This window comes from Schistocerca nitens, chromosome 5, assembly GCF_023898315.1.
Source record: "Schistocerca nitens isolate TAMUIC-IGC-003100 chromosome 5, iqSchNite1.1, whole genome shotgun sequence".
Taxonomy (NCBI): Eukaryota; Metazoa; Arthropoda; class Insecta; order Orthoptera; family Acrididae; genus Schistocerca; species Schistocerca nitens.
In genome coordinates this window covers 689,581,071-689,653,159 of record NC_064618.1, presented here as the reverse complement: position 1 = coordinate 689,653,159, position 72,089 = coordinate 689,581,071, and the positions used below count along the sequence as shown (strand labels likewise).

At 41.3% G+C, this 72,089-nt stretch overlaps 1 protein-coding gene across 1 annotated transcript; it reads left to right on the top strand.

Moving 5' to 3' along the window:
- Positions 1-47,451: 47,451 nt before the first annotated feature.
- On the top strand, positions 47,452-53,933 carry LOC126260660 (piggyBac transposable element-derived protein 3-like). The gene is made up of 3 exons (XM_049957996.1): positions 47,452-48,076; positions 48,197-48,451; positions 53,767-53,933. Exons 1-3 carry the CDS (start codon positions 47,452-47,454, stop codon positions 53,931-53,933), a joined length of 1,047 nt encoding a protein of 348 aa, XP_049813953.1.
- Positions 53,934-72,089: the final 18,156 nt, after the last annotated feature.

Genomic DNA, 72,089 nt, shown 5'->3' with positions numbered 1-72,089 from the left:
GGACTCTTCAATAATGCAATTCAAGTTTCGTCCATCCATGTCTTTAACATACTACATGTGTGTTATTTTATTCGCTGCAAGTCCTTTCTAGATATCTCCAGCTTTCAATGTTTCATGATTCTTTTTCTGCAGCTTCCCTACTACAGATAGGGATTCCATAAGGTTTAATAAAAATGGTTCATGTTATCTTAACTTGGTTTCACACTGGTAATTCTTCACTGTTTCTGTTTTCTCATTATGAAGGTCACAGTTCTCCCATACAAAGTTTCTTAAATCCTTTTTCTCATTCTGGTTAACTTTCTCAGCACCATCTACTTTGGCTTCACTAAACTATGTTAATACCCTGGATGTTACCTCTCATTTAAACAAGCTTCCTCTTCTTCTATGTAACTGCTACTATCTATTTACCGTAATGCACTTATGTGATTAGTTCTATTTATACTATTTAAGAAAGACTTCCACTCCTTGGTTTAGTACAGTGTAATTCCTTCTTTGTCAAACAAAACTGTACCTTAGCTTTTACAGTTCAATTTGTACACAAAATAATTTCCTCATGCAAATCAAGCAACCCCAGAAAAATGTTATGTTATTAGTACTAAATCACAGGAACATTTTTTGTTCACTATTTTACTATGTTTAATTTCTATTACAGGTAACTCAAAAAAAATCTGGGCTGTTTTTTATTCACTGTCTTAATGTTTAAGACATACGACAAGTTGGATTCTCTGAGTCAATCTTACAGTTATCTTCTCAATTATCGTTTTCAATATGAACGTATCATTATCATCTTGGTTTTCTGGTTCCTACAAAAGATCCTCCTCAGTTTCTTTAAATCCCATATCTTTCACTTCATCTATTTTCATTTGTATGATACTCAGAAGCATATCAGCTTGCTCTGAGTTCTCCGAATTATTTCTTGTCTCTTCCTACTGTTCTGGGTGCAAGTTTGCACATATCTTTTTCAGTGTATCTTTCATTATATCATCACTGCTTCATTATCACATAGATCTCAAGTGACTCTTAAAATTTCATTCCTTATAGATTTTTCGTACTCCCACAATTATAACAGTTTACTGTTTAAATGATTTCAGATGCTGTAAAGTCTCACTCTCTAGTACATCCCTATCACAGTTCTGGCCAACCCTGAAAGTGTTCATTGACCTTCCCATAATCAAGTTCCACTAACACTTTAACTTCCACATAAATTATACTGTTAAATCCTTCATAAAAATCTGTACTGATGCACTGAAGAAACTGGTACAGGTATGCATATTCAAACACAGAGATACATAACTTCATAGTTTCTCTCCAACATTTTCTAAAACATCTTCACTATTCTCACTAATAACACATTTCCATTTGTTCACTGATGCCAAAACCTCTAGAAACCTGGAGTCACTGTTATAGAGCAAACTGGACAAAACAAGCATTAATGTGTAGGTTGGCACCACTGATTTTAACATATTCGCCAATATATTTTTTATATTTACACATTGTTGCAGGCCGTGCGTCATATACGATGAGTTCAAGATGGTGGCAAGTGTTGAAATGCATAGTGTTCGTGCGAATAAAAGTGAAAATTACACCGATAAAAACAGCGTGTGCACGAATTGTAGTGATGAAATCAGAAAGTTAAATGATCGTGTAAGTAGTCTGCAACTAACCATTAATACTCTGATGAGCGAACTAAAAAATGTTACGTCCGGAAAGTGTGAACCTACATCAAACTTGCCTCACAGTAACCACGAAATTCCAGGCAAAGTGAAAAACAAAGTGCCTCATTCTCAACGAAGCTTATTGTACGAGCCTAATATCGCATTTCCAAGCAGGTTCAGTGTGCAATCAACTGTGCAAGATAAGAAACATTGTGCATGTGATAAAACTAACTCCCGAGCTGAATACGAAACTACAAATACGCGGAGTGGTACATCCAAAAGAATGCCTAACAACTCAACTACTGTTATGAAAGGAAATGAAACTGAAAGACCTGAACACTTGCGTGACCTGAATATCAAGTATTTGTCCAGCGCTGATACTAAATTGTTTGGCCATAACGCCGGTGGGCCTTCTAAACATGCAGAGAAACCTAAACGAAGAAAAATAGTTGTGATGGCAGACAGTCACGGTCGTGGATTTACTCGCCTTCTGAATGGTCAGTCCAGTGTACAAACAATGGCTTACATAAAGCCTGGTGCTTCTATGTTGGAAGTTTGCAATCATGTACGAGCCACAGACGTTGCTGACTTATCCCCTGAAGACTTTATTGTGCTAAGTGGTGGGTCAAATGACATATATAAAAATGAAACACACAAAGCAAAACAAGAACTAAAAAGGTGCTTAGGACAGTTGACACACACAAATGTTTTAGTGCTGAACATCCCACATCGGCATGACTTACCATCTTGGTCATGCGTAAATAAAGAAATAATCAATGCCGACCAACAAATTTCATTACTTTGCAAACATTTCAGAAATGTATAACTCGTAAATGTTAACAATATTGGGCGCAGATTCCACAAATTACATGGACTGCACGTTAACAACATGGGGAAAAACTGCTCGGCGGAAAAATTGAGAAATTATCATCAAGAGGCATCAAACATTCAAAAGTAAAATCATCCTGGATTGGCCCCCCAAACATTCGAAGGAAACAACGCCAGCAAGACCTCACTCACCAACATCAACAACAAAAGAAGGAACAAGGTGCCTCCAATATTCGGGCACAGCATCAACAATGAATGCAGTAACAGCTCTACCAATTGCAGACCCAGCTCTAACACCAACAGCAATACTATCAACAGTAGGATCAGCAGCTGGACAACTACCAGGGGAGCTAGACACAGAAGAAAATGCTGCTGCAGATGATAATAGAAGATTAGGTGCAGTTGGGAAAAGAAAAGCAGTACTTCCAGCATACCTGAATGATTTTTATTGACAAGGTAAAGGTAAGTAATCAATTAAATATGCCAAAGTCTAACAATATGCCAAAGCCTAACACATCCTTTAATTTCACGCTGATTCATCAAAATGTCCAATCATTGCTAACAAATTAAGTGAAGTTGAAATTTTATGTACTGATGAGCTAAAAAACGCTTCTGTAATGTGTAAAACTGAACACTGGCTGCCAAAAGATGCAATGTCAGTCACAAAACTTCCAGACTTCAATCTTTCATCACCATTTTCTAGAATTACATCCAGTCATGGAGGGTCATGTATATTTGTTAAAAGTGGCATTTATTATTGTAACATAAAACCCATTGAACTGTTAGCTGAAGAGAAAGTTTTTGATGTATCTGCAGTTGAACTCTCTGAGTTAAAATTAATAGTCATCTGTATATATAGGATCCCTGATGGGAACTTAAGTGATTTCTGTCATCAACAAGAAGAAGTTTTAATACTATAAAAAACTTCAACAAATCAGTGATCATATGTGGAGATTTTAATATTGATTTTCAAGAAATCTCAAAAGACCAGCAAAGCTTGATGACCCTACAGGAAACATATAACATAAAAGCCACCATAGACTCTCCTACAAGAGTTACACCAACAACTAGCTCAACAATTGATCAGATATTAATAAACACAAATGTAAATCACAATTTCTGTGCCGGAAATCTTAATACTGGCTTCAGTGATCACTATGCACAGTTTACTGCTTTGCACACCCCAAGTGATACACCTGAGAAAGAGGAACTTGTAAAGAAGCAAGGAAATTCACTAACATACCAATAAACCTTTTTGTACAGAGACTAAGTGAAGAAACTTAGTATGAAGTGTATACTTCTGAAAAAAATTAACAAAAAGTTTGAAAAATTCATGGAAATCTTCATGTCATACTTTGAAGCTGAATTTCCATTAAAAAAACAAAAATGTCAGCCTAACTTCAAAAACAACAAATCGATTACGACAGGTATTAGAATCCAGAATGAGATTTTCACTTTGCAGCGGAGTGTGCGCTGATATGAGACTTCCTGGCAGATTAAAACTGTGTGCCCGACCAAGAATCGAACTCGGGAGCTTTGCCTTTCACGGGCAAGTGCTCTACCAACTGAGCTACTGAAGCACGACTCACGCCCGGTACTCACAGCTTTACTTCTGCCAGTACCTCGTCTCCTACCTTCCAAACTTTACAGAAGCTCTCCTGCGAACCTTGCAGAACTAGCACTCCTGAAAGAAAGGATATTGCGGAGACATGGCTTAGCCACAGCCTGGGGGATGTTTCCAGAATGAGATTTTCACTCTGCAGCGGAGTGTGTGCTGAACAGGCAAAGGTCCCGAGTTCGAGTCTCGGTCGGGCACACAGTTTTAATCCGCCAGGAAGTTTCATATCAGGTATTAGAATATCTTGTGCAGAGAAAAGAAGATTACATGATATGGCAAAGACACAGAACATGCCTCCTGAATTTCATTTGTGCTTGGAGAATTACAAGAGGATCCTCAAAAATGTTGCAAGGAAAGCTAAAACAATGGCAAATGACAAATATATTGAAAATTCAAAAAACAAATCTAAAGCTATATGGGAAGTTATAAAATATCAAACAACAAGTGAAACTAAACAATATGAAAATGTGAACTTATGTTATGAAGGACAAATGATTTCTTGCCCAACAGAAATTGCAGGGACCTTCAACAAATAGTTTGCAAATGTAAGTGAACAGTTGGTGAGTGGACTCGAAGAACACAACAAAACATCACCTCCATCATACAATAGTGTGAGAAAAGTGTCTACATCTTTGTTCCTTTCACCCACAAATACTGAAGAAATTTTATCAGTTATAAAAACCTTGAAAACAGGGTACTCATGTGGAACTGATGGAATACGGGTGCAATTATTAAAAAAATGTTCTCTTGCCTTAGCTGAACCCTTGACACACTTGTGCAACAGCTCACCGGCATCAGGAACCTTCCCTTCATGCTTAAAAACAGCAAAACTGAAACCACTGTTCAAAAAAGGAAATCCAGAATGTGTTTCAAATTATAGACCAATAGCCCTACTGCCTGTATTTTCAAGAATTTTAGGAAAAGTTTGTTTATAAGAGATCGTCTGATTTCCTAAATAAAAATAAAATTCTCTCTCCTTCACAGCATGGCTTCAGGAAAGGCTATTCAACTGAAAGTGCAATATTTGAATTTCTTAATGAAATCAATATTAAACTGGATGCAAGTGAGTTTGTGACAGGCATAGGTCTTGATTTATTTAAAGCTTTTGACATCATTGACCATAATGCCCTACTGCAGAAGCTTGACCAATTAGGAATTAGAGGTATATCCAATGAGTGGCTCAAGACATACCTATGTGGTCACAAACAGGTGGTTGAAGTGCAATATACTGACCATAACAAAATCAGCTACTACTATTCAGGATATGAAAATGTGAAATATGGTGTCCCTCAAGGATCAGTATTAGGACCCATTCTGTTTCTCCTCTATGTCAATGATCTAATGTACAACAAATATTGCCAAACTACCCTCCAATTTGCAGATGATACACGCTTCCTTATTAGTGGGAAAACAGAAGAAAAACTTAAAGACTCCATTATCCAAACAATGAACAGTGTAGAACAGTGGTTCAGCTACAACAGGCTAATTATAAACAAAGAAAAGACAGTAGCACTGAACATCTATAATGTGAAAGGAAGACACCACCCAAACATAGAAATAGGACTTAGGGGCAGAGTTCTTGAAAGTGTCGACAGAACAAAATTTCTGGGACTCTGGCTCCAGAACAACACAAAATGGGAGGTACACATTGAATATTTGTAAAAAAAACTAAGCAAAACCTGTTACATGATACAGATCTTAAAAACTTGTTGCAGCAAATCCAGCCTGTTAAATGTATACTACTCCTATGTGCATTCTGTAAATAAATATGGCATAATGTTTTGGGGCAATACAACAACAAATATTAAACTTTTCAGGATGCAAAAGAGAATACCAAAAATTATTGAAGGGGCAAACAATACGAAATCACGCAGACCAGTATTCAAAAAACTGTCAGTTCTTCCTCTTTCTTGCATTTTTATCTACGAAATATCAATTTTCATCAAACAATACAACGATAGTCACCCAGATATCTTATTAAAAATGAAGATATACATGCACACAAATACAAGGCAAAAATCTGATCTTCATATGAAACAGGTGAGAACAACATTGTGCCAAAAAGGCACTCTACATACTGGGATAAAGATTTTCAATAATATACCTAACCATATTAAAGCAATAGGTAAACTCTGTAGTTTTAAGGCTGAAGTAAAGGCATATTTAATTGATCATTGCTTTTACAATATATAAAAGCCAAACAACTAAAACAAAGATGCATTATTAGCATTCTACTTTGTATGTTCCCTGTAATGTTTGTTGTATGTATGAATCTTTGCTAAATTACTTCCATATCTAGTCCTTAGGATTGCAATACAAACTGTATTTTATCTTGTAAATACCTATCCATGTCCAATATCCTTGTATATATTCTATACAAATAGGATTTGAAGGACTAAATAAATACATCGGGTTGCTAACAAGTAATCTGCCACACAATGAAAAAATAAATGTTACTTTATTTTTGCTTATTGCATGACATACATTCCTCCCCATGACAGAAAACTCACAAAATTGTTACAATTGTCTCATTACAAATTCTTGTTGAAATATAAATTGTTAAAAATATAATAAATAAAAAATTACATAATCTTTTTACAGATTTAAAAAAAAATTTCAGGATATTCTTATTAAGTATGAAACTTTTTGAACCAGTTTCTTTCCAACGTAAAGCACAAAAACACCGTACATTCAAAACATCTCACATTCATTAGCTTTGATCAACCCATTCCTCTGCATCTTTATCTGTTCTTTTTTTTGGTACCCATTTCTGGCATGTACAAAGCACATTTGCATGTTTCGGCCATTGGTGGTACTGGCTGAACTAATGTCTTCTTTTCATTGTCCTCTCCCCTTTCTTCACGTTCCTCTTCATCGCCTTCATTTTCATATCTATCTGGATTGTTTATTTGTCTTTCAGTGGTACTGAACATGAGATTTTCAGCAATAGCCATCTTGAAAGAGAAATATGGTAATACACTCCTGGAAATGGAAAAAAGAACACATTGACACCGGTGTGTCAGACCCACCATACTTGCTCCGGACACTGCGAGAGGGCTGTACAAGCAATGATCACACGCACGGCACAGCGGACACACCAGGAACCGCGGTGTTGGCTGTCGAATGGCGCTAGCTGCGCAGCATTTGTGCACCGCCGCCGTCAGTGTCAGCCAGTTTGCCATGGCATACGGAGCTCCATCGCAGTCTTTAACACTGGTAGCATGCCGCGACAGCGTGGACGTGAACCGTATGTGCAGTTGACGGACTTTGAGCGAGGGCGTATAGTGGGCATGCGGGAGGCCGGGTGGACGTACCGCCGAATTGCTCAACACGTGCGGCGTGAGGTCTCCACAGTACATCGATGTTGTCGCCAGTGGTCGGCGGAAGGTGCATGTGCCCGTCGACCTGGGACCAGACCGCAGCGACGCACGGATGCACGCCAAGACCGTAGGATCCTACGCAGTGCCGTAGGGGACCACACCGCCACTTCTCAGCAAATTAGGGACACTGTTGCTCCTGGGGTATCGGCGAGGACCATTCCCAACCGTCTCCATGAAGCTGGGGTACGGTCCCGCACACCGTTAGGCCGTCTTCCGCTCACGCCCCAACATCGTGCAGCCCGCCTCCAGTGGTGTCGCGACAGGCGTGAATGGAGGGACGAATGGAGACGTGTCGTCTTCAGCGATGAGAGTCGCTTCTGCCTTGGTGCCAATGATGGTCGTATGCGTGTTTGGCGCCGTGCAGGTGAGCGCCACAATCAGGACTGCATACGACCGAGGCACACAGGGCCAACACCCAGCATCATGGTGTGGGGAGCGATCTCCTACACTGGCCGTACACCACTGGTGATCGTCGAGGGGACACTGAATAGTGCACGGTACATCCAAACTGTCATCGAACCCATCGTTCTACCATTGCTAGACCGGCAAGGGAACTTGCTGTTCCAACAGGACAATGCACGTCCGCATGTATCCTGTGCCCCCCAACGTGCTCTAGAAGGTGTAAGTCAACTACCCTGGCCAGCAAGAACTCCGGATCTGTCCCCCATTGAGCATGTTTGGGACTGGATGAAGCGTCGTCTCACGCAGTCTGCACGTCCAGCACGAACGCTGGTCCAACTGAGGCGCCAGGTGGAAATGGCATGGCAAGCCGTTCCACAGGACTACATCCAGCATCTCTACGACCGTCTCCATGGGAGAATAGCAGCCTGCATTGCTGCGAAAGGTGGATATACACTGTACAAGTGCCGACATTGTGCATGCTCTGTTGCCTGTGTCTATGTGCCTGTGGTTCTGTCAGTGTGATCATGTGATGTATCTGACCCCAGGAATGTGTCAATAAAGTTTCCCCTTCCTGGGACAATGAATTCACGGTGTTCTTATTTCAATTTCCAGGAGTGTATATTCCTCGCCCTTTTGCTGTAAATACACTCCTGGAAGTGGAAAAAAGAACACATTGACATCGGTGTGTCAGACCCACCATACTTGCTCCGGACACTGCGAGAGGGCTGTACAAGCAATGATCACACGCACGGCACAGTGGACACACCAGGAACCGCAGTGTTGGCCGTCGAATGGCGCTAGCTGCGCAGCATTTGTGCACCGCCGCCGTCAGTGTCAGCCAGTTTGCCGTGGCATATGGAGCTCCATCGCAGTTTTTAACACTGGTAGCATGCCGCGACAGCGTGGATGTGAACCGTATGTGCAGTTGACGGACTTTGAGCGAGGGCGTATAGTGGTCATGCGGGAGGCCGGGTGGACGAACTGCCGAATTGCTCAACACGTGCGGCGTGAGGTCTCCACAGTACATCGATGTTGTCGCCAGTGGTCGGCGGAAGGTGCACGTGCCCGTCGACCTAGGACCAGACCGCAGCGACGCACGGTTGCACGCCAAGACCGTAGGATCCTACGCAGTGCCGTAGGGGACCGCACCGCCACTTCCCAGCAAATTAGGGACACTGTTGCTCCTGGGGTATCGGCGAGGACCATTCCCAACCGTCTCCATGAAGCTGGGCTACGGTCCCGCACACCGTTAGGCCGTCTTCCGCTCACGCCCCAACATCGTGCAGCCCGCCTCCAGTGGTGTCGCGACAGGCGTGAATGGAGGGACGAATGGAGACGTGTCGTCTTCAGCGATGAGAGTCGCTTCTGCCTTGGTGCCAATGATGGTCGTATGCGTGTTTGGCGCCGTGCAGGTGAGCGCCACAATCAGGACTGCATACGACCGAGGCACACAGGGCCAACACCCAGCATCATGGTGTGGGGAGCGATCTCCTACACTGGCCGTACACCACTGGTGATCGTCGAGGGGACACTGAATAGTGCACGGTACATCCAAACTGTCATCGAACCCATCGTTCTACCATTGCTAGACCGGCAAGGGAACTTGCTGTTCCAACAGGACAATGCACGTCCGCATGTATCCTGTGCCCCCCAACGTGCTCTAGAAGGTGTAAGTCAACTACCCTGGCCAGCAAGAACTCCGGATCTGTCCCCCATTGAGCATGTTTGGGACTGGATGAAGCGTCGTCTCACGCAGTCTGCACGTCCAGCACGAACGCTGGTCCAACTGAGGCGCCAGGTGGAAATGGCATGGCAAGCCGTTCCACAGGACTACATCCAGCATCTCTACGACCGTCTCCATGGGAGAATAGCAGCCTGCATTGCTGCGAAAGGTGGATATACACTGTACAAGTGCCGACATTGTGCATGCTCTGTTGCCTGTGTCTATGTGCCTGTGGTTCTGTCAGTGTGATCATGTGATGTATCTGACCCCAGGAATGTGTCAATAAAGTTTCCCCTTCCTGGGACAATGAATTCACGGTGTTCTTATTTCAATTTCCAGGAGTGTATATTCCTCGCCCTTTTGCTGTAAATACACTCCTGGAAGTGGAAAAAAGAACACATTGACATCGGTGTGTCAGACCCACCATACTTGCTCCGGACACTGCGAGAGGGCTGTACAAGCAATGATCACACGCACGGCACAGTGGACACACCAGGAACCGCAGTGTTGGCCGTCGAATGGCGCTAGCTGCGCAGCATTTGTGCACCGCCGCCGTCAGTGTCAGCCAGTTTGCCGTGGCATATGGAGCTCCATCGCAGTTTTTAACACTGGTAGCATGCCGCGACAGCGTGGATGTGAACCGTATGTGCAGTTGACGGACTTTGAGCGAGGGCGTATAGTGGTCATGCGGGAGGCCGGGTGGACGAACTGCCGAATTGCTCAACACGTGCGGCGTGAGGTCTCCACAGTACATCGATGTTGTCGCCAGTGGTCGGCGGAAGGTGCACGTGCCCGTCGACCTAGGACCAGACCGCAGCGACGCACGGATGCACGCCAAGACCGTAGGATCCTACGCAGTGCCGTAGGGGACCGCACCGCCACTTCCCAGCAAATTAGGGACACTGTTGCTCCTGGGGTATCGGCGAGGACCATTCCCAACCGTCTCCATGAAGCTGGGCTACGGTCCCGCACACCGTTAGGCCGTCTTCCGCTCACGCCCCAACATCGTGCAGCCCGCCTCCAGTGGTGTCGCGACAGGCGTGAATGGAGGGACGAATGGAGACGTGTCGTCTTCAGCGATGAGAGTCGCTTCTGCCTTGGTGCCAATGATGGTCGTATGCGTGTTTGGCGCCGTGCAGGTGAGCGCCACAATCAGGACTGCATACGACCGAGGCACACAGTGCCAACACCGGGCATCATGGTGTGGGGAGCGATCTCCTACACTGGCCGTACACCACTGGTGATCGTCGAGGGGACACTGAATAGTGCACGGTACATCCAAACCGTCATCGAACCCATCGTTCTACCATTCCTAGAGCGGCAAGGGAACTTGCTGTTCCAACAGGACAATGCATGTCCGCATGTATCCCGTGCCACCCAACGTGCTCTAGAAGGTGTAAGTCAACTACCCTGGCCAGCAAGATCTCCGGATCTGTCCCCCATTGAGCATGTTTGGGACTGGATGAAGCGTCGTCTCACGCGGTCTGCACGTCCAGCACGAACGCTGGTCCAACTGAGACGCCAGGTGGAAATGGCATGGCAAGCCGTTCCACAGGACTACATCCAGCATCTCTACGATCGTCTCCATGGGAGAATAGCAGCCTGCATTGCTGCGAAAGGTGGATATACACTGTACTAGTGCCGACATTGTGCATGCTCTGTTGCCTGTGTCTATGTGCCTGTGGTTCTGTCAGTGTGATCATGTGATGTATCTGACCCCAGGAATGTGTCAATAAAGTTTCCCCTTCCTGGGACAATGAATTCACGGTGTTCTTATTTCAATTTCCAGGAGTGTATGTACTGACCTTGGTTCTTGCCCCACATAAAAAATCTAAGGGTAGTCCACTTGATAAAGCCATTTCAAAGTTTTTCAGGTCCACAAGTTGAGATTTTCCGCTAACGTATTGTTTCATGCGGACGTGCCCATCGAATGGCACCATTTGTTTGTCAGTAAAAACTATTTTTGGACGAGGATGTTGCAGACATACTTTTCTAAACGTTGACAACACTGGTATTACTTTCAAGTATCTGTCTTTTTTTTTCATTGTCATCAACAACCTTGACATAGGCTCTAAGGCTGTAGAAACAATCTATACTGATGTTTACTGGAACCACTGGATATCTAGTACTTTGTTCCCAACACATCCTAAGCTTAGGAAAAGCAAGAAATGAAATCACAATACTTGCAGCGCAGTATTTCTTCATCTCATCTGGGGTGGTGTTGAGAGATCTTCCATGTGATGAAACATGCTTCATGTTTGCTTTTTCTGCCATATTACTGAAGAAATCTTCATTTAAATACTTATTAAAATATTCAAACGATTTCCTAACTCCTGTACTGACAGATTTTGCATCAGAACTTTATGATGTTGACGTCATGGAGTCGAGATACTGGGCGAAAATTAAAATAGAAGGAACAATATCTCTTAAAAATGATTCTTCTGTAATAATTAACATTCATGCCTATTAAAACTACTAAAATATTATGTACTCTTTTCTGTGGCACCAGCGTTGTGTTGGATCTCTAGGTGATGGAGTTTCATAAGCTTGTGTTGACACTACTGTACAGCAGCAGCAGCAACACCATCATCAGAACAATGACAAAGAACTCATCCAGAAGCTAAGCTATTTCTGAATCAGATATACCTGTTAATAATATTTAGATTTTGATTTTTAAATCACGTTTGCTAAGTTCTATATGTACAGAAAGCATTAGAAATGCCTATACCATTATTAAAGTTGTCAATGCAGCCTAAAAATAATAAAATAACTTTGAAACAACGAATGAACAATATAAAATGCAGCCAACCGCCATTTGCTCACATCCATATGAAATGTAGTCACAGAGACAAAATGTATCAAATATGATACACTGACTAAAATAAGATTTTTCAGAAGTAAAATCATCTTTCATGACACTTTGATAGAATTACAGTCAGGGAACTTAACAATATTTTTGTACCGCTTTAGAAGTATATAAACGATGAATTAACAATACCATACTAAACTTACTTTCTTGAAGCCATGCTTGCACACTTGTTACTAACTGCTCCTGACACCTAGTGGTCATTCTGAGAACTAGGAGTAGGCTGCCTTCATATTCGGCAGAGTATATCGAATATGATACAGTCTGTGTTCTTACAAAAAATGACACACATTGAATAGAAACATCACTTGAATAGGTGTATTGCATATGATACAAGGGGTCGCTAGAGGTTAATAATCATCTATGATGCAAACTTGACTTTTCTTAGTACTACTATCTAATGTTAACTTCTTACTCCCTAGGTACATGACTGATAGGTTCCTCAACTTGAAAATTAGAAACAGTAAATTCTCCTTTTTCGTGTGCTGCATCCTCAGTCATTAATTTCATCATCATCATTCTAATCATCATCATCATCATCATGAACAGTAACCAGCACCAGACTCGATCTGTATGGAGTATAAGCCTTCCTATCTAGTTCCGTTTTCGCACCATATTTCCCCTCTTTTCTCAATGCACTCCTCCTCACCTTTCAGCCATCTATCCCCTTGTCTTCTTCTTGGCCATTTCCGTTGCATATCCATTTCATGTATCCTCTTGGGAAGCCCTTTGTTTTCCATTCGCTTTTAGCACTGTCATAGGCCTAGCTAGCAAACAGTGGGTCAACAACCAGTTTTCAACAAGGGAACTAGCCTCAGAAAGGATGGATATAAAAATGTTAATAACTTACGTAACCCAAATTCATCAAAATTATCATCACGTCTCTTCTCTTCCACTACAACTCAATTACTTCATATACTGTGAAGATTTGTTAATAGTTCTGCATCTGATTCTACCTCCAAACTATGAGTAAACTTTTCTTCATTTTTCTCCACACAAATCTACATTGAAGCGCCAAAGAAACTGGTATAGGCATGCATATTGAAATACAGATATATGTAAACAGGCACAACAGAGTGCTGTGATCGTCAGTGCCTATATAAGACAAAAAGTGTTTGGCACATTTGTTGGATTTGTTACTGCTGCTACAATGGCAGGTTACTAAGATTTAAGTGAGTTTGAATGTCATGCTATATTAGGCACACAAGCAATGGGACACAGCAAATCTGAGGTAGTGACGAAGTGGGGATTTTCCCATGCTACCATTTCACAAGTGTACTGTGACTATCAGAGATTTAGCAAAACATCCTCGAAGACTAAAGACAATCATTCAGCATGACAGAAGTGAAACCCTTCTGCAAATTGCTGCATATTTCAATGCTGGGCCATCAACAAGTTTCAGCATGTGAACCATTCAATGAAACATAATCTATATGGGGTTTCGGAGCCAAAGGCCCACTCATGTACCTTTGATGACAGCATGACAAAAAGCTTTATGCCTCACCTGGGCCCGTCAGCACTCTCATTGCACTGTTGATGACTGGAAACTAGTTACCTGGTATAACGAGTCTCATTTCAAATTGTATCAAGGGGATGGATGTGTATGAGTATGGAGATAGCCTCATGAATCCATGGCCCTGCATGGCAGCGAGGTACTGTTCAAGCTGGTAAAGGCTCTATAATGATGTGGGGCATATGCAGTTGAGGTGATATGGGATCCCTTATTCATCTAGATATGATTCCAACAGGTGACACATACGTAAGCATCGTGTCTGATCACCTGCATCCATTCATGTCTATTGTGCATTCCGACGGTTTTGGGCAGTTTCAGCAGGACAATACACCACACGTCCAGAATTGCTACGGAGTGGCTCCAGGATCACTCTTCTGAGTTTAGACACTTCCACTTGCCACCAAACTCCCCAGACATGAACATTATTGAGCATATCTGGAACACCTTGAAACATGCTGTTCAGAAGAGATCTCCAACTCCTCATACTCTTACGGATTTATGGCGAGCCCTGCAGGATTCATGATCTAAGTTCCCTCCCACTTCACACATTAGTCAAGTCCATGTCACATTGGGGTGTGGCACTTCCGCGTGCTCGCAGGCATCCTACACGATATTAGGTAGGTGTACCACATTTTTGGCTCCGCAGTGTACGTCTGTAGCTTCCCAAAATTTTCTGTCACACTGTAGTGTATTTATTTCATATTTAATCCTGTATTTATCTCATTGTTTCTGTGATTCAAAGTTTCTCCTTCTCTCATAATTTATTTTGTGTTGATTAGACTGATTTCTTCTGTTTTTTGTTGCACCGAACTGACAGGTTCCCAGTGGGACAAACCATAGTTTATTTGATCATTAGCTCTGTTTTCATATTTACAATGGTTAAATAGCATATCATTTCCTTCTTGTGACCTGTTTCCATTTCCATGTGTTGTGCTCTTATTCTTATTTCTGTCATTTCATTGGGATGCTCTTCTCTCACCTTGTCCCTGATGATTATTTCTATAACTTCCTATCTCTCTCCATCCATAATTACCTGTTCTATTTTAATTTATATTCCCCCCTTCCCAATTCTGATTCCCACCATGCCCATTCTGATTAAAACTAGTTCTACCATTTCCCTATTTTCTTCTAACTACAGTTCCCTTCTCTATAACATGGCTCATTTAAGAATTCACTTTGGTTCCTAACTCGTGTAGTTTCTGAGTGTAGTTCACTCAGAAAACTTTTCTTGGAAATTTCAGTAAGTCATGTCTGTATTAGTAAATTGGTTAGATCAAAAAATTGCTCCTGCATCGAAAAACTTTTTATAAATTTTGTCTTAAGCAAATTAGTCATACCACTGATAAAATTATCATGACAGTGTTGCAGAAAATCAACTGGGTGAAGTTTATTATCTCTTGGAAAACTTTTAATTGATACCTTTGCTCACATGCCACTGCTGTTAAGTACTGAAACGTTTTATCAGACAGTTTTTCACAAACATCAGCTTTATTACTATTACATGCGTCCACATTGCCAGTCTCCACTTCAGTAATTTTATTCATTGCCAAGATTCAGTGTCTTGTTCTATTTTCTGAGTTATTAATTCTACATTCAATATTTTTATTCTTTTGGCCCTTTCCTGATATTAAAATCTGGCTTTCTTATTTTATCATGTTGTGTATTTTAGTCCTGTAGATTGTACTTTCGTATAGTAAAGCACACCAATTAAAAATTGTGGTAAGGTGCTGGTGATGGTACGTACTTTGGGCAGCAAATTCATGTAAGAAATATAGACGAAAGCATAAAGCAGTAAGATACAATAGTTTTAATTATCTTACTAAATAGAAATACAAGTGAGTAACAAATGAAAATTAACATTACTAAGAAATAAGGCACATGCTTTACACTGTTATCATTATCAAGAGTATTCCATACAGATGGGTCTCTACAGCTGATTATATTTGTATTACAAAATTTTGTTCATGTAGTGCACACACAAATAAAAATTATGTGTCTTACATTATAGTTAAAACAAAATCCGGATTATTACAAGTAAATTTGTTTCAAGAAATTCATGTACAGTATAGAAACACTGACTTAGTAATAATTCTTATTATTCTAGGATTCTGCTTGTTTTGATGCTTAGTGGGAGGTGATTATTATTTTAATGCTTACAAACATAACCCATTAGCATCTAATTTTGTGTTGTGGGTTATAATTGGGCTCGCTTTTTATGTCATGTGTGTGGCAGGCTACATTTCTGTGGAGGGATTCAAGGTGTCACAGAGTGATGTACTTCTCGCAAGTGAGAGACTGTTTGTTTACTCTTAGGACAATGTATCTTTGACTTGTTATATTGTATGTTCTGTGACTATGTAATAAAGTGTTGTTAGACTGCTAATCGCTGCTCTACTGTGATTCACGACACAAGAGTTTTTGGTGCCGAAACCCGGGAACAGACTTTGCCCGAGACAATTCCACCATTGTCGTAGTGAACTGAATTCTGGACGCACGTCACGCGGCAATACTACGACGGGGTTTACTGCAGCGATTTGTTACACCACGCAATAAGCTCTTCGACGACAACCGCCATCATACACAGCTAAGTTCAGTTGAATTATCACGCAACATGTTTTGTAGTGCCATTTGTAAAGGCAACTGATTACATTATTGCCGCTGTGTACTGCTATTGTAGCTGTTCGATTAGCGCTTTAACGAATTATCAGATACTACGCTACGCCTGTTGATTGTTTATGACTACTGCTGCCATCTAGCGACCATCAATTGAACTACTTCGACTAGCGATCCAAAGATAACGCCTTACTAGGACCAGCTGATCACTAGCCGACACTGCTTTAAACTTTCGAGTAATCGGACGAAATGGACGTGCCAGACCACAAACCAGAAGCGCAATTACACTCTCTAAAGAGAAAACGTATGAGAGAAAGAGCAAACATTACGCGACTCGTGGCGGAAGTTGCAAGGTTGCCCGACACATCGGAAATCGCGGATTATAAATATTACAATGACAGATTGGGAAGCGTTCTGGACCGCCTCGTTAAATTAGATGAGGATATTCACGAGTTGTTAGACGATGGCGAATACGAAGCAGATGTTCCTAAATGCGAAGATTATATAGACACCGCGAAACTCACAATTTCCCGATTGTCTTACGAAAAAGAGAAACAGCTTGCGAAATCGGTAGCAGACATAAAGATTCCCGACAATCCGCCGGCACAATCTGTAACAATGAGTGTTCCCGCAGCTTCAGTAAAACTTCCGCCGATCAAACTTGAGCCTTTTTCAGGCGATATTGAGACATGGGCGCGATTCTGGGAGCAGTTTGAGCAGTCGGTTGACAAAGATCCGACGGTAACTACAATCAATAAACACATTTTTCTTCGCGGCTATCTCTCGGGAGAACCAAAGCATTTAGTGGACGGTATTGCGGTGACGGCCGAGACGTACGCAGAAACGAAGAGGATTCTCCGAGCGCGTTATGGCAACAAGGATCGAATAATTCAAGCCCACTTAGATTATCTCGAAGCCATAAAACCAATTAAGCTGTCCACTCCAGAGGAACTTAATTCAACATTCATTGAATGCCAGCGACGTGTTCAAGCTCTCCGGGCACTTGGGGAAAACGTGAACGGATACGGTCGAGTCCTTGCGCCGAAAATTTTACGCGCTTTTCCGGATGATATATGCCGCCGCTGGATAATTCACGCCAAGCGTACAGGAATATCCGAAGGGGACATTTTGCAACTGATGGAGTTTCTGAACGAGGAAGTCGACGGGGCGCTTACCACGCAGAAGATACGCGGTGAATTTTCAAGCACTTCTAGTAACCTTCCCACGGCGTCCACACTTCACGTACACGCGAAATCTAAAAGATCGACTCCGAAGGATACCAGCGTAAAGGAACCATTCCGCGTCTTTTGTGAATCCGACGGTCATTGGGCGCAAGACTGTAAGAAGAACGTACGCGTTAATGATCGAATAGATAAATTGAAACTAGCAAACAGATGCTTTCTTTGTCTTCAACGTGGGCACAAAGTGTCAAATTGCAAAAAGAAAGAAAAGGCTCGGTGTGTTGACTGTAAAAGACTGCGTCATAAGTCCATTTGTGAGGAACGAAAGGATATTAGGGGTCCTGCGGGTCAGACAAACGTTACTTCTGTTGGAAAGGTATCTGTCGCTCCCCACAGTTACACGTACCTTCAGACAGCCCAAGTATGCGTCTCAGGACCTACAGGATTGAGCAGGACAACGCGATGTCTACTGGACGCAGGCAGTCAGTCCAGCTTCATAGCAAAATCGCTGATTGATGATCTGAAACTGCAAACGGTAGACCGACAAGAACTAACCGTTTGTTCCTTTGAATCAAACCCTACACGCCCACGCCACCGCAGGCTTGTTCAGTTTAGTATGAAGGGGCTTTGGCAGAATTCTTCAGTGCCACTTACTGCCTTCGAAAGTACTCACGTTATTTCTCACCAGCCTTCAGTTCCACAACATATAAAGAGTTTACCAGATGCCCGTAAGATTACGCTAGCAGATCCGAAAACCGATTCAACAGAAGATCTTCCCGTGGAGATTCTTGTAGGAGGCGATTTTTATTGGAAGATAGTGAAGCACAATTCGCCCATACGCATCTCTGAAACCTTAGTGTTAGTTCCTTCTCTGTTTGGCTGGATACTTAGTGGTAACAAGTCACAAGCCTGTGTGCATGCAACCGTGGTAAATTTTGCTCAGACTGACCGATCTCCTCTGCACTCGGGCAATGATTTCAGACGCTTTTGGGACTTGGAAACTATAGGGATTACTGCCGATCAGGATCTACCTGTGAACAACAAGGATACGAGACTTCTTGAAGAGTTTAGAGCATCTTTCTCTATAAAGGATCATCGAGCAGTCGTTACACTTCCCAAAATGCAACATAAAGTGCTTTCGAGTAACAGACCTATCGCGGAAAAACGATTCAAGCACCTCAGAGAAAGATTTCAACGTCAAGAGACATTTAAGCAAATGTATTTCGATCTTATGCTAGACTACATTACGAAGGGGCAAGTAGAGGTCGCTCCCACCCCACTCTCAGGAAAGGAGCTATTTTATCTCCCTCATCATGCAGTGAGGAAGGAGAAATACGGAACCACTAAGTGGAGAATAGTCTTTGACGCCTCATCTCACGAAAACAATGCACTTTCTCTGAATGAGGTATTAGAAGTAGGACCGAACCTGTTACCAGAGATTCTGGAAATTTTACTGCGTTTCAGATTATATTCTACGGCTATCGTCGCGGACATCACACAAGCTTTCCTTCAATTAACCTTGAACGAAAAGGACAAAGACTTGACCAGATTTTGCTGGTTCAAGATTAGCCAGGATCAAACAGGAAATCTTCAAACGATGGACGAACTAACAGAATACCGTTTTAACAGACTCCCATTCGGCCTGACCTGCAGCCCATTTTTACTTTCTGCAACACTAAGAGAACTTGCCGACAAGTGTATGACAGCATTTCCCACCGTAGCGCCACTTATAAACAACGCTGCATACATGGACGATTTTGTGATCTCAGTAGAAGGTGATAATTTGGTGATAACTATATACAATGAACTTGTAACCCTAATGAAATTGATCAGTCTCCCCTTATCAAAATGGGCTACCAACTGTGAACAACTCCACACTATCTGGAGGGCAGAAGGGCGAGAACTCCACACCCAGACTCAAGTTTTAGGTGTAGACTGGAACACCGCAGGTGACTACTTCTGTATCGATCCTAGCGAAATCATCAGAAGGTCGTCAGAAGAGCCAGCCACCAAACGACTCCTTTTACAATGTACGGCTAAATTCTATGATCCACTCGGTCTGTTTTCCCCAGTTTCTCTTGTTGGGAAATTGCTATTCCAGGACACATGGTGCCGAGGAATTGGCTGGGATGAACTTATGCCCTGGGACTTAGTGGCACGATGGCGCACTTGGATATCTAGCTTACCTTCATTGTCACATATACGTGTCCCTAGATGGATAGCTACAGCTCATGGAAGAGACTCTCAGCTGCATGTATTCTGTGACGCCTCGGAAAAGGCATATGGAGCAGCTTTGTACATTCGTACTGTCTTAGATGATGACGTCGTAACCCATTTAGTCTGTAGCAAGAACAGACTTGCTCCTATTAAGAAGGTGACATTGCCTCGACTCGAACTTTTAGCAGCAGTAGTTGGGACCAGACTATTGTGTTACTTTTGCCGCGCAACAGACTTTAAAATTGCCCGTGCGATACTGTGGACGGATTCTACAATAACACTAAGTTGGATTCGCTGTGATCCTAACAGATGGAAGACCTTCGTTTGTAATCGTGCAACTGAGGTACAAACACACACGACTCCCACGCAATGGAAACACCGCCCAGGACCAGACAATCCTGCTGACCACCTCTCACGTGGACTCCTCGGCTACCAAATGAATTCTTTGGACATTTGGTGGCATGGGCCACCTTGGCTTACACGCCCCCCTGAATGCTGGCCAAACAACGATACTCCAACGATGGTACGACTTCCTCCCGAAGAAAAGAGGAAGAAAACGCAGAGCCAAGTTTTGTCGATATCTACGCCAACCAGCCTTTTGAACTTACTTAAATTCAGCTCATACTGGACGCTCATTCGTATCACAGCATGGACTCTCCGTTTCCTACACAACATTCGTCAGAAGAATAAATCTTCAGGAGAACTTACAGCCACCGAATTATCAGCTGCCAAAATGTATTGGATTCGAGTGGGCCAGAGAGATTCCTTCCCCAACGAATTACATGCACTTCAGAATAACTTACCACTGCCAAGAGAGTCAAAAATCGCACAATACAATCCTTTCCTAGAAGATGGACTGATACGTCTAGGAGGTCGACTGCAGTGCACTAGCCTAAATAGGGAACAAAAACATCCTGTACTCCTTGACGGTTCCCACCACTTCACACAATTAGTTATTCGAGAGACACACATCCGCCTTCATCACTTTGGTGTTCGTTCTGTACTATCCGAACTGCGAACCGAATTTTGGATCCTTAGAGCTCGTCAGGCCATCAAAGGAATCCTATACTCACGCCTCGCATGCAAGATCTTGAAGAATCCACGAGGGCAACAGATCGAAGCACCGCTGCCACCTGAACGAGTTTCACCTGCCAAACCATTTGCTGTAACCGGAATAGACTTTGCTGGCCCAGTATTTATCAAAGTGGGGAAGGAAACGCACAAGTCATATATCACTCTTTTCACATGTGCTACCACACGAGCTGTACACCTCGAACTCTGTACAGACTTGTCAACGGACAAGTTTCTTATGGCACTTCAGCGATTCGTCGGAAGACGCGGACTACCCCACACGATATATACAGATAACGCGAAAACATTCCACGCCACGAATATGGAACTAGCCCAACTTTGGAAGGCCTTAATCACCACAAAAACTTATCAGTTCCTCGCCCACCACGGTATTACTTGGAAATTCATTGTCTCCCGGGCGGCTTGGTGGGGAGGGTGGTGGGAAAGAATGGTGGGCACTATAAAGCGTTGCCTACGGAAGGTACTGGGACTCGCAAAGCTCACTGAGGAACAACTGAACACCACCTTGATCAGTATTGAAGCCGCGGTGAACTCCAGGCCCATCACACCAGGAGATGATTGTGATGCACTCACACCATCCCATTTTCTGACGGGAGAAAAACTTACGACTATTCCGACTGAGACAGCAACTCTGTGACAGATTTTGGAACCGTTGGGTTAAAGAATACCTATTGGAGCTCCGGAACTACCATGAAGTTAAACGCCCATCGGGACGAGTCATCCCCTTTCGCCCTGGCGACATCGTGCTGATCCAAGAGGACCTTCGTCCGCGACGTATGTGGAAGAAGGCCAGGATAGAAAAGGTACTACCAGGAAGAGACGGCAGGGTAAGGACGATAATACTCCGGACACCAGAAGGTCACATCATTAGTCGTCCTGTGCAGCTGGCCGTACCTTTGGAGGTCGACCAGGGTGGGGAGGATGTCACAGAGTGATGTACTTCTCGCAAGTGAGAGACTGTTTGTTTACTCTTAGGACAATGTATCTTTGACTTGTTATATTGTATGTTCTGTGACTATGTAATAAAGTGTTGTTAGACTGCTAATCGCTGCTCTACTGTGATTCACGACACAAGGTGCTGTACAGTGCAACAAGCCATTTCAGTTATACAGATCCATGGCAGGGCAGGATCTGTAACTCTTTAAACAGTTGTTTACAGTGCTCAGTTCTTTTTTTAATGTAATTATTCATAGTACTTGTTTTTGTAATTTGAAAATTATGGCAGATTCAGAGCTATTTCCCCAGAAGATCAGTGCTTAGCTCAAGACAGACTCAAACAGGGCACAGTGCACCAGCTTCAAAGTATCTACTCTGGCTGTATCTTTTAATTATCTTAGTAAATAACAGATTTTGTTAAGCTTTTGTGACAATGACTCAATATGTGGTTTCCAATTTAGAGTGTTAGTGAAGGTAAGTCAAGGATATTTGGTGTCCTGTTTATTCATAAAGCTATCTCTGCAAATAACTACAAATGCATTGAAAGGGGTAAGGTTTTGTCTCGTGTGGAAGTACATACTTAAAAGTTTTCTGTGCCCTTATGAGTAGCCTATTTTCTTCAGACCAACTCTGTAACTGAGAAGTAGTTTCAATGACTGCATCTTGCAGTGACACCTCTACTGGTTATCAAAATATTTGTGTCATCAGCTTGCAGAAAGGAGCTGGCATTTGGTATGTCTTCTGGCAGGTCATTGATGAATAATGTTAAAAGCACAGCACCAAGAAAAGACCCCTCTGCTGGTTATCAAAATATTTGTTTCATCAGCTTGCAGAAAGGAGGTGGCATTTGATATGTGTCCTGGCAGGAGATCATTGATGAACAATGTGAAAAGGACAGGGCCAAGAGAAGACCCCTGAGAGATACCCTTTTTTTGTATGTTGTTTATCTGATCTGCAATACCTGGATGTCGTTGAATTTCATATTTCTGCATGTTGCTTCCTTTCACTTAGGCAGCTACAAAACCAATTGTGGGGTAAATCTCTAATCTCATACTTCTGGACTTTCATTAGGCGCAGCTTGTAGTAGATTATCTCAAACTCCTTAGTAGGTTGCTTATGGTCAACAAAACTTGAGCACTTTTCCAAAAATGTGTACAAAGTGTACATGGTAGACCTATTCTTCTGAAACCCATATTGGGAATATGAGATGTCAGAATTTAAAAATATATCTAATCTTATTGACAAACAGTATTCAACAATTTTTGAGAAAGCAGATAGTATAGTAACTGGACTGTAGTTTGCTATATCAGTTTTCTCTCCTTTCTTGTACAGAGATGTAATTTAGCAAGTTTAAACATTCCCTCAAGAAATGAAGTTATTTGTGCTCACACTCAAAAGATAATTTATATATTTTTTTACTTGCACTTTTATTTCAGTAACATGAATTTCAGTATTTAAAATATAATACTTTGGTTCTTTTATCTCATTATTTGTCTCATGGATTTTATTGCCTAGGTTTTTAATTAGTTCACTTTTTGATGCTTCAGTTCTGCCATCCTATTAATTACGGTATTTAAATAATTTCTTGATGCCTCAAGCTTTCCCCCAGGCTTTTCCCCTGAATTTGTAAAACATTTTTTATTTCCACCATTTCCTTACATTTATTCTTAATAAGTTTCTACGTAAACACTATTGGGTGCTCCAAATGATCAATATTGGGTCATAAATATTCTCTGTGATCAGAATGTCCATCTGAGCTGCAAACATTAGTAATATTTCTGGAAACTACTCCCTGATCATGACTCTTATTAAGTTCATCAGTATTGTTGAAAATTGTGTCATCCCCACTAAAGCTTTTCTAACTTCTGTATTGACATTTAAATCTCATACGTTATTGACTACTTCTTCCTCATTTCCCATTTCTAATTACTGCCTAAAAAATTCTCAACACAAAAAATTCATGTGATCTAAATGCTGTTTTCCACTACAGTATGTGAGTAAACACTAAATTTATGACACTTACCTTTCTTCATGATTATGATTATGATGTCTGACGTAATTAATTTCCGTTCATTTAGTAGATTACACTCCTCATCCATGAATGTGATTCACATTTGGTCATGGCACCACCGATGTCCAAAATTTATTATTTAAAATTTTGTTTTTGTTCTATGCTGAAACCTAAGACTCAAAATTTGATTGGCACCTCTGTCCTGCATTTTTCCACATATCCAAGCTCCAAAAACCATATTAAAATGTAACCAGCCATGTTAGATACATTTCAATTAGTGAACTTACTGAATGTTGAATACTTGATTGAGGTGTGTAATTCAGGTTTAATGCAGTTCCTCTACTTACTATATTGTTGTTTAAATTAAAACTAATTGAATTTACAGTTTAAGCTTCTATCCTTTCAGAAAACTGGTTATGGGATTTAACTATACAAATCATTACAATGTCTCTCATACAATTAGTACTTTCAAATTTCACAGTTTCCGTATTACACTTTCATGCTATTTCTGTCAATCACAATGTCATAATTAACTCTGTCAATTACTTTACAATTGCAGTATTACTTCTGCTCTGAACATTGAATTCTGTACCTTTACTGTGTGCTCTGTTCTAGTTGCTACTCTTCTACATACAATTCCACAGAGAATAAGTTGTCCATATGTTTATATTATGTTTGACTGACTTTTAATTTGTAGTACAGTATGTGCAAGAACTTATCACAACTTATTTAATTTTATATTAAGACAACTATTTTTCATCCATACGAGGGTAAGTCATTATTATCCGAAAAAGTAGTTTCCACGAGCTTCCTGATGCCATCATAAAAGAAGGTTCTGAGTTGAGCTGTGAGCCAGGAATGCATGGCTTCTTTCACTGCTTCAACCAAGGCAAATTGACGGCCCCTCAATGTCTGTTTGAGTGGATCAAACAGGTGATAGTCAGAAGGGCAAGATCGGAACTATATGGAGGAAGATACAGTACTTCAAATTTGAGTTTCTGGAGCATTTCAGCAGTGTGGGCAGCTGTATGAGGACTGGCATTGTTGTGCAACAACACAAAACATTTTGACAGCAATCCTCGGCATTTGCTTCGAATTACAGAATTTAGCCTGCAGTAAGCATCTCACTGTTGTACCCTGTTCCCCATAATGTTCCCGTATTGGACCTTGTGCATACCAAAAAACCATAAGCATCAGTTTTCCTGTGGACAGTTGGGTCTAGGACTTTTTCTTGCTTGGCGAATTTTGATGTTTCCATTCCGAACTTTGGCATTTACTCTGCGGCTCATAATGATAGATCCATGTTTCATTTCCAGGAATGATCCCTTCGTTACCATAGTGATTCAAATGTTGCTTGCAGATCTCCAAGTGCATTTGTTTATGCGATTGTGTGAGTTGTTTTTGGACCCATCTTGCACAAACTTTATGAAACCCAAGCCTGTTGTGGATGATTTCATAGGCATAACCATGACTAATTTACACATGATGTGCCACTTCGTCAATAGTTAATTGTCTGTCTAAGAGAATCATTTCACGTGAACACTCAATGGTGTCTTCATTCGTGGCGGTAAGCGGTTGTCCAGCTCCTTCATTGTGTGTTACACTTGTGGACCATTTTGGAATTTTTCAGTCCATTTGTATAAACTCCACTGTGGCAAAACATTGTTCCAGTACTGTAACGAAAGTCTTGAATTTTGGCCCCTGATACGCCTTCCAACCACAAAAAAAAAAGAAAGAAAAAACGGATCACTCAACATTGCTCTTCTTTGGTGCAAGTAGACAGTGGAGCAGCCATGATTAACAGCATAGTAATGTTAATGAAACTAACCTATCAGCCTGAAAATTGCAAAGATATAACAACAAATAGACAAAGCATGTGTCATCAACGTAAAACGACAATACTACCAAAATAAATGAAAATATAGCTAAATTGCGTATAATAATTGATTTACCCTCAAACAACAGGCTATCAATGTTCAGTTTAAACTTCTGCACATAAATAACATCACATAAACATCAGTGAGGTGTATTGCAATCTCCAATATGCATGGAACTGAGGTGTTCATATAATACTGTCCCATTCTGTTATGCTACAGTGTCAACCTGTGATTCGTCTTCTGTATGATATCTTACACACAAGACAGTTATTGGTCTATTTTGACAAACAATGTGAAAATATGTCATGTTAACTAAAATGGTATTTGTATAAAACTAAATTAGAATCAGTAACCAGACAATGGACAGCTGATGATGAGCTACCAACAAGCATTACATTTTCACAAACGCCAGATCTCTTGCATCACACATAAATAGCTTCATCTTGTTCCAACTTACATCATCCATGTGTCCTCAATACAAATGGTGCTGTAGAGTAATAATATGAACTACAAATCTCATTTTAAAAAATTTAATTAATGACATCGCAGTTATTAAAACTTTCAAGGTCACAAACACTTTAAATACATCCACAACAAGCAATAACCATGGTAAGCCATCCATTGCCATGACTAAATTTATCATTGTTAAAAATTTAAAGATTCAAAATACTTCCTACAAAAGCACAAGGATATCAAAAACAGCATGTGAAGCAATGCTGTCAACCAGCAATAGCCCTATAAACAGTAGCACATGAGTGTCAGCTCCTCCTAAGATGTGTAGCGTGTTAGAAACTGTTTCAACAATGAAAAAGTCATTCCCACTGGAAGAGAAAAATAGTTTTACAATTTAATTTCGTAGCTAGAAAGAATACAAAGCACTGAGAAAAAGTAGTAATATGCTATATACCACATTCCAAAAATTTTTTCAATACGTTTGCATGTACACATTTTTTCAAGCAAGTAAATGATGATGTTTAGATGACACTTTTCCTATTTTTTCTGTTCTCGTGAGTGTGAAGAATTGACTGAACTGTGTTAATTAAGAACATTAATTAAGAATTTTATTCTCATTATTAATAGACTCTACTATCAATTGCTTGTTACCTATTGGTTTTACTAAATTCCAAAAAGTTGTAACAAACAGAGAAACCATCACAGTTTCAATTCCTACAATCGGTTCTCAATCAGAATACTAGTAACTTTGGGACCAACATGCAATTAAAAAAGGACATAGTGGAAAATCAGACTTGGTGCAGGAATAAAATGTAAGGGTGATAAGTAAACTCTCAATCCATAGCCTGCTTTAGACAAGAAATTTATTCTTATAAAAGGACCTTAAGTTTATTGAATTTGGAAAGAAGAATTTTCCATACCTCAGAGCAGATGAGTCTTGATATTTCAGTGCTGCGGGCATTCGATGTAGTTGAATGATTCTGTTAAAATGCAGAATACTTTGAACTAACAAGTTGTACCTAAAAAATTTAAAAATGATTATAAATTTCTTGAAAAAATATATTCTATAAGAAAAATTAAAGATCAAATATATTGCAATGTGCATGCACTTTTTTTACCAACCCTGTGTATATATTACTTTAGAAAAACTAATGATCAAATGCACTGAAGCGCCAAAGAAACTGGTATGGGCATGTTTATTTAAATATAGAGTATTGTAAACAGGCAGAATACAACGCTGCAGTTAGCAATGCCTACATAAGACAACAAGTGTCTGGTTCAGTTGTGAGATTGGTTACTGCTGGTATAATAGCAGGTTATCAAGATTTAAGTGAGTTTGAACATGGTGCTATAGTAGGTAGATGAGCAATGGGACACATCATACCTGAGGTAGCGCCAAAGTGGGGCTTTTCCCATACTACCATTTCATGAGTGTACCGTGAATATCAGGAATTCGGTAAAACATCAGATCTCTGGCATTCCTGTGAACTAAAAAGATCCTGCAAGAACAGACCAACGACGAATGAAGAGAATCATCCAATGTGACAGAACCGCAACCCTTCAGGAAATCCTGCAAGAACAGACCAACGACAAATGAAGAGAATCGTTCAATGTGACAGCAGTGCAACCCTTCAGGAAATTGCTGCATATTTCAGTGCTGGGCTATTGACAAGAATCAGACTGTGAATCATTCAATGAAATATGATGGATATGGGCTTTCAGAGCCAAAGGCCCACTCATGTGTTCTTGTGCATGACACACAAAGCCTTATGCCTTACCTTTATCTGTCAACATCACATTGGACTGTTGATGATTGGAAACATGTTGCCTGATCACTCAAGCCTTGTTTCAGATTGTATTGAGTGGATGGATATGTCCAGGTATGGAGACAACCTCGTGAATCCATGGACCCTGCATGTCAGCAGGGGACTCTTCATGCTGGTGGAGACTCTGTAATTGTGTGGGGCATGTGCAGTTGGAGTGATATGGGACGCCTAATATTGCTAGATACAACTCTGACTGGTGACATGCAAGTAAGCTTAGTGTCTGAACACCTTCATCCATTCATGTCTATTGTGCATTTCGACATACTTGGGCAGTTCCACAAGGACAATGTGATAACCCACACATCCATAATTGCTACAGAGTGCCTCCAGGAACACACTTCCACTGGCCACCAAACTCCTGGAAGACATTTCCACCCCCTTGATTTATGGGGATCCCTGCAGGATTCATGGTGTCAGTTCTCTCCAGCACTATTTTAGACATTAGTCAAGTCCATGCCACATCACGTTGTGGCACTTCTGTGTGATCATGGGGGCCCTACTCGATATTATGCAAGTGTACCAGTTTCTTTAGCTTTTCAGTATATATTGCAATGGGTGTGAACTTTTCTTGGTCAGCCCTGCATACAGACTTTCATGAGGGTAGATGCAGAGCGAATTAGTCACTATGCTAAAGCTTTATGCTTCATATGTAACATCCACCCTGTAATGGGGCATCCTCCTCTAGCATTACCTTTCCTCAACAGTAGTTGTTGATACTAGTATTATTTTTCGAATTTTGGACAGTTCAGTATTATCTCAGTTGCTTTTCTGATAACTTTCATATAATTTTATACATGATATGTTATATTTCAAGCTAAAATTTATGTAAAGGAATTACTTTGTAAAATATTTTAGTCACCATATTATAACTGATAAGTCATTCTGAATGAACAGTTAAAATTATTGTTTTTAGAAACATTTGAAATTACAGCCTACTGTCACACTTAAAATTTCTATTATTAATTACCCAATCCTGTACTGTTTACTATGTTTATTTGCGGATTAATTTATGAAGTAATAATCGAAATTAATAATGTAATGGGGACTAGTAGCAAATCATTTGTTAAGAAACCCTTTGGAACACTGTTGTTTCCACAGAGTGTGGGATGTGATGGGATGTGTGTGAGTGTATGATGTGATCGGATGTATTTTTGCATTTTCTGTTAACAATGTAATTTCAGCTTTGTTAATGTGAAAAATTAAAATACTGCAGGATATACTGAAATGTGATAAAAAAATTGCTGCTACAACAATCTTCCAATTCATTACTTCAAACCAATCATGAGGACCTGATACAAGATTTTTAGCTTCAAGAATCAGACCGCTAGACAAGGAGAACTGGAGCGTTCTCAACATGGCAAGCTAAGTAAAGTTGAAAGTTTATTGCAATCTTCACTCCCCTCAGATCTTCATAAAAGGCTTTGTTTATTAATTTTTTGGCCTGGACATTGTTTAATGCAGACAGTAGATGGAAGACACGAAGAAGGGGGGATATTAGAACTCTCACTGTGGAAAATACGATTTATTTTTCAAGAATTTTTGATACTGGGTTAGGAACTGCTTCAGTATTCATTCTAACACAAACTAACCAAACATCTCACAGAAAAATGAGACATATTGTTATTTAGACTCCAGAACACATTGCTGTTAGATTAATAAGTCCAGCAGGAGACAGTAATGCACAAATGTCGTACCCTTTCTGCTAAATCAGAACTGGCAAACTGAGAGAACAAGAAAGTTGTGCACATTCTAATTCATATATTACTTTAACTGGTCATTGTATATTTGCATTCTGTTGTATTAGTTATTTTTCATGTAGGCTTAAGAGACGGGTCTCTCAATATGGGTAAAAATAAACGATATTCATTATATCTAAGTGTTATGCGACAAAATCTTTTAACACTGTGGGAAATTTTAGTATTGGTCAGTTAATAGGATCTGAATAAGTTAAAAGTATCGGAGATTATTGAGAGTTTCAGAGGGAGCATTAGACAGTATTTAAGTAGCACAGGGGAAATAAGTGCAGTTGAAGTTGAATGGGCAAATTTAAGAGATGAAATAGTGAAGGCAGCAGAGGATACAATAGGTACAGCAGAAATCCTTGGACAACACAAGAGATACTGAATTTAATTGATGACAGGAGTAACTGTAAAATGAATTCAACAAAGCAAATAGAATAACAATGGTGTAAAAAATAGGTTGACATGAAGTGCAAAATGGCTAGACAAGAATGGCTAGAGAAAATATGTAATGGTTTAGAAGCATATTTCACTAGGGGAAAGATAGATACTGCTTACAGGAAACTTAAAGAGACATTTGGAGAAAAGCGAAGCAGTTGTATGAATATCAAAAGCTCACATGGCAAACCAGTACTAGGCAAAGAAGGGAAGCTCAAAGACGAAAGAGTTATATAGAGGGCCTATGCAACGGAGATGAATTTGTAGGCAGTATTACAGTAATGAAAGAGTATGTAGATGAAGATGAGTAGGGTGATATGATATTGTGAAAGGAATTTGGCAGATATCTGAAGGACCTAAGTTGAAACAAGGCTCTGGGAGTAGACAACATTCTGTCAGAGCTACTGAGCCAGCTATCACAACACTCTTCCATCTGTTGTGCAAGATGTATGAGATATGCAAAACATCCTCAGACTTCAAGAAGAATGTAATAATTCCAATTCCAAAGAAAACAGTTGTTGACAAATGTGATTATTAGCAAACTATGAGTTTAAAAGGTCATAGCTGCAAAGTACCAACATGAAGTGATTACAAAAGAATGGAAAAATTGTTAGAAACCAACCTCAGGGAATGTCAGTTTGATTTATAGAGAAATGTAGGAACACACAAGGCGATACTGACTCTATACCTTATCTCAGAAGATAGATTAAGGAGAGACAAACCTATGTTTATATAATTTTTTATATGTTTATTTATTACCAATTCACCATGTGTACCATGCAATTGACTTCATCAAAATACATTCTACATATTCATAAAGCTGTAGTGGATACTAATTTTTACATTATACATTATGCATATACATACGTTTTTTTAGTAGTTAGTGATTTTTACATTGTACTAACATCATCACTTTACATATACATATAAATACATAAACTTGTTACTAATCAGAAGATTTTAGTAATAATCACTATACAGTTTACATCCAAGAATTAATTACACAGTTTTACACATTTAGTTAATAATAGCTACACTGTTTCTTTGTTTATTTCATTCAAGAATTAATTATACAGCTTTATACATTTAGTTTCCTTGTATATACATTCCTTCAATATTACTCCCAAGATATTCTTCAACTGAGTAGTAAGCTTTATGTGTCTAATACCTCCTCAAATCTAAAGAGAGTGAGGGTTTTGACTGATTGTGGCACTTTATTATATAACTTTAGACTTATGTGTTTGTGACTGTTGTATGTCAGTAACAGCCCAGAGTATGGTATATCAAACATGCAGTTGTTTCTAGTGCTGTGCAAATGTAAATTCATTCTCTGTGTAAATTGCTATATATTTTCCTTTACATATCTTAAGCAGTTATACATTTAGAGACTTGGGAGGGTCATTATGTTTAATAGGTTGAAGTGCTCCTTACAGGCTTCTCTTGGACCCAATCCTTGTATACATGTAATTGCTGTTCTTTGCCATTTCAATACACAGTTTGTGCCTGTTAAATTACCCCATAACAGAATCCCATATTGTAGCTGTGACTGAAAGAATGTGTAGTAGCAAAACATCAAAAAACTTTTACTGACAGTATATCTTAGTTTATACATGAGGAATATCAAGTATGCAAGTTTGCCTGTCAGATAGCTTATATCATCATTCCATGAAAGCCTTTGGTCTACTTTTAGTCCCAATAGTTACACATTGTGATTCTCTTCTTTCCGTACCTTCAGATTAAAATAAATTTCCTGCATTTTTGTTAAGTTTATACATAACTAATAGACAATATACCACACCCTACATTTTTCAAGAAGTTCATTATATTTGTTCACCACCTCTTACATACTCTCACCTGCCGATATCATGGTCATATCATCAGCATATAAGACATTTTTGCACGCTACATAGTTTGAGAAGTCATTAACATACACAATAAAGAGAAACCGACCAGGAACAAAACCCTGTGGAATTGCTCTCTTAATTTTCATTAGTTATGATCTTCCATTGTTCACTTACACTAGCTGTTGACTGTTATTTAGGTATGGTTTAATCAAATTAAGTGGTTTTATTTATTTATTTATTTATTTTGATCCAACATCAACTGATTACAAAAAAAGGTTTTTTTTGTTCCAATCTTCTGGATAAGTCAGAGCCTTACTTACTATGGTTACATATTATTGGCTGGCACTTTTATCTACACAACTTTTTCTAAATTTAGTTCAGAGAACAGAGTTACATATATGGACTATACATTAAAAAATTGTTATTGCCATACTTAGATTAAGGAATATACAGTTTCTAACACAGTATTCATAACTGACATTCAAATATTTACAGTTTGTGACACAGTGTAAGATATGAGATTTCACATATTTTTAGATAGATGGTCTTCCATCATACGAGTGTACTAAATCTAGAAACTCATCTATTGAATATACTGGATTCTTTAGGAGCCATAATTTTAATTTCATTTTTAGTTCTGTAATGGGTAATTTGGAGATATTAGGATGGAAGCAATTCAGTAGTTTTATGCCTGCATAGTGAGGGCTTTTCTCATAAAGTGTTGTTCTATGAGAGATGATGTGGTTTGTCTACAATACCATAATATTCAAATTTTTTAACAATTATCTTATGTGATACTGAATCAGATGCTTTGCTCAAGTCTATGAGTGTTGCACAGGTGGTCAGTTTCCTTTCAAAAGCATTGTGAATTTCAGTTATCAGGCCACTGATTAGTTCTAAATACAAAGTGGCTCCCATTAAGTAATTTATTTCTCTAAATATACATGTAAATCCGTGTGTGTGAACAGCTCTTTATGATTTTGGCCAATATTGGGACAACTGATACAGGTCTATAGTTATCTGATAGTTGTCTGTCACCCTTTTTGTATGTGGGGAGTGTAACCATAATTTCAATGCAATCAGGGAAAATGCCATCATCAAGAATTTTATTTGCAGAATATAGTAGAGGAGTTCTAATTTCCTTAATTATAGCCTTTATTACAAAGTTACTAAATCCATAGTAGTCTTCTGTTCTAGAGTTGTTCAGCATGTTTACAGAGTTATTTATATCCGCAAGCAGTTATTGTACTCCAGTTAAATCTTTTATCTGTTTTATTCTGTGATTGCAAAAGAAAAGCTTCTGTATCAATCAAATAATCACTTTTTGGTAAATAGGCATTTACTGAATTCTTATTTTCTTGACTGCCTTCAATTTTGTCCTTCAGCATGAGTAAAAGGATTCTAATTTCATTCAGGTGTGGGGTGTACCACTTTTTTGTATGCTGCAGTTCATGCTTATTGCTAGGGTGACATCTCTTAGTAATAAGAGGACAGTTACTGTCTAATGTATATTTTATATTGCATTTATGTCTTTGCCAATGGTTAGTATTCTGGCCCATCCTGTTCTACTCAGTTCATCTATCATTATTTGAGTGTTCTCTTCCTTGAGAGCTCTATATCTAATTAGCATCCTGGTACCACCAAGTTGTAATGACACATTCCTATGCAGAGACATACAATATCTTAAAAGCTGCGCCAAAGATAAATTGAAAGGCATGTTATATTATAATCTTTGTAAAGTTCACATTGGATTCTTTTTTGTTTCATACTCCAAGGAGCTAAGGGACACTTTCGATTTTGCCTTGTGGAGGATGGACGTGATTTTTGGACTGTGCGGAAAGGCAGCCATGTAGTTAGTAATTATGGTTTGTGCAACGAGCACAGCAAGTCTTATTGTGTTGTGAATAAAAAATAGTTAAAAGTATCGAAGTGTTACGAAAATTATTTATAGCGACGTAGCATTGTATTCCTTGGTTTCCACCGTCTTCGTGAAGTGAACCGATGCCGACTCATGATGGTACACACGGTCAACAAAGAGAAGAACATCGATGGCGACTAATGAATTAATATTGTGGCAGAAGGACTAATTCTACGTCTAAGGTGAGAACTCTGATTAAATCAACAATGACGTGGAATTTAAAATGTAAAATGTTTTTTATTTATTTCGCCACACTGGCGACTGTGACAGGACAGTGCTGGTGGAACAAAGAGTAAGTACTTCATTGTTGTACTACAAATGTACTTGTACTAATTACTGTTTCTCTGTTACATGACGCACATGGAAAATGACGAATAAGGTGAAACAATATTAACTGTATAAACGGTTGGCACAATAACCAGAAGGAACAAGGACACGGATTTACAAACCTAACGTAATCGTGAGTGACGCAGCTCAGCCGTAATTAAGGTAGGAAAGCGCAAACGCATGCAGTGGCTGCACCTGGCTTAGCTCCACTTCAAGCAGAACCTTTTCCTTTCCATATTAAAATTCTGGTAGTGTTTGTGGCAACACACAATTACACTTTGATAATTACTTTTTTATGTTCAACAATCGCAGAATTAGAAGAAGTAGTGCGCCATCTTGTAAATTTCCGACGCGCTATAAATAACAATCGCGAGATATTTTTATTAATTCAACTGCGAGAGAGTTTAAAGATTTAGATTCAGTAAAGTACAGATAAAAACAATATCTTCACAATGGAATCGGAGAATTTTAATTTGACAAATGTTCATGGACACGTCACCGATTCTGACAATAGTGACGTAAATGATGACGCAATTAGTTTTTCAGCACAACATAATGTAGAAGTAAATACAATTCAATTGCACTACACAGGGATTAACAATAACGAACCACTTGCAAATGAAACCTTGTACACAGTAGATGAAGCATCGATTACCAGATCAGATGAAAATATTTCGCGTGAAATCAGTGAAACTAGCCCGGTTTCGATTCAATCAGACCGTGGCAGAGAAACAATGGCAACAAATAATGGCATAAATACAAACACACAAGCTTCGTCAGTTACGCTTGAGGCACTATATAGTCTGATGTCAAACGTGAGCGAGCAATTATCTGATTTAAAGATCAGTCACAACACAACGAACACAAAACTGGCGAATCTAGAGATCAGTCACAACACAACGAACACAAAACTGGCGAATCTAGAGATCAGTCACAACACAACGAACACAAAACTGGCGAATCTAGAAATCAGCCACAACATGACAAACACAAAATTGTCAAACATGGAAATTGGGTTCCAACAGCAGTTTTCAAGTGTAAACACGCAATTTGAAAACATGCACAGACATTTCGATCAACGCTTAAATAAACTCACCAATGAAATCGATCAAAAGATCGAAGACAAAGTCATTAAAACAGTCAACAGTGTATACAATGTATTGGCAAATGATTTAGAAAAGAAATTCTCAGATCTTACAAACAAACAGGAACAGGAACTGTCAGAAATAGTAGAAACACACAATCAAACACAAACCGTACAAAAAGAAATACATGAAAACGTACAGGCTATTCAATTAAATTTAACAAGAGTACAGTCCGCATGTGAAGAAATACCTGACCAGGTTAATAAAGTTAACGAAGAAGTCAGTTTTCTGAAACAGGAGACTCGACGTATCAACGCGGACATTATCAAATTAAATGAAACTTTAGAAAACGGTAATGTAAATGAATCAATAACTGACCGGGAAACAAAACTTTTTGAAAAATTAGGTAATGAAATCAAAGTAGCCGAGGACAGAATACGCAAGGAAATTGCTGGTAGACTGAATGTTTCAAATGACTTGCCTACGTCAAGCAATAGGCGGCGCGACACTTATTCGCCCGTGCCAGATTACGATGTCAATAACGCAAAACATCACGCGCCCAGTCCGGCGTATGTGCACGCACCGGCACAGGCAAACAATGGCTATTCGCCAAACGCGGTGCTGCAACAGGCAGTAGGCGTGTCGCCTTGCATCTCGACGATTCTAGTCGATGAGAGCCTGTTGAAACATAGACAGTTTCCAGTTTTCTCCACAGAATCCAGAAAAACTCATCCAGTCGTATTTGTAAGAGCATTTAAAAATGTCTTACCAAGAAACTGGACTGAGGCACAGAAGATTAGATATGTAGTAGGCTTCACACAAGGCGACGCACTTTTGTGGGCCACAGACATGGCTGAACAGTGCGTCACCTACGAACAATTTGAACGGGCTTTCTTGGAGAAATATTGGTCTGCTGGGGTCCAAGAAAGACTGCGACGTGAGGTATTCAACCCACAACCGTTCAACCTCAAAAACGGCGGGTTGAGAAAGTATTTCGAAAAGTATTTGAATAAGACGCGCTTTTGGAACAATCCAATACCGCACGTAGATGTTCTCAAAATTCTGAAAAACAGACTACCCGCGAACTTACGCGAAAAATTGGTAACCATACCGGAGAACGACCTTGAATACTTTCTTTCCGTGCTTGACTCAATTGATCTAATATACGAAGAAGAGCCGAGCACAAGTAATCGAAATGAATATTCCGGAACAAATCAAAACAACGGTAACGGATATCATTTTAATGGCAGTGGACAAAACCCACACAGTTGGCATCCGTATGCGACAAGGCCGAATAATGGAACCTGGAATTACGGAAATCGGAGGAATTCGGCGCCACAGAGACGTGAAGACCGAAGGTATAGTACAGATTACGGTCCACGCCGGTATGGAAATGATAGAAATCACGTGAATGATTGGTCAGGCCCGCGTGATGAAAGGCGGCACACAAATGAAAATTACAATAGTTACAGTAATAGCAATGACAGACCAAGGAGGAATAGCGACGGCCGGTCGCAAGAAAATGTTGCACGCAGCGGTCCGGAAACTAATTGGCGACAGAATAACCACTCAGTACACTTCGTAGAGGTAACGGACAGTACTGAAGCAACGCCGTTGTCTCCCCCGGTAAACAACAATCGGTCGCAATGAGCCCCCACCGGCCGACCGGTTTGACAACAGGGGGCACAAACAAGCACACATTACATCTTGAACAATTATTTTTAAGATATGATCAGGACGCTACCGTAGTAGATGATCTATGTGAAGAAGAGATGAAAGCACCGGACAAGGCAAGTGACCTCGTGCAGGCTGTAATATCAACAAAAAGATAAGAAAGGTTACAGAATTTAACATTGGACAGGAAGTACTATTACGTACCCATCCAAAATCCTCAAAAATTAAGGCATTAAACAAAAAGTGGCAGTTGTTGTATGATGGCCCTTTCGTTATAATAGACAAACCTCACCCAGGATGTTATCTGTTAGGTAACACACGAACGGGCAAGGTGAAAGGGTTATACCCCCACAAGGATATCAAGGAATTTTTTCATTAAAGGTTATATGTTATTTTAGCAAAATTGAAATTACACAACCTTGGATCACACAGTAAAATTGCTGTCATTAACCTAAGAAACTTGCGAACAACTGGGGGCATATGCCAGCTTAAAAACGCATATTTAACCAAACCTAATGAAACATGTGTTACTGTGAGTCTTAACACTATAAAATAAACCATACGGTACTTTTGTAGTCTAACTCAGTTATTTAAGAGAGGGGAACAAAGACAAATTACCGCGAAGGTCAGAGTTTGTTCGCTTGAGACGAGCAACAAACCACACGTCGAAGTTGCAATCCAACGCTCCGCTAATGAGCACGTGATAGCTGCATGTCAAGACGAGGTCATTGGCCGCGCTGTAGGCAGCAAGCCGGGGAGAAATCTTCCCCCCTTCCCTGTCCGATCAGCTGAGCGTATACAAAGAGCGAAAGTGCATGCGCAGTAGAGTCCAGGCGACGCGTGACTCGTATAACATAATGGCGGCTATCACGAATAATGTTCACCAACAATGCAGAGTTTTCCCCGCGCTGCAGTCCAGTCGTGGTACGTAAGCGCGCATGCGCGGAACGTTTAAAAGTTTTGAGACCATGCTTACTATGAGACACAGAGACGAAATCCATTCAAAAACAAGAAAGAAAACGGTACACAAGTCTTGTAAATAGTAACTTAGAAAATTTAATTATAAGCTCGTATTACGTAATAAAAGTGAACATACAAGTACATACTGGTCATGGACGGTATTGTAATATTATATTATACTGAGTAAAAATCTTAGCTTGTACGGAAGGAGAAAGAAAATAGAAAAAATAAATAAATAAATAAATAATGCAGATATATAACCGGAAGAAAGGCTATGTACACGAGAACAACACACAATTACATATAGGGAAAAAGCAGCAAAGAGGAAATCAAAGAGATAACGCATACATTTACATTACACAGTAGCTAGCGATTTTCAGAATGAACAACAAGGTAAACGCGGGAATTTTTGTAACTAAGGAAAAGAATGACACAAGCTTTAAAATAGGAAAATAATAAACAGATCTATGCAGCGTGAGTAATGAACTCAATCGCTCTCAAAACAAATACCTAGGATTTATAGAGAGAGAAACACATTAACGTTAGGAAACACCTAAAGCACTCAGCAAACAACTTTGTAGAATATGTAAGCTATACACGAGGTTACATGTACGAAAGCTAAAGTGTAAAGGAGGAAAATATGGAATGATTGCGCATTAATGGACCGTAAGGCAGTTATGTATGTAAGAAGAAATATTTAGTTGTAAGTATTATTAGTATAAGGGACGATGCTCAGCACACCCTGAATTATTTTGGAATATCGAGGGAATGGTGCAGGGTACCGAAAAAGGGCCCCACCAGCAAAGTGTATATTGTAGTGATAGATGTTTTTTGTGTGTATAAACGTATGTATGAATGTGTGGAAGGCGAAAGAAGCTCTGTACATGTACGAAACCTAAACAACATAGAAGTGTTTAAGGACAATTAAACTCTAAGACAACCTCGTATAAACATGTATACCTAACGTCAAGAAATAACTTAAGTAAAACCGCAAGACTCTACGAGTTTACGAGAAAATACGAAAAACCTGATACCCAGTGCAACATTAGCGATTCTTCACTCATATATGCAGAAGGAAGATATGAATTACTTTACACACTTGAAATATGAAATGATAAATCATGTCAAAATTATATCTTTCATACATATAACTATTTACAGTCACAAAGAATGAAAATGATATCGTCGCTATACGAGAAACAGGTAAGTAGTGTGATCGACGACCTGTAAGCAAAGGAATCGTCTATAAAATGAATTATGAACAAAAAAACGTCATACAGAATATCATGCTGCACTGAAGCTATGAAAGTCTGATTATTCGTGTACATAGATTTTCATGACAACCGATGCATTAAAATGTCTGTATTTTTTTCTCCCATGATAACACAAGAGGCCTATAAGCGCACTTTAATTGAAGATGATACACGCACACAAGGGCGGGCCGCTATTATGAAACACTGTACATATTAATAGTAGCTATACCCTGAACTTCAAGATTTTATGTTTATATGTCTATGTTAATGTAGGAAATTTTATTAGAGGTAATGATTTACAAGCACACCAGAACGTGCTTAAGCACAAAACACTGTACATATTAGGTTATGCTGCATATAAATGATTATTTCGTGCATTTTCAGATTTTATAGGTAAAAACCGTAGCATACACGTAGTCGTTGCCATTACCCTAAGTAGAAGGTAGAAAATTCCCTTCCCGAGCTGTAGTGGTGCGGCTACAGGTGTATTCTCTGCATGCTGATGCATGTCGTTGCGTATGAAGAATATGTAACGAAGGTAAACCTTAACATATACTAGAGTTCAAGAAGGAAAACAAAGGACTTGTTCCTTCTAACTGATTAATGGAAAAATGTGTGTGTGTCAGTAAAATCCAAGACGAAGAAGCCACTTCGAGTGGTCAAAAATTTTTCAATTTTCGTTGTAGTTTTTTCCTGTAATTAATGTAACCAATGTATTGTATGTGTTATTTGATGTTCAATTGTATGTGATGTATTTTGTATTTCATGCTAAGTCCCGTGACTTACAATTTTGTGAATACTTATGTACATTGACCAGAAGTATTGAGGGAAATGAATCTCGGTACAATAGGTAAAAGGGGTTAATGCGAAGAAAAAAGTGAAGTGAAAAGGAAGTTTCGATCGCAATACTCGCGGTTAAAGTGGTGTGTGTAGAAATTAAAATTGTGCAAAGTAGTGCTACATTGCAAGTGTCAGCGAGCCTAAGCAAGTGACATCGAAAATTGAAGTTGGTATCGTCAAACGACCCATGGCGTCACAATAAGAAAAGACAATGCCAAACAAGTTTGACATGGTACGCATCTTACCAGGAGCTGCATCGACAGGGTCGTCCTCCGCCTCGCACATAGTGTGGTGTGTTCTTCGGGGCACATATTCCAATGTACCTCGTCGTATCCAGTCTAAGTACTGGAAGGAACTACAAAAAACACGCATACTGAGGTTCGGAAGTCTCGACGGTACCCGCATGTCGGTGTATATTCAGTGCACTGGCGCGCGCATTCAACCAACGTCGCCTGCTAACGGACGACCAAACAATCAGGCGCGCGTATCACACGCCCATATTCAACACTGCGGATAGCGAACAAAGCTCGTCGTCCCAGAATAAATACAGAAAGCAAGACAAGGACTTAATTTTCACCTCTGATGAGGAAGGAAACATTTGCATGTAACGTTGTATTCACTGTATATTTTATTGTACAAACTTTACTACATGATGTCATTTTCTCAGTATTAACCAGAACTTTGTATATTAGGATTAAGGTTTGTAAATATCAGCATAAGTATACCAAAAAACTGACACACACTCAGAAATACCAAAGAATTTACAGTGCCATGAAAATGAGACAATAAAAATGAAGTTTGTAAATAAAAGACCCCAAACCTATCAATTGCAAGGTCGACTACTGTATCCTGTCAATCAAATAAAAATTTCTAGTGACAGTATACAGTAGGGGGGCAGTTGTAATGACACATTCCTCTGCAGAGACATACAATATCTTAAAAGCTGCGCCAAAGATAAATTGAAAGGCATGTTATATTATAATCTTTGTAAAGTTCACATTGGATTCTTTTTTGTTTCATACTCCAAGGAGCTAAGGGACACTTTCGATTGTTGCCTTGTGGAGGATGGACGTGATTTTTGGACTGTGCGGAAAGGCAGCCATGTAGTTTGTAACTATGGTTTGTGCGACGAGCACAGCAAGTCTTATTGTGTTGTGAATAAAAAATAGTTAAAAGTATCGAAGTGTTACGAAAATTATTTGTAGCGACGTAGCATTGTATTCCTTGGTTTCCACCGTCTTCGTGAAGTGAACCGATGCCGACTCATGATGGTACACACGGTCAACAAAGAGAAGAACATCGATGGCGACTAATGAATTAATATTGTGGCAGAAGGACTAATTCTACGTCTAAGGTGAGAACTCTGATTAAATCAACAATGACGTGGAATTTAAAATGTAAAATGTTTTTTATTTATTTCGCCACAAAGTGTCACATTTCCAGTTTTGAGTCATATGCCATCATGGTTAGATTGTCCTAATTTATGGTATCCCACTCTAGTTGATTCCTACACACATTTCTAATTATACTGTCAAAGCATCCCTGCATTATGATTGATTTTTCATCTAAGCAGTAGTATTTCATTGATCTTAAGATATTTAGGATGTGTACCACAATTTTTCTCTTTACTCTTACATCTAAATTAAGGTCTGCTGTGATAAATGTTTTATATTGCTTATATTTTGCACTCAGTAAGATTAATTCAGAGAGTTTTTCTGCAAATATCTCCTCACCAGAAGCTTGTGGTTGGTAAACTGTTGCAATAATGAGTTTCTGAGTGTGTATATTGAAGGAAGACGCTTCAATGAGTCCTTCAACAGACAGGCTTGTGAGGCCTATGAATAATTTAGATTCAAATTATTGTTGATATAAATGGTCACTTGGCCATGGGCATTGTTTCGTCTACAATAGCTTGTTGCCAGTGAGAAGCCAAATGGTACAAATAAACTTATTTCTGCACTTTTAATCCAATGTTCTTTCACACAGGGACTGCCACACTTAATTTCCTCTGACCAGTACTGTAGTTCACTGACTTTGTTTCTTAAGAATTGTTCATTTATATGCAACAGAAGTAGCTCATTTTTTCGTGCAAGGTGGTACATTGCCTACCTCCTACATTATTCAGTCTGTACATTGAGCAAGCAGTAAAAGAAACAAAAAAAAGTTTGGAGTAGGAATTAGAGTTCAGGGTGAGGAGATAAAAAATCCTTGAGGTTTGTCAAAGACATTGTAATTCTGTCAGAGACAGCAGAGGTCTTGGAAGAGCAGTTGAATAGAATTGATAGTATTTTGAAAGGAGGATATAAGATGAATATCAACAAAATCAAAACAAGGATAATACAATGTAGTCAAATTAAATCATGTGATGCTGAGGGAACTAGATTAGGAAACAAGACACTTAAAGTAGTGAATGAGTTTAGCTATTTGGGCAGAAAAATAACTAATGATGGCTGAAGTAAAGAGGACACAAAACGTAGACAGTCAATGATGAAATTTTTAATATCGTATGTAGACTTACGTCTTAGGAAAAGTTTTCTGACGATATTTGTCTCAAATGTAGCCATGTATGGAAATGAAACATGGAGAACAAACAGTTTAGACAACAAGAGAATAGAAGGTTTTGAAACATGGTACTGTAGAATGCTGAAGATTGGATGGGTAGATCATGTAAGTAATGAGGACATGCTGAACAGAACAGGGGAGAGAAGAAATCTTCGGGATAACTTGACTAAAAGCACGGCTCAGTTGATAGGACACATTCTGTGACATAAATGTATCACTAATTTAGTAACGGAGGAAATTGGGGCGGGGAGGGGCGGGGGGGACGGGTAAAAATCATAGAGGGAGACCAAGAAATGAATGCAATAAGCAGATTCAGAAGGATCTAGGTTAGGGTTGCAGTAGTTGCTTGGAGATGAAGAGGCTTGTACAAGACAGAGCAGCTTGGAGAGCCACACGAAAACAGTAATAACAACACACAGAAACCCTTTATCCTTTAAGAGCTTATACAGATAAGATTTTCAGCTGAATAGAACAAAATATCTAAACTGAAAGTTCTTTAATTCAATCTCTAATTACCCATGATACATTTCTGATGCTATGACAGGTTGTTGAAAACTTGGGTACCCATGTATTTGACATTTTCTGTATTCATGTTCAGCCCTTGAAGTCTTTGAAGAGGTGGTTTCTATCCTTGTATTATATTAGTTTTTACAGTATTTTTCCAGAAAAGAGAAACAATGGTATCAACTTAGGACTTTAATGAATATGGTAGTCAAAATAACTAGTTATTTTTATTACCTCTCAGCAAGATGTTCTACAAGTAACACCAGGTACAATTTCTGAAAGAAGCTTCCCTATTCCGAAAAGATTAAACCTGAAGTTCAGTTTTTTTCCCAACTCATTACTGAATAGATATTTACTGAATAAACTGTTTATTCTGTTTTTAAATCAGATATACAAACATTAAAGGTTTTGGGTTTGCAATTAAGACTGTGATATATCTGCTACCTAAAAAACGTAACACTACTCATTTGTTTTGTTTCATTGTCTGAATGTTCTATTTTTGCACCTTGTGGAGTTCTAATTATAGTATCCAAATGTATGTGCTGAATCTTGCCAACAGTTAACAATATTCCTTTTGCCTTGAACTTGTACTTCTGTTCCCTTGTAGTAGATGAGGGAGTAATAGCACCAACACAAATTAACTTATTGAACACAATTCTATTTACAAATGTGAAATATGCTGGAACATAGTATATAAGCCACAAAGTATGCAAAAGCAAAAGTGAAGTTGAACCAAAGAATCTGTTCCGTCACAGCACAAAGGTATTGTTTGAGTGGTCAATAGTCACCACAAACTGTTGACACTTACAAATATTCACAAACATTTGAGCCAACTTTGATTACTTTTGTAGGTTGCCTTCATTAGTGTGCCTACTGGTGGTTTTTAGTTGCTACTTTACCTCTACTGTTGCGTACCTGCCTATCTAACTGAAAGTGACTGACTGTCTTGAAATACTGTGTGTTGACGGGATGACGGTACCAATAACATATGGTATAAAACACATAATACTAACAATATTTCACATCAGTTTTTATGAGATATCATCAGTGGATTTGGTGGAAGCTATATATGGATGGTGTCTGAGACAGTCAGCACTTCCCACTGTTATTTTGTCTAAAACTGACATAGTGAGACCGTGGCTGTGTACAATTAATGTAGGTTGCTTCTTACAAAGAAGAAGACAACAACCAGCCACTATTAAAACTGCTATTTATTTAAGTAAACAGCGCCATAACGGGTTTCGAACTGGCAAGTTCATCATCAGACGGCTGCTCACATGATTTGCAAGTGTATCTTGCAAATCATGTGAACAGCCGTCTGATGATGAACTTGCCAGTTCGAAACCAGTTACGACACTATTTACTTAAATAAACAGCAGTATTAATAGTGGCTGTTTCCTGTCTTCTTCTTTGTAAGAATCAACCTACATTACTTCCCATTGTCTTTCTGTGGTAAGTGGCTACCTGAATATAAGTTGATCTTTCTACTGATGCATTCAACATTTTCTGCCACAACTGACTAATTATACTGTTTATATATTACTCATATTCTGCTGTAAATGTATTGACAGGAAGACTTGTCTCACCGATGTAGATCAGTTCTCAGTCAAGTTTGTAGATTCCAGGCATGTGAAGCTTACCAAAAGCTACGTTTTCAACCTTATGGGGAGAGACTCAGTAGTATGTAAAAAGAAGCAACCCAAAAACACACGGAGTCATCCTGCTGAATGTTGCCTGATCATTGTTAGGTTCATTGAATCAACCTCAGACATGTGCCCAGGAGAATTTTATTGAGGTATAATACAATATTTATGCAGGTCACAAACAACATTAGAACTATAATAGGACCCTGTGATACATTATACCCTGAAGAGCCGAAGTAACTGCTACACCTGCCTAATAAGGTGTTGGACCCCTGCGAACAAACAAAAATGCTGCAACATGACATAGCATGGACTCAACTAATGTCTGAAGTAGTTCTGGAGGGAAATGACACCATGAATCCTGCAGGGCCGTCCATATATAACTGTAAAAAGGGGTGGAGATCTCTTCTGAACAGCACATTGCAAGGCATTCCAGGTATGCTTAATAATGTTCATGTCTGGGGGTTTGGTGGCCATCAGGAATGTTTAAACTAAGAAGAGTGTTCCTGGAGCCACTCCATAGCGATTCTGGATGTATGGGTGTTGCATTGTCCTGCTGGAATTGCCGAAGCGCGTCGGAATGCACAATGCACAATGGACATGAAGGGATGCAGGATGTCAGACAGGATGCTTACTTATGTGTCACCTTCAGAGTCGTACCTAGATGTATTAGGGTCCCCATATCACTGCAACCTCACACGACCCACACCGTTACAGAGTCTCCACCAGCTTGAAGAGTCCCCTAAAGACATGCAGGGTCTGTGGACTCATGAGGTTGTCTCCATGGCCGCACACATCCATCCACTCATTACAATTTGAAACAAGGCTCATCTGACCAGGGAACAGGTTTCCAGTCATCAAGAGTCCAGTGTCGGTGTTGGTGGACCGAGGCAAGGTGTAAGGCTTTGTGTCACGCAGTCATCAAGGTTACACTAGTGGGCCTTTGGCTCCAAAAGCCCATATCGATGATGTTTCAGTGAATGGTTCACATGCTGACACTTTCTGATGGCCCAGCATTGAAATATGTAGCAATTTGCATTTCTGTCACGTTGCACAACTCTCTTCAATTGTCGTTGACCTCATTCTTAGAGGATCTTTTCCTCACTGCAGCGATATCAGAGATTTGCTATATTACTGGAGTCCTGATGTTCACAGTTAGTGCCTGAAATGGTCGTATGTGAAAATCCCCACTTCTTTGCTTGTGCACCAACTATAACACAAAGTTCAAACTCACTTAAATCGTGATAACCAGTCATTGTAGCAGCAGTAACCAATCTGACAACTACGCCAGACACTTGTTGTCTTATATAGGTGCTGCCTACTGCAGCACCATATTTTGCCTGTTTACATATTTCTGTATTTGAATATGCATGCCTACACCAGTTCCTTTAATGGTTCAGTGCATCTTATTATTTTAATCTTGGAACAATTAGTGATACCCAGTTGACTGGGAACTGATAAACCATATGTGTAACTGTGTCCGCATATAGCAGGTGGCTATAATTAAACTGACAGTGTTCCAGTTGAGACAGTGCAAGACATATACACTGCTGGATGCAAACCACTATCCTCTTCGTTCCAGTGGTCCACAAATGAGGACCTACGTTTGTTATTTTTTTCTCCGCAAATGCGTGTATTTTTCTGCTTACAGACCATTGGTCCACCAGCGTGGACCTTCTATTTCTCAGTTTCAACACGAGAGCGCAGCATCTTGGGAGGAACAACTGATGTATTTGTTTACAGCTGGTTGTGCACTCAAAATGGCTGCTACTAGAAGTTGCAAACGTATGTAAATAATTATAATGCTCAAATATTAGTCTAAAATGCTGTGATTTTTTTCTACAGTGTGTAACTCTTCTAGATGTTGAGAGTTAGTTTCGATTTGAATATATTTTGTTTATTACTATGAAATAACGCATTTTCTGAAGGTCCTCATATGTGCACCTCAGGTCATAATATGAATTTGCTGACTTCAATTTCGTCTTCGACAGTAGAGTACTGAAGTAACTCTCCTTTTTATACTTTACAGATTTGAAGCGTTTCTGAACGACAGTAATGCAGAATTATCAGATGGGGAAGATGACGAATTTTCATTTTTGACTGACTGGAGATTTTCCTGCTGAACCCGAAGCCAATGATGAAGATAAAGCAACAGTAGATGAGACTGTGGATTCTTCTGAAGAATTAGACGATGGAAATGGTAAGTTCAATCCAAATAGTAATGATAAATAATATTATAAATTATGTAGCGAACTTACTCATGTTTTTTTCTTACAATTTTGTTTATTTGTAGATCCCCAAGACGAAATTCTTGTTTCACAACATCTGCTAGTGCGATCTATGAAGTGGAGGAAGAAAGAAATGCCGTATTCGGATCATTGTGAAAGCTAAATCCATCTTCCAGATTATGAAGAAGAGAAAGGAAGTTTTGAATCTTTCTTGGAATACCTTCCTCTGACATTCTGGGAAGAACATGCACAACAAACCAATTTGTATTCAGTTCAAGAACGACAACACCAGTGGAGAAGAAATGTTGCAAGTAGCTGGAATACATGTTGTTATGGGAGTTCTGGGCTATGCACAAAGTAAGCTGTACTGGCAGCAAGATACTCAGGTTCCAGTTATTGCTAAGTGTATGACAAGAGACCGTTTCTATGAACTGAGAAATTATATGCATTTTGTGGATAACACAAGTGAGCACAATGAGAAGCTTTGGAAGGTAAAACCTTTTCTTGACTGTGTGCAGAAGAAGTGTCTGACCCTTCCAAGATCACATCATCTTTCCGTTGACGAACAGATGGTGCCCTTTTCTGGTAAATGTGGCTTTGTGACTTACGTACCATCAAAACCTAATCCATTAGGTTTAAAATGCTTCATTCTGGCTGCACCTGATGGCCTTGTGTTGGACTTCATGTTTTATAATGGGTCAGGTACTGTGTCAGCTGAAGATATAAAAGAATATGGTCTCGGTGCAGCAGTTGTTAAGATGATGACAGAAAGTGTTCCTAGAGACAACCAGCATTGTGTATATACTGATAGATTTTTCACAAATGTAAAATCTGTAGACATGTTGCTGGGAAGGAAAATTTATCAGACAGGTACAGTTATGAAAAACAGATTGGGTCCAATAGTGAAAAAATTGAAAAATGACAGGCTATTTTAATGGGGGGGAATGGGAAGAATGGGTTACAGAAGATGATAAAATTTGTCTTATTAAGTGAAAGACAATAAAAGTGTCGTAATACTCTCATCATGGGTTGGAAGCAGCCCTCCAACCACATATAAGAGGAGGTCAAGAGAACATAAAAAGAAGATAGATGTTCCTCAGCCAGTGGAAATGAAGCTTTACAATGAAAACATGGGAGGTGTTGATCTCTGTGATAGATTTTTGTCATATTACAGATGCTACATTCGCACATCAAAATGGCCTGTAAGAATGTTTAATCATTTTATAGATCTTGTGATTGTCAATTGTAGGGTGATGTACTGCAGATGGTGCACAGAAAATGAAATACCCAAACAAAGAAGGTTGTGACTGATGGATTACAAAATGCACGTAGGCAAAGCTATGATTATTTACAAATATGTTGACCCTGTAGCTAGAAGAAGAGGGTGCCCTTCTGTAGTCAATTCCTCTGATAGTAAAGATGTAGATGATGTACAAAATATGGATAAAAATCCCAGAAGAGCTCTGTCACAACCAATTGCAGAAGTTAGGTTTGACAATGTAGGCCACTTACCAAAATTTGTTGAGGCAAAGAATGCCTCAAAATGCAGGAATCATGGCTGCAGTTCCAAGACAAGGGTCATCTGCATCAATGTGAAATGTATTTGTGTGTCATGAAAAATAATTGTTTTGAAGCCTATCACAAAAAGTAAAGATTCACTTATGGTCAATATCAAGTTATTATTTGGCAGAAATTGTTGCATGTTATTTTTAGTTTCTTTCATTTGTGGAGTATCAACAGAAACCTGTATTGGAAACACTGTATTTAAAAATACTGAAATTAAAATACTTATTTTCTGTGTAAATTAACGTATGTAGTTATGCTTACAATAAAATAATTATTTTGTTGAAAAAAAAGTGTTTTTACTGAGGAAGAGAGAGAAAAATGTAATCAAAGACAACTACATTATCATGATAACTGTGACCTGAGGTCCACACATGTGGACCTCCATTTATGCCCTAGTGAATAAGCAATTTTTTTTTCTATGGCATATGTGTCATGCTTGTATACTAGTTTGTTGGAAAATATGAAAAGAAAACTGGTATCCCTACAAGATACAGAATATGTGCCAAATAAAGCCTCAAGACAGGTTACAACACTGTGTCCTGCCCTTCAACTTTTGTGTGCATGGAAATGGATGACATGTGGCCATTTATATTCTTTGTATGGATGAGGCTATGGGAACGAGATATGATTATTGGTCGAATTCAATAACTATTCCCATTAAATTCCAGATTGAGATATATTTCGTAGTTAGTCATAACACAGCTTGAGATACAGAACAGAACTAAAAACTAACATGGAGGCTCGGCAGAGCAATAATAGTCCAAAGATGGTGTTAATTGTGGTCGATACGATCTATCGGCGCCACACAGCCCCCTCCCCCCACACAGTACGGAATACCACCCATGAGGCTTGAGTGGAGGTCATGTGGGCATTGGCATCGCTAGTAGTCATGCGAGGCAGCAGGCGCACGACGGGGATTTCCATCTCGGTCAAGGCAGAGTGCAGAGGCGGAGTGATTGTCGGCAGGTCCACCTCATAGTCAGTCAACCAGCAGGGGTGGACGATGTGTCAGGCAGCCTGAGAGCAGGCATGTGGAATGGTGTGTTGTGGTGAAGGCATACCCACCCTGAATGCAGATTGAGCAGTCCGAGGAGATGAACGAGCGAATTTCGGATGGGTCGCATTTGCGGGGGAGGGACAGGCTATGCACTACACTAACATTTAACTGCCTGTTGGAGGGCGAGGTCACAGTGTTTGTTGTGAGCACGAGCACACAGTCATCGAAGGTGATGATCGACATGTCATCCAAGTGATGTGGTGGCACGTTTCAGCACAGGTTGAATGTGGGAGAGCGAGTCTCCACAGTCAGTGAAGTTACTGCAAAACCCGCATATGGAGTGGATGGCGACCTGCCTGGAAAACCTGCGAATGGCGATGACGAGTCGTGGGTTGGAGAAAACAGTGCAATGGGATGAGAATTAGTATTGTCGGGCTCCATGGCGGAAAAGTTGTCACGAGGGCCCGACTGAGACGGCAGAGGGGCATCAGAGTCCACCACAGAAGGTTTGAGCCTGTGCAATGAAACAGTTTGAGGATGAGCTTTAACCTTAATGTCTAACGTTGTCTGGCCCTGCTGTAGTACTTTAAAGGGGCTGAAGTAGGTTGATTGCAGTGGCTGTCTAACGGAATCATCCCTGAGCATAACGTGGGAGCAAGTGTTGAGTGTGCTTGGCACGTAAGCGTCTGGCAGGGAATGGCTGATAGGCAGATGTAGCCACGCATGTTTAAAGTAAGTGCATATGTGACTAATGAAATCTGGGGAGGGGGCAAAATCCTCAAGTGCTTGAGGCAGGATAAGTTTCCCTGGTAGGACTGGGTTCTCCCTGAAAACGAATTCATCAGAGATGATTCCCTGTAAGACTGGTTTAAATGTCAAACAGAGACCGAGTAACACCCATGGAAGCACCTCAGACAGTCATGGCACCTGAGGGCAGTTTTGAGGGTACGGTTCCACCGTTCAACTAACCCATTGCTTTGTGGGTGGTAGGCTGTTGTATGATTTTTTTTTAATGCTGCACATGTTACATAAAATAGTGAACAGGGCAGACTCAAACTGCCGACCTTGATCGGTGGTGATGGTGGTCAGGCAACCAAACCTGGCAATCCATGAGGAGATGAAACCCTTGGCCACGGTTTCAGCAGTGATGTTCTGTAAAGGAATGGCTTCCACCCAGCGAGACATGCGGTCGATTGTGGAAGGAATATATCTGTGGCCCTCTGACAGTGGTAGTGGAGTGATAAGGTCGATATGTACACAACGAAATCTTTCTTGCGGAATGTCGAATTTGCCAAGTGGAAGGGAAATATGGCAGCCTATTTTGTTGCATTGACAGGAGACGTAGCTGTGTGCCCAGATCTGACAGTCCCGTTTAATATTTTTCCAAACGAAATGCTCGGATACACACTGTGTGGTGGCGCGGACGCCAGGGTGAGTGAGGTTATGCAAGGCGTCGAAGGCTTGCCGGCACAGTGTGGGCGGGAGCAATGGCCGCAGGGTGTCAGTAGAAGAATCACAGAAGAGACAGTATTGATCCACGAGAAAAAATCAGCAGGGATGTTTTCTTTGCTTTTGATCTAGCGAAAGTCAGTTGTGAATTGAAAGACTAAATCAAAGCGGTGGAAACGCCGAGGGGGTGGGTTCTCAGGAGGGTTGCTGAAAGCGTACACTAGTGGTTTGCAATCAGTAAAGATGAAGAATGAGTGACCCACGACATCGGGGCGAAAGTGTTTGATGGCTTCATAGACCACCAGAAGTTCCCTATCAAAAGCGGTATATTTCTTCTGAGCAGTAGACAGCTTTTTAAAGAAATGAAGGGGAGAAACAATGTCGCCTTTGCGTTGCTGTAGACTGCCCCCACCGTGATGTCGCTGGCGTCGGGATGGGCGAGTGTCACGGTGTGAGCTAAGGAAGTTTTTACAGCCTTGAAGGTCTCCAGCATAGGTTCAGTCCAGCAAACTGGTTTAAGGCCTAAGTCTGTTTGCTTGACAATGAGTCCATCAGTTGGGCCAGCATGGAGGTGGCAAAAGGCAGATGCCAATGGTAGTAATTTATTATACCCAAGAAATGTCGGAGTTCTTTGTAAGTAGCCGCAGGCGGCAGTGACGTGATGGTCTGCACACGGGATCTGGGAGGCTATATTCCGTCTGTGGAGACGGTGTAACCCAAAAATGTAACAGAAGACTGGCGCAATGGGAATTTCTCCTTGTTGACCTCGATGCCGTTGGAGTTCAAGGTCTGGAGGACCTTGGATAAATGATTTTCGTGTTCCTCAGCTGCGTTGCTGAAAATGAGTATGTCATCCAGATACGCAAAGCAAAACTCGAACTGTCGTAAGATTGAGTCGATGAAATATTGACATGTTTGTGCCACGTTTTGCAGGCCGAATGGCATGAAGTTGTATTGGAACAAACCTGGTGAGATAAAAGCTGTCTTTGGAACGTCTTCCGATGCTACAGAAATCTGGCGATAGGCATGTTTAAAGTCAATAACACTGAAGATCATGACGCCCGATAACATATCAGTGAAATCGTTTACGTTCGGCACTGGGTAATTGTCCGTGTGTGTACGATCGTTTAAGCGTCTGTAGTCACTGCACATTCGGAAAGAACCGTCGTGTTTGGTGATGAGATGAATCGGCGAAGACCAGTTGCTGTCTGACGGTTGCAGGATACCTGCCTCCAAAAGTTCGTTAATTTGCTGCCGGGCCACGAGCAACTTAATGGGGTTGAGGCATCTAACCTTGTGCCTAATAGGAGAGCCAGCAGTGGTAACTATCTTGTGTGTTGTTCCGTCAGTGACGGAAGAAACCAAGAACTGCACACGAGACTGTGCAATGTCCTGACGTGAAGTTTTTGGACGAGTGGGGTGCGACGAGGCATAACCATTAGCATGAGTGGGAAAAGGCAGCACGAAAGTCAAAATGGTTCAAATGACTCTGAGCACTCTGAGCACTATGGGACTTAACATCTGTGGTCATCAGTCCCCTAGAACTTAGAACTACTTAAACCTAACTAACCTAAGGACATCACACACATCCATGCCTGAGGCAGGATTCGAACCTGCGACCGTAGCGGTCGCGCGGTTCCAGACTGTAGCGCCTAGAACCACGAGACCAGCGCAGCCGGCAGCACAAAAGTCACATACTTATTATGTGAGCGTGGAGTGGGCTTGTCCGGAGAGGTCTTCTGCACACACAGCATGGGTGGGTTGGGACACACAGTGACTGTCTGTTGTCAGCCTTGCCTTGGCTAACCAGCATGGGCGAGAGAGGTGTTGGCATCGTGTGGGGAACAGCAATGGCTGCTGAGTCACATGGCTGGCACGCGAGAGAGGGGGAATATTTATCAACACAAGGGGTGGCTGACTGCGCAGTGGTTGCAGTCGTATCGTGCACGTGACTGTCATTAGAAGCACTGTTTGAAACACATGGCATTGAACGTGGAGAGCACATCGGGAGTGCGGTGTCTACTGGACCAAATCGTCACATGCAATTAATATTTTTGGAGTAACCTGCTGAGAGTCTGAGTTGGTGTCTGTTGGAGAAAAATGATTAGGTGGCAGCACTGTGGACTGCAGTTTCAGCAGTGAGGCACGAGCCAGGACGAGCTCATTGCAAGTGTATGCTATTCAATGTTTCAGCTCGTCATTTTCCTGGTGGAGTTCTGCCGCTGAGTCATATTCTGACAGTAGTTTAGTGACACAGGTCACAATGCCTCCCAAGAGGGTGAGCACTTGCATACTAACTCACATGTCACAAGAGAAACAGAACATGGGACATGAGTGCGGAAGCACAGTATCTGAGTGTTAGTGGGGTGATGTAGCACTGAGCCCTGAATCACGTTCGGCGAGAGTTTGTAATGTGACAAAAAATCCATACCAAGAATTGGTTCATCAATGCTGGCAATGTAGAAAGTCCACAGAAAACACAGAGTAGGAGAAAGGTGCATCATAACTTTGACAGAGCCTGAGGTTTGTAACGTTGATGCTTTGGCAGCTTGTAGAAGTGACCTCGTCAGTGAAAAGACGGGAGGAGCCAACGGTGTGGGTATGATAGGCACGTCAGCGCCTGTGTCGACTAGGAAGACGAGCCATGACGAAATGTCGGTCATGTATAAACGACCGTTCGGCCAGATGGACGAGTGGACAGAGTGCAATGTGTGAGGATGCCTGTGAGTTCCCCGCAGGACTCGGCGTTTTCTAGATCCTGTGGTCGGCATTTGGCTGTTGGCTAGGTAATCGACACTTCTTGGCATCATCACCAAAAATCTTTTGGTACCAACAATATGGATGAGCTGGATGTGGTGGTGCAGGTGACTGCGGCAGCAGAGGAGGCCTGTCCTCATTGATTTGATCCGTGATATATACTGGCACGTATGGTGTGTGGGCAATTCTTGAGTACTTGGATGGAGGAGAGAGCGAGCGGATACTGCCAGGCAGTGTAGACGGTATGGAGATGGAGCGAGCTCTGCCTCTGCCCAGAGATGGCGGGTAAACAGGAGCAGTTGTGCCAAGCAGTGGTGAGTGTTGTGCTGGTTGGTGTTGTCGTAGCAGTGCAGACAGGTGGTCTGTGATGCGAAGATGAGAGTCGATTGACTTGAAGGAGTGCGGTAGCAGGTGAATCTGTAGGTTGGTGGGTAACTTGGTGAACCATACTGCCCACAGAGAAATGTTCAGCATCATATGTTCACTCACAAGTAATCGAAGGTGGCACCAGAGTTGTGATGGAGTTCGGCCCCCCAGGTGCTCCACATACAAGATCTTGATGATTAATTCTTGTGGGGAGCAGGTGAGTCGGTCCAATATTGTTTTCTTTGTGAACTCATACTTCAGTGGAAGCGGTGGCAAGAGGAGTAGATCACAAATTAAGTCCGAGTGATCATGGAGGTGCGTGATGAGACATAGGAATTTAGAGTTGTCATCAGACACATGATGTAACTCGAAAAGATGTTCCACAAGCACAAACCGTTATATGGGGTTGTCCTTGTATAAAGGGAGCAGGTTTGGCAGATGGCCTGGGGGGACGGGGACGGGGGGGGGGGGAGGACGACGAAGGCTGCTTCAGTGTATCTTGGAAGGCCTGCTGGTCCATGGTAGGAGGGGCTGTACTGCAGCCCGACACCGTAGTCATAGGTGTGTTATTGGCAAGAACGTCTGAAGCAATGGCAGGTTGCATTGTCCTTGACGTGTCGCAAAAATGCGCCGCAGCTAGCACTCTCAGTACCGCGGGAACGAGCAGTTGCGCAACGTGTGTGGCGGTTCCTTAAACTGGACCAGAGGTTAGAGGTACAGATTCGAAATTGTCCACCTCGGAAGTGACGTGGAAGGCCAGCATGACAAACACAGGCACAACTGTGGGAGAGGCGAACGGCTGAACACTCGAAATCGGGGCCTCCCGTGCACGTGTTGGTTGGGGGGGGGGGTTTGGTACTTCGTGTGACAACAGTGTGAGCTTTCTGCTTTCCGTGCACATTGGAAACACACCCTGTGTGGTCAGACTATAAATTACCGGCTAAACTTGCTGAAGATCGCATTGTTGCAGTAAAACGTTCCAAGAAGGCAAAGTGCCATAAGATGTGCTCGAGCCCATGTGGTTGAAAAACTGAGCAACAGGTCTGGTGGTTGGCAAGGGGAATTTGGTGTATGAAAAAGTCCATAGTTAGTTTGTGAGTGAGGCATAACCGGAATAGGTTGATAGCGGTTGATAGTGTGTGTGTTTTGCACAAATGGCAGCATTGCACACTCAAAGTACATGTGCAAATGTAGATCACTTTCAATATTACACGATTTATCGGTAGTTACACAGTTCTGAAAATTATCCACTTCACATTTCACATGTTGGTGAGAACAGTCCAGCAACACAAAACCTCAGTCCATTGTTTGAGTAAATGGTGTAGCACTTGAGCATTGTAGAACAACAAAGTTCGAGGTTAACTTGGTTGGAGATCGCGAATCACTGTTGATTAGTGGAGAGCCAGCCGTTGCCGAAGAATTGGAGTGGCCTAATTGTTGTAGTTGGGCCTTCAAATCTTCAAACAAAGCCTTGAGTGAGGCACCCATGGCATTGTGCACATAACCTGTTGATTTACAATACCCGGCGCAAAAGTTGCAGAAGACGTAGAATCTTCGGGGTCACCAGTATGGGAACAGGATACAATTATCGGTCGAATGCAATAACTATCCCCATTAAATTCCACATAGAAATATATTTCGTAGTTAGTCATAAATGTGTACACAGCTTGAGATACAGAACAGAACTAAAAACTAACATGGAGGCTTGGCAGAGCAATAAGAGTCCAAAGATGGTTTTAATCGTGGTCTATACGACCTATCAACGCCACAAGTCCCATGTTACTATGCATGGTGTGGTGAATGCACAGAAGTGCCACATATATACATCTGCATATACATCTACAATCTGCAAACCACCTTGAGGTGCATGGCAGAGGAACATCCCATTATGCCAGTTATTAGGGTTTCTTCCCATCCCATCCATGTATTGAGCATAGCATAATGGTTGTTTGAATACCCCTGTGTGTGCAGTAATTATTCTAATCTTATCCTCATGATTTCCTATGCAAACAGTATGAAGGGGATTGTACATAGTTTGTGGCATCCAAAAGCCCTTCAGAACTATGAAGTGAAGGACTTTATGGTCATGAGCCATGGGATGAACTTGGCACCAACACAACAAAATCCAAGATGCTGTGTCAGGATTTCGTGACATGATTCAACTGAAATGTTACATTCATCTGCAAACTCTTGTACTGTCAGTCTTCAATTGGCACACACAATGCTGTTAATGTTCCTGGTATGAGTGTCGCAGGCAGACATCTTTTTGTATTGGATGGGGCCCCTCCACGCCCACACCAACGTGGTGACCAAACCAAAAGTTCTACTGTCACCTCCGTAAACATGTTAGTTTTTGAATCAGGCGTCACAGGATGCGGGCTGTGATGTTGTCCATGCGTCTGGGTAAGATTACTCATTAACATGGTCCATCAGGAGATAGAAATGGTCGAAAACGATTGAAGGGTAGCGGTTGTAAGGGCAGAGGAAAAAAAGTGCCAAGGCAAGAGACAAGGGAAAAAAACCTATGCGACAGTAGGACGGGTAGTAAAGGCAGTAGCGGCTTGCTATCTGCGACAGTGCATGCAAGGTGTGGTTGTGTTGGTTTGAGGTATCGTGCATCGTTACCTTTGTTGTTGTTGGAGCATGTTGCGGCGCTTGCTGCAGTTGCTGTGTCCCTGCAACAGTTAAAGGTCGTTGTAGATTAGTGGGCGATCGGTCATAGATCGGCTCACAGACGGTGTAGGGGGTGTGTGTGGCTGGTTTGCGTGCTGTGTACAGTACGGTTTCCCTGGGGTTGCCTGTTTTTCGGCTAGTCGCACATCTGTGTTTCCAGTAATAACTGTGTTGCAGGGGCTCGCCAGTACTGTCGTCTTAGCGTTCTATGGACCATAGATGTTTAGTTCCTAATCAGTAATGTCTTTGGTCTATTATGCTTCCATCTATGGTTGTCGTCGTAGTTACCCAGAGAAAGGATAAAAGGGTTGCGCGAGTGTCTCGTGTTATTGTACAGTTGTGTGGAGATTTTTTGGAATACCTGCAAGATAGTATCTAGCCGGTGTTCCCGGTGAAGGTCCGCGATGCGTGTGTAGCGCGGAGCGTTGCTTATGATTTTGAGTACTTTGTTCTGTATGAGCTGCAGACGGCGCAGGCGAGTTGGCGCAGCGTATCCCCAGACAGGGGCTGCGTACGTCATCAGGGGTCTAATAAGTGTCATGTACATGGACCTAGACACCCTCCTGTTCAGTGTGCTACGCCTGTTAAGCATAGGGTAGAGTTGTTTGAGCCTCGCATTAGCTTTGTTGGTCACGTGTTGAATGTAGTCCCCCCAGAGTAGTTTCCTGTCCAGCCAGGCACCGAGGTATTTGACCTTCTCGCGGAAACGTATTGGGCGTGTGTGTAGTGTTATTGGGTTGCAGTGCTGATGTTTGCGCAGTTGCTTCGGTGTACTAGTGAACAGAACGGCCTCGCACTTGTCGACGTTTACTCTAACACGCCATTTCACCAGCCAAGGCTCCGCCGTTCTGAGTGCAGTCTATAGTCGTGAGTTAATGTTAGACGGCTTCCAATCTTGCGCAAGGATGGCAGTGTCATCCGCGTAGATTGCTACTGTCGTGTTATGTGTAGCTGGGAGGTCGTTAATGTAGAGGTTAAACAGTAAGGGCCCTAGGATACTTCCGTGGGGTACTCCTGCCAGTATACCATGTCGTGTCGATTGTTTGCCCTGCCCGTCGGTGTTGAAACTCCTGTCCGTGAGATATGAGTGTATGAGACGTACGAGCCCATCGTGGAACCCTGCGTCACTAAGTTTGCGTTTAGGCCGTTGTGCCACAGACGATTGAAAGCCTTTTCGATATCCAGGAACACCGCCCCAGTTGCCTTGTTTGTGTTGTATCCGTGTGTTATGTATTCAATGACGCGGAGAAGTTGTTGTGTTGTTGAGTGGTGATTCCTGACACCGAGTTGCTCCGGTCTCAGGGTGTCGTTTGTGATGCAGTGCCTGGTGAGTCGTTTTAATATTACCTTCTCAACGATCTTGCTGAGCGCGCTCAGCAGACTGATGGGTCGGTAATTTTGTGGGAGGGAGCGGTCTCTCCCCGGCTTCCTGAACATCAGGACCTTGGCCGTCTTCCAAAAGGCGGGGAAGTGTTAGTGCTTGAGTATGGCATTCGTGATGTGTGTTAGATAGTCTACAGCTTTGTCCGTGGACTCCTGGAGGACACGGTTTTGAATTCCATCGTGACCAGGGGCCTTCCTGGCGGTGGTATGCATGATGGCCCATTTGACTTCTGCTGTACTAGCTTGTCGGATGTTGTTGCGCGTTGGATGGGCCAAGATGCGTGTGACCTCCTGGTTCGTAGCAAGTGTGAACGCTGGGTCTGTGGGATCCAGGTTCGGTGTGAATGACGCTGCGAGTGTGAGGGCCATCAGTTCCGCTTTTTCTTCCGCAGAATATGCTGGTCCGTCGGGCCCTTGTAACGTGGGGGTGTACAGTTTCTCCCTGGTGAAGTGTCGGGCTAGCTGCCACACGCCAGGTCGCGTGGTGTCCACCCCTTCGAGTTTCTGGTCCCACTGTTGTGTCTTGAATGTTTGTATTTTTTCCCGGATTATACCCTGGAGCCTGTTAATGTGCTGTTTGAAGTGCTGGCGCCTGGTACGCTGCCAATGTCTCCTGAGGAGGTTCCTCATTGAGATTAGGCCCAGGATTTCCTGGGGCAGGGCAGCACTGTGTCGTTGTGGCGTGCGGATTGGTATGGTGTCGGCTATTGCGTCCTGGACGGCGCCGGTGAGGGTTTCGACTGCCTCGTCAATTTGGGCTGTCTCGTTAATCGCGTGGGTGGGTGGGATGCAACTGTCAAGCGTTTCCTTGAACTGGGTCCAATGCGCGCGCCGGTAGTCTAACATCCTGCATTGTTCCATATGCTGCAGCGTTTCTTCAATGTACAGTATAACGGGTTGGTGATTTGAGGGCAGATCGTTTTCAACAGCAACGTTGAGTGTCGTTGTTATGCCCTTGATGAGGGCCATGTCTAACACGTCTGGCCTGTGTCCCCTCCGGTAGGGAATGTGCGTCGGTTCGGTCGGCGCTAGTGTGATGTAGTTTTGTCCTAGTGCGTGTTCGTATGGTTTCTTGCCGTTGGAGTTTCGTATTCGTGGGTTCCAGTCCGGGTGTTTTGCGTTAAGATCTCCAGCGGCTATTACGCGCGGTGATATGTTGAGTATTGTGCTGATGTCGCGTGTTTTAATGTTTTTAGGGCTGTTGTATACTGACACCAGTGTAGTGTAGGCTTCGTTGAACATGACCCTGACGGCGGTTGCCTCTAGTTTTTCAAGTTCAGGGACCACTATGTTTGTGTGTTCTATGTCTTTGTGTATGATGATGGCTGTTCCGCCGTGACCGGATCCGTCCGGTCGGTCGGTACGATAGACGCAGTAGCCGGTGAAGTTTAGTTGGTTGCGTGGTTTGAGCTTAGTTTCGCTCAATAGTGCGATAAGGATACCCTTAGACTCCATGAGCGCGACAAATTCCGCCCTTTTGTTGTTGATCCCGTCTGCATTCCAGAACAGGATCTGTGTCAGTGTCTGGTTGTTTGCGATGGGGGCGGGGTGTGGCGTGTTATCCATGTATGGGTGTAATCACTGTGGTGAGCGCTGTTTGTATGGCGGCCCAGTACTGCCCAGGTTGAGCAGTCGAGAGCCGTGTGAAGAGTGTGGCGACGGCTGCCATGATCTTGTTAAAGATTTGAGCGGTCGTTTGATGGGGGAATATTGTTTCCAATAAACCCTTGTGTATGATGATGGCTGTTCCGCCGTGACCGGATCCGTCCGGTCGGTCGGTACGATAGACGCAGTAGCCGGTGAAGTTTAGTTGGTTGCGTGGTTTGAGCTTAGTTTCGCTCAATAGTGCGATAAGGATACCGAGAGCCGTGTGAAGAGTGTGGCGACGGCTGCCATGATCTTGTTAAAGATTTGAGCGGTCGTTTGATGGGGGAATATTGTTTCCAATAAACCCTCAAATGTTGTGTTGGTGTTGTGTGTATCGGCCTGTGGCTCGGTTGTGGTGTTGGCGGCCGCTGGTGCGGGTGTTGGCGTTATGTGTGGGCTGGCGCTTGTGTTGTTGTTATGTGGACCATTTTGAGGTGCCTGTGTGTCAGACATGGTAGGGAGGGGTAGTGTGTGTGCTGGTGTCGCTAGCTTGCTGACTGTGTGTCTGTGTGTCAGTGTTTTGTTGCCACTGGGTACTTTGTTGCGGTGCACGTGTGTTCCCGCTCCTGTTTCCGCGTGTTCGCCTACGCCTTCTCTGGGTTTTTGGTTCTGGGGTTCCTTGTGTGAGTGTGTTTTCCTGTGTGTCGTGTGTAGGTTCGCAGGCAGCGGCTTCAGGGGGCGGGGTTGTGTTGTTTTTGGGGGCTGGTGTTGGTACCGGTGTGGTTGCAGTGTCGTGTGTTGTCTGAGACGACTGTGTTGTTGTCACAGCAGTTGTGTTTGGTGCGTGTGCTGGGCGCAGAGGTTCCGCGGCCTGCTCCGCTCCTCCAGGGCGTGTAGCCATGGCGAACGACACTCCGTTCCTGACAGGGTTTGGTGCGGGCCTTGGACGTGTTATGACGTTGGGTGGCTTTGACTGTTGATTTTTGCGCCTCTGCGCCTCTCTGTATACGTTGCAGCCCCTGCAGTTGGCCGCATGGCCTTGGCCCCAGTTGGCGCAATGGCATATGTTTTCGTGTACTAGTGTACATGCGTTGGATGCGTGTTTGCCAGCGCATCCGTGGCAACGGGGTGCCAGGCCGCAGCGGAGGGCCGAATGACCGAACCGCTGGCAGTTGTTACATTGTTGTGGGACCTGTGGCGGTTCGTATATCTCTACCCTTACGTCCATCCGCAGAAGGCATTTTATCTGCAGAAGGCCGCGGGAGGCGGCCGTGTCGGCCATCTCGACCAGGTAGTGTGGTAGACGGTGGTGGGAGCGGAAGCCAGTCATCCTGGAAGCACTTTTGCAGTCGAATCCAAGGAAGTTGAGCGCCGCTTGTACTGTGCTGTTTGGGCTACTGGGGTCCACTACCTTTACCACGTACTGCTGTGTCCGTTCTTCAGCGGTCCTGTACGTTTCATGTTCGATCCCCTTTTCTTTGAGGAAGATAAGGAGATCTTTATATTCATTGTTAGTTGATACGTACAGTGAGGCCCTATCCTCAGAGTACTTCGTGTGTAGCGTGCAAGGTGAGTGCCTTTCCGCGAATGTTGTGTTGAGGACGCTGAGGTCCCCGTAGTTCTGTATTACGACTGAGGGAAAACCAGTCTTCTGTTGTGCGGGCGTAGCTGCGGTTGGTACTTGTGTGGTGTTGCTGACCACAGGTCAGGTCGTGTTTGTTGTTGTGTTGGTGTTCCTAACCGGAAGTGCGGGTTTTGGTGTAGGTAGCATCGCCTTTCGGCTACCTTGCGAGTGTGGTTGCTCGCTTGTTTGCGTGGTGTTTCTCTTTTGCGTCGAGGGCCCTCCACCTGCCAGGGCCCAGTGTAATGTTGTTCTGTGTCCGCATCTGCAGCTGCTGGTTCCGCCGTTGGAGTCAGCTGCCGCAGTGGGACAGTAGTGCATGAGTCGTGGGACAGTAGTGCATGAGTCACCAGCTGCAGGTGAATGTAGCGTTATGTGGAGGGTACTTGTCCGCGTGGGGGACTCACTTGGGCCGCAGAGATCGGTCATCAATCGACGCTGGCTCAGCAGTTCCTGCGCTTGCGCAGCGATCTGTCGGTCCTTGTCGGCCAACACATCCTCAACGGCGGCAAGTGGGACGCTGACGTCGACGGGAACAGCCGACTCTCGCGCCTCTTTAGCTGCAGCCTTGCTGCGGGTTAGGGCGGGGGAAACACCGGCGGAATCTGCCATCTTAGTGTTTACAGGAGCTTTATATGATGTGGGTGGGCACGACAATTATGCTTTTTCTGAAAAGAAAAGGCTAACAAGTAGGTCCTACAGAAGAGGGGGAATGCCCTACGGCCTAGCGTGCGCCGTTGGTTCAGTGGCGCGGCACCTAAAGGAGGTGCGGAGGAAGAGAAGTGGCCTACAGTACGCGGGGTGGTCCGACGTGAACGGGCCCCTGGCACTGATCAACCCTAACACAGAACGAGATAGTCTCGCTAAGATTGTAACCGAAGTTACGGGTTACTGTGAGTCAGTGACTCTTACGACAATTGAGCTTCTCCGCGAGCTACGCGGCTTTTCGACGAAAGGGAGCAAGCTCAACCTTCCGCCGATCCACCGAGCGCTACTGGCGCTTCGAAAGGGAACTCTCTGTAGAGCAGAGCGGTCAGTGAGGCCTAAACCCCAATAGCTACCGTTGCACTGGCCATCACCGGCTGAGAGCTCCTTCCGTTGCGACGGCAGGAGCGCGTCTCTAGGCAGACATCAAAGAATGTTGTAAACAAGGGTCATCGTTAACTTAATGTCTGGCAATTTTTAAACTGTGTGAACCAATCTCAACACTGTGTAAAGCTTAAGTACTCATCACTGTAAGCTTTCTGCATCATTTGGTGTGTCTCTATAAATATTTTCTTAAGTTGCACACAAAATTTAATGCAGGTGCGTTGCTCCTCTAACTCTGCCATCTCGAAACACGAAAACTGTGCAGCACAATATTCTACTCAATATAGCACTGAACAATAACTAACAGACATAGAACAATAAATCTTCCACCATTTACACACTAAACACAGGTTTGTGCAGGGATGCCAACAACATTTTGCCCCAACACACTATTGGCACGAAATTACAAATGTACCAGAATTTTTTGAACAGATCTTATGTACAATGATTGTCATCTTGAATAGTCACAGGTTTGTCTGATCCATGTGATAGTGTCACAGGGGTGCTAAAGACACCAAACTGGCAGACTCTTGTAGATACACATAAATTATCCTTGAGAAAGTCTACTTACAAAATTTCAAGAACCAGATTTAAATGGTGACTAAGAATATATTACAACCATGTATGCATTGCTCTCATAGGGATTGTGAGGAGAAAATTAGGGTTATTACAACATGCAAGAAGATATTTAAACTCTCATTCTTTTTGCACTTCGTATGTGATTGGAACAGGAAGAAACTCCAATAACTGGTACAAAGCAAAGTACCCTCTGCAATACGTTTCTCAGTGGTTTTAAATACAGTCTCACTGTGAATGCTGTTCTCAAACATGGGATGAATTAGTTGAAATTCATATGCAGCTTGAAACTTATCTGACAACTGTCCAATATTTCGCAGCTGCTGAGAAATGGGGTATTGGAAGAGCTCCCAAGAGTGGTGTACATGAGATACCTCAAGCACTATCTTCTCCTCTGGTTCCTGTCTCCTCTGCAGAAAGTACAGGATCTGTCATTACTCATCTACTTGACTGAGAGTGACGTGTCAGTGGTATGTCTAGGTGTCCTGCACAGCGTAGATGGGGACCAAGGAGGACTCAGGATGTTGTACCGATCCCTCAACCACCAACTTTGAGATGCTGTCCCTCCCTGAAACTCACCCAGTGGGACTCACTTAACCTGTTTGGGAGAAATCTGTTTTGTCCAGCTTCAAGAGGAGGCAAATACAAGTGTAGGGGTCTATCAATCATCAGCAGTTCAAATGTATGTCACGAGACTGTGCCCTTAGGGAAATGGCAGCAAGATACAGGAAAGGACACTAGCCCCACCTAGCATGTATGACTGGTGCCCTCATTCAACATGTTTAAAAGGCTATTCCAGTAGCTATTGTGCAACCCACCGAAGATTGTGGCAGATATTGGAAAAAACCATATCTGTTATCTGAGCTCCGAGGTCCTACTTGGGCCATTCCAGTAACTGGCAGATAAGGTTGAGAAGGCCAGTCTTGCACATGGAGTTTCAATGAAGTTCATACTTTGCAGCATTCTCCCCAGAGCTGATCATGGTATTTTAGTTCTGAGTGGAGGGGAAGGACTGTACTAAGGAATTCAAGGGTTCTATGACAAGCAAGGCTGCGATATCCTGGACTTGCAGGGTTGAGAACTGTAGGTGCCCCCTAAACAGTCCAGGTGTGCGTTATGCATCAGAGGCTGTTACTCATGTTGCTGACTGTGTGTGAGGTGCATACAAGGGTTTTCTAGATTAGGTGACTCTCCATCCAGTCCAGGTAACAATAGCTTTAGGAAATCTGAAAGTATCTGTGTAAGATCAAAAGAAATGTCTCCCACAGGTGACAGTTTTAAAATCCTAATTTTAAAGCATTCACAACAAAATGCCAGAGTTTAAAGCATTCATGAAAAGCAAGGAACCTCACATAATACTAGATACAGAAAGCTGGTTGAAGCCTGATACAGATTGCAGTCATATTTATGGGGAAAATTTAAGAGTACATCGAAACAATAAGCAAATAGGAAATAGAGTTGGTGCCTTTGTTGCAGTGGACAAGAAACTTAAATCCACCAACACAGAAACTGAATCTGCCTGCAATGTTGTTTTGGCAAGACTCGGTATCGGGAGTGAGTATAAAATGGTAACTGGATCCTTTTACCACCCACCACACTCATCTCCTGAGATAATTGAAAATTTGAGAGAAAACCTCAGTTCAGTTGTACATAAGTTCCCCATTCATACTACAGTCATCAGTGGAGACTTCAATCATCCAACAATTAATTGCAAAAAATATAATTTTGTTAGTGGTGGGCATGATAAGACAGCCTGCAAAACATTACTAAATGCCTTCTTTGAAAACTACTTAGAAGAGGTAGTTAGGAACCCCACTAATAAGGGCAATACGTTGGATCTAATGGCAACAAATAGACCTGATCTCTTTGAAAATGTCCACATTGACAACCATGATGCATTTATGGCAACAATGATTATCAAAGCACAAAGGACAATTAAAACAAGAAGAAAGATTTATATGTTCTGTAAACTAGTTAAAAATCAGTAATGTCATATCTCAGTAAAGAACTTGAAACTTTCAGCACATTGTAGGAACATGTAGACTAACTATGGCTAAAGTTTAAAATAATTTTTGACCATGCACTGGTAAGGTATGTACCCAGAAAAACACTCCAGAATAAGAGGGAACCTCTGTGGTTTACAGTCACTATAAAGAAACATCTAAAGAAGCAGAATTACAGCACAATAGGTGTAAAACAAAGTAAGGTGCGATAGATAGAGAGGTGCTGAATGAAACACATTTGGCTGTCAAGAGATGCCTGATGCCTTCAGTGACTTCCATAGCAGCATATTGTCAAATGACGTTTCAGAGAAACCAAAGAAATTCTGGGCATGTGTAAAGGTTGTTAGTAGGACCAAACTTAGTGTCCAGTCCATAGTAAGCAAGACAGGAACTGAAATTGAGGGTAACAAAGCAAAGGTTGAAATGCTTAACACTGTTTTTCACATGTTCCTTTACAAAAGATATCCCATGAGTACTGCCGCAGTTTTATCCTTGTACCACTGAAAAGATGAATGAACTAAGTATTAGTGTTGGCGGTGCTATGAAACAACTGAAATTGTTAAAACTGAAAAATACTCCAGGGCTGGTAGAATCCCTGTCAGGTTCTATACAGGATTTGTGGCTCTTCTAACTATAATCTATTGTGTATGTATTGAACAAAAAACAGTGCCAATTTCCTGGAAAAATGCACAGATCACACCCGTCTACAAGAAGAGTAGTAGAAGTGATGCACGAAGCTACACTCCAATATCCTTGGCATCAATTTCTTGTGAAATCTTGGAACATATTCTGAGCTCAAACATAATGAGGTATCTTGAACAGCATGACCTCCTCAAGGCCAACCAGCATAGATTTCAGAAACATTAATCATGTGAAACCCGATTTGCACTTTTCTCACACGACAGACTGAATGCTTTGAATCAAGGCATTGAGGTAGATGCAGTGTTTCAAGAATTCCATAAAGCATTTTACTCCATACCACACCCATGCTTACTGTCAAAAGTACAAAAATATGGGGTCTCAAGTAAAATTTGTGACTTGATTGACTTTTTGATAGGGAAGACACAAGAAGTTATATTGGATGAAGAGTCATTGAAAGATGTAGAAGCAACTTTAGGTGTGCCACAGGGAAACATGTCAGGTCTCTTGCAGTTTACGTTGTATATTAATGACCTCGTGAATGATATTGATAGTATCTGTAGGCTTCTTGCAGATGAGGTGATCAACCACAAGTAAGTACTACCTGAAAGGAACTTCAGTCAGATCTTGATGAGATTTCAACATGGTGCAAAGATTGGTGACTTGCTTTAAGGTTTAGACGTTTAAAATTGTCCACAACACAAAATGACTACAGTATTAGTTAGTCATGGTTCAAATTGATCAACTTACACAAATACCTAGCTGTAAAGCTTTGTAGAGGAATGAAATGCAATGATCACATAGGCTCAGTTATATGTAAAGCAGGTGTCAGACTACAGTATATAGGTGCAGTCTCAAAAGCAGATTGCTTACAAATAACTCATGTGACTGGTTCTAGAATATTGCTTAAGTATGCGGGACCCATACCAAATAGGACTAACAGAGGATATTGAATGTATGCAGAGAAGGGCAGCACAAAAGGTCCCAGATTTGTTTCATGTGTGGGAGAGTGTCACAGAGATACTCAGGGAGCTGAACTGGAAGACTCTTGAAGACAGTCGTAAACTATCCCAGACTATCCCAGGAAAGTCTGTTAACAAAGTTTCAAGAACCAGCATTATATGATGCCTCTAGGAATGTACCAGTGATGAGATGTGGTTCTACAGTTATAATGTTGAGATCAAGGTTCAGACTTCACATTGGGTCGATAAAGACTCTCCCTGACCAAAAAACTTGTCAAGTCAGATCAAATGTCAAAGCAATGCTGATAGTTTTTTTTGACTCTGAAGGATAAATGCATCATGAATTTATGCCACAGCGACAATCTGTTAATTGATGGTACTTTCAGAAATGATGCAATGACTGGGAGGTAATGTGAGAGCAGCCTGAAATGTGGCAAGACAATTCATGGCTCTTGCATATCAATAACGCACCCACACATTTATCCCTGTTGGTGCATGACAATTAAAAAAAAAACTAAATTACGGTGCTGCCTCATACTCTGTATTCTCTAGACTTGGCCGAAGTTTAAAATACCTTTGAAAGGATGAAGATTTACAATGATAGACGAGATAAAAGAAAATTTCCTGAAAATACTTCATGTAATCCAGCACGAGGTGTACCAAGACTGCCTCTGGAAGTGGAAACATCACTAGGAGCAGTGTATCAAGTTGTTGAGGAGAGTATTTTGAAAGAGGCCATGCATGATAATTAAAAGGTAAGAATAAAAAAATTTTGTGGACAATGTTCCGGAATTTTCTGAACAGATCTCATACATTTGGTATGCCCTATTAGTCCTATTTGCTATTGGTCTCACACACTTGAGTGACATTCTAGAATGGGCCAAACAAGTGATTTGTAAGCATTTTCCTTTGTAGACTGATTGTTTTTCCTAAGTATCCTAGAAATAAACAGTAGTCTACCACCTGCTCTATTCACAACTTAGCCTATGTAATCATTCCATCACCTATTCATAAAAAGTGTTGCACTCAGGTAGTTCTATGAACTGGTTGATCACAACTGCACTCATTGATATAATAGACATAGGGTACTACATTTCCTAGTTTTGTGAAGTACACAGTTATGCATTTCAGAACATTTAAAGCAAGTTGCCAATCTGTTTACCAATTTCATATATTATCAAGACGCTACTGAATATATATGTTGCTTCTCTCACAAAGTACTTCATTAAAGATAACTGTATGTAAATGTGATTTATTCATCTCATAACATACATAGTTTCAGAACATATATCTGATGTACAGGAGACATGTCAAGGTTACAATTTGCTTATTTACAATTTTGTCACACTTACAATAATACTTTGTGGAGAATTTACTTACTCAAAATTTGTCAATCTTACAGTATTTACATCTACTATACCTATCTTAAATTTTTATTAAATCTTAGGGATCCAGATCAAAATATCACATCGTCATTCATGAAATCTTCCACATTGCACTAGCATCATGTAGTTAGAAATCATGTAACATGCTTTTTAAAATAAATATCTTCATATACATTATGTCACACCCTTTTATTGTGTTGTGTATTTTCATGGCTTTGTACTGAGAAGTCTGAGCATGCAGTTTTAAGCGATCAGAGGTGAGCATAAAGTTTTCTTTGTCTTGTGTCGCATGAGTTTCCAAAATAATTTTTTTTAGTAGATCTGCTCTGCTGCATAGGAAAAGAACCACCTCAAATATGTATAAAGAGGCGGCAGTTAATATTTTTAGGTCTTTAAATAATGGTCGACATGATGCCTTCGGCTGTGCAGAGCACACCTTATGTGCTGTGCAGTGTGGTTTCACAAGCTCTTTCAGTCATGGTCCAGTTTACAGTGAAATCTGCAGGGTATGAAAACCTACTTGTGCAGTATGTGATTCCTACTTTGGAACAACACAACTGTATCCCCATCACTCTTTCATACAGTATGGGGCAACACCACATGTCAAACATAAGTGAAAGATTTTCTCCTTTGAGAAACCTTTTGTAACAACCGCATCATCTCTAGGCACTTTCAAGATGTGTGGCCTTCAGGTTATCCAACGTAAGTGAGAGCATAAAGGCTAAGAAAACTGCATTTATAGTTAGTTAAAGTCATAGATATCCACAAAGTTCTCCATACTTTCTAACATTCACTCCCGACCAAGGACTTTCTTCAATTTGTATTTTCTTTCTGAGTTAAACTCATTAAATTCTCAATTAAATGCTCAGAGTGCGACTCTAAGTAAAGAACTAGACTTGGTAAATTCTCAATTAAATACTCAAACAGCAAATTTAGGTCTGTTGAACTCCAAAGTCGACTCTCAAAGCAAAGAATTTAGTAATCTATGCGAAGGCATGGCTACTTTGGAGACTGAATTGGACGCCATAAGCAAATAAAGTAAAGAATTTAAAAGTAGATTTAAAGAGCAAGTTGACAAAAACTTTGACCACTCATATAAATTATACGTTTACTGACCTTAGTCAGAAACAGAATAACACTTTTCAAGATTTATCGAAATATTGGAACTTACGTTGAGACCAAAGGTAATAATGTAGAATCAGAACTTAATGAAAAGTTATAATCTTTTCAAAATGTGTACAATATCAAATATAATGATGTAAGACAGGTAATGAATACTTTGAAAGAGAGCATAGATGCCCTCGGGAAGAATTACGGCTGTAGTTTCCCCTTGCTTTCAGCCGTTCGCAGTACCACAACAGCAAGGCCGTTTTTGTTAGTGTTACAGGGCCAGATCACTCAATCATCCAGACTGTTGCCCCTACAACTACTGAAAAGGCTGCTGCCCCTCTCCAGGAACCGCACGTTTGTCTGGCCTCACAGATACCCCTCCATTGTGGTTGCACCTATGGTACGGGTATCTGTATCGTTAAGGCTTGCAAGCCTCCCCACCAATGACAAGGTCCATGGTTCATGGGGGAGGGGGGGGGGGAATATCAGCTACTTTGGAAGAATGTTGTCTAACTTTGTGCAAGACTCTGAAAAAATTTAAAGAGAAAGGTATTATGATGAAGCTGTCAAAATCGTTTTTTGTGCAAGAAGAACTTAAGTTCTTAGGTCATATTATAGGGGTAAAGGGAATTACACCGGACTCTGAACATGTAAAAGCTATCAAACGTGGGCTGCACCCCAGAAATGTAAGACAATTAAAAGGATTTATAGGTATGGCTGGATACTATTGAAGAATTTTACATTTATTAAGAAAGTGAGTACCGTGGACTTGGGATCAAGGTGCAACTGATGCATTTGTAAACGTTAAAAGAGCACTTGTTGAGTCACCTATATTACATCATCCAGTTATGGGTGAACCGTTTAAACTTTCGACAGATGCATCTGATTATGGTGTTGCTGCCAAACTTTTCCAGGGAGAATGGTATCCAAGTTATCTAGAACATAGAACCACAGCTTTCGCTAGCCATAGCCTAAATAAGAGTGAACTAAATTACACTGCTACTGAAAAGGAACTGTTGGCGATTGTGTGGAGTATTCAAAAGTTTCAAATACTAGTATGGTGATCAGGAATCCATATTTATACAGACCATCAAGCTTTATCCTTTCTGATGATTATTCGATTACTCCACAGTAGGATGATGAAATGGATGCTTTTCCTACAGGTATACGATATTAAGATATGATGTTCCAAAAATATTGTACCTGATGCTTTATCAAGGCTACCCATTGGAATGAAAGAATTAAAATGCACAGAATGGCCTGCTGTTTTTTTGCCATTAATTTTATGTTAGCAGAATATCTGAACATCATTATAAAGGAAATGGCTCAAAGAATAACAGGGAATGATACTTATTTCACAGAAATATTTCTATGTGTATCCAGAACTTGTTACCTCCTAATCAATTAGGAAAATGGAAAATTATAGATCATAACTTGTTTTGGAGAGACAGCGTAACATCACAACAGTGGCGCTCATGTATTCGGAAGGTAATGGAAGGCGAACTTGTGTGTTATGTTCACACAGGATACGGACACTTCGGAATCAAAAAATCTGTAACCCATATGAGTAAGTTTTATTAATTCAAGAAACTAGGGCATAACATGGCATCTTTGATTAGAACCCGTGAAACTTGCCAGAAATTAAAAAAGAATAATATGCACATGAAACACAAAATGTATCCTATTATTCCTAAGTCATTACAAGACCTCACAGCAGCAGATTTTTGGACCTATCCCACAAGGAAAGGGAGGAGTATCATATATTTTGGTTATCATAGAATGTTGATCAAAATATGTTAAGGTATATCCCATTAAAAGAGCAAATGCACAGATTGTTATACACTGTTTACAACAATACTTCCTTGAAGTAGGTAAACCAAAACGGTTTCTTATGGATAATGGACCACAATTTGTGAGTAACGAATTTAGAGAATTCCTAGTGTGTGAATGTATTCGACAAGTGTTAATATTCAATTATAGCCTGTCATCAAATCAGTGTGAGTGAGTAATGAAGGAAATCAGAAAACTATTTCATACTTACTGCCATGAAAAACATAAGGACTTTGAACTTATCCTAAATGAATTACCCCATTTATTGACTGGGTTGACACCTTTAGAAGTTATAGGCAAACCTTTTGTAGGAGAACATCTAAGTAAGTGTTTTAATGGGGCTGAACAACCTAGTGTCAATTTCGAAGTAAATCACGAAATAATTTCTAATAACTGGATTAGAGAAGGGTAAATACAATGTAAAGGATGTAAAATTGTATGTCCCCCAGGGACATTAACATTTTAAGTTAAAGGGCAGAGTAACGACCATCGGATCCTGAGCTGTTTTCAATGTTTCTTCCAGATAGTTTCCTGTAGCGAATTCCTTTAAAATATAGAACTATGTAATCTTATTGCTTAGAAAACCAGATCTAACTATGAAATAGAGAACAACTTAAGAGAATCACAGAAAAAGGGATATCTCAGAGACGAAATAAACTAAACAGAGTATTATATTTGTGGTAAATATAATAAGATGTGACTAGCTAAACAAATTTTATACCGTAGTGTATAGATTTTCTATTTTGAATATAGTTTGCTATTTTATACCTTTTATGAGATGTGATATAAATGGGAAGGTTTGTATAAATTTTGAAAGGGGCGGGTACTGTAGCTAAAAGCATGATTTACAAGAACAGGTAAATCATGACTAACACAAAACACACATCACA

Coding starts and splice junctions, on each gene's coding strand:
- LOC126260660 (XM_049957996.1), top strand. CDS start 47,452: ATGCACAACAAACCAATTTGTATTCAGTTCAAGAACGACAACACCAGT. Junction 48,077..48,196: donor AAGGAAAATTTATCAGACAG/GTACAGTTATGA, acceptor TGTCTTATTAAG/TGAAAGACAATAAAAGTGTC. Junction 48,452..53,766: donor AGATCTTGTGATTGTCAATT/GTAGGGTGATGT, acceptor ATGCTTTGGCAG/CTTGTAGAAGTGACCTCGTC.